The following is a 72,089-nucleotide window of genomic DNA, read 5'->3' as shown; positions in this document are numbered from 1 at the left end:
GTCAACACCTCCTCTCTCAGACACTGTTTTTGAGGCCCCAAATGTTTAGCTCCTTAAAGAACAGGACAATATCCCATTTATTTTGTTCCTCTAGTTTTAAATCCTGTATTAATGCTGTACTTGTTACTTGGCCAGCCAAATAAGACCCTGACTATTATAAGTCAATGGCTGGGAAGCCTGGGGTTTAATACTTCATATAAATTCTGGCACCACTCAATTTTCTCAACAACATGTTCTCAGAGTCAACTGAAATTCCAAGGGGAAAAATAGTGTTCCCATACATTAATGGACTATGGAAAATGCTGGTTCTGCCTTTGACAAAGTTTTAACCAGTTGTATAATTCTTCTCATTGGCAAACTGAAGAGGTATACATTTGTTACCAATGCAAATGTAACATTTGTATGGATCATAAATAATTTTCCGCTGCAACGTGAATAGGCTTGGCAGTTTGAATCTGCCAGAAATTTCAGTGGTAATTATGCAAATGTCATACAATACCAAAGGAAAACAGTTTCTTAAAATATTCACGTGGGAATATTTGTTGTTATAGCAAGATACATAATATTCAAAGTGTACTGACCAACAAATGCCTATGACAGCTCTATTCTGCATGAACAGTAAGGAATGCTCAGTGCCATCCTTCATACTTGTGGTCACAAAAATTATTACAAATCATTCTTGTTAATCTGCCTCCAGGGGTATGGCTGTGTAGTCCACCCACAAGAGATTCAACAGCTAAGTATGCACTGCCACGTAGAGTGCCAGAATCTGCCACTATGTCCAGACCGCTGTATACCATAGAGGGTTGCTTGTTCACTGTCAGAACATGAAGGAAGAGGCATTATCTGTGACAAAAGCATTTTTCTTTTACTAGGCCTTTCAGAGTTCTTGGGAAAATTCTCACCTCATTTTTATATCTGCAGATTAGCAGCAATTATTATCTTCAAGGGAACTCCATATTTAAAGTTTCACTATAGAGGGTGATGAAATCCACTGAGTCCAGCATTAGAATTGTAACATGTTTGCTATTGTAACAGTAGGCCTTAAGACTCACTATTTTAGAAGTTCATATCTTACATGACCAGCAGGTCTAGACTGGCATTCAGCACAGCATTAACCACTTCTGCCTCTTCACTATTGGGAAACCCAGTGTCTTCAACTAGCAATATCTGGGGATACACAAGAACTCTGCTCAGTCCTCTGTGACAAGGGACCCTTGGCAGAATGAAGGATTCCTGGCATTTTGACAATTTTTAAAAGTAGCTTCTTGACAATGCACCAACCAGTTGTTGGCTCCTCTTCAGTGTTTAAAGGACCTGGATCTTTCCTAACAAGGTCACAGTGCTGCCTATTTCAGGGAGATCCCACTATGAGTCCATCTGGAATACCTACTAAAGATGTGGAAGTCTAAGAGGTGCTAATAACCCCTCTGAAGAAAAGCAGAGTAATTTTCACTGAGGTCTGTGGAAACAAGCAACAATATGCCTGTAATTCCTTTTCTGACCCTTTCATACCACTGTGATCAGAATTCCAGATTTTTAGATTAACCCATGATTGATGATGAAAAGGCTGGCCTGTATACCAAGCCATGATCACAAAGGAAGTGTCTACAAAATGAGTGATATGAATGAAACTTGTGCAAGCCCTTAGACTGCAAAATCAGAGATTGGAAAGAAGAAAGTGGATTGACAAAGAAATAGACCCTTGCCTCAGAAAGTTTTCTGCAATCCTCCTCTTTTATCTAAATTGGTGTTCACCTGTTGGTCAAAGGTTGTCACACTAGGGGAAGAGCAATAAAATATCATATAAATCTTAAAATTTGTACTGCATTAATCCTATTAATGATTACCTCCCTGCCAGCTGATATCAGCAGCAAATTACACTACAGATGAAATCTCTAATTTCTGGTCTGATCTCACCATTCCCTCTTTATTTAATATACAATAGTACAGGCTATTCCTGAGATGAACTTCCTGCACTTCTGCTAAAGTTTTTATACCTGCATTTAAATTATGTAAGACTAACCCATACTACTGAAAATAACAATCTTTAACACAAGGATATCTAAGAAACAGTACATACTCTGAATCAAACATCATTGAATACATCTTGCTTTAGACAGTACAGAAAAATTTACTTGATGCTATGAGTATATATCTTACCTACTACTGTACAGAAAATAACCTTCAGCATATGCAAATATATCTGTATTTATTGTGCTGTGTCTAAAGAATCTAACAATAAGCCCTAGTATGGCAACAATTGTACAAATTCAAAGCTCAGCCTCCAAAAGACTTTCTTGCTACCCGTTTGGACTCAGGGTTAACATTTCCTTCAGCTGGTCTAGTGTAAGAGAGAGGGTAGTGCTCAAGAGGAGCACAACATACAGACAAGGACAATGGGTTATTCTGATCTCTTGAGGGAGCCCCTGTTTTAGCTTTTCCAAAGGAGAACATTCAGTGCTACTCCACAGCCATACTAAATAATCAGCAACTCAGATTTGTTGGCAGGAAGCAAAAAGCCCCTGTACCTCTGTGGCATTCACCTCTGTTCAGAGATCATCATCCCCTTTGGATAGTGACCTACACCAGCAAAGAGTCTCCTCAGCCCCTTCTCAGTCACACAAACAAACTCATCTTCTGCTGCTCAGATTTCCAATGAAGCACCTAATTCAACTCTTAGGCAGGCAGCAGTCATCAAATAAGTTCTCTTAGGATCATGCAGGATCTGTTTTCCTCTTCTTCCCTCAGCTACTGCATTTGGGTGTCAGACTCACAGCCCCCAGAGACCTCATTTGAAAGAAACAATCCATGTAGTCCTTTTTTCCTGCACATACCAAGAGCTGAACAATTCCCTCCTCTCCAGGTCATGTTGCTAATACAGTGTGTGCAGTCTATTTCCCCCAAAGATGGCCCCCACACATAGAATTCAACAGGTCCTACTGTATCTGTGCAGCTTTTCTTCCTGTGGCCCTGAGGTCTTAACATACCCTAGAAATTAGAAAGTGTTTTCCTCCTCCGAACAGATGTCTCTAGTTATGTGGTATACTCACAGAAGCTCTGCAATAGCTATGTCTTCCACATGTTTTCAACATCCTTGCAACTTCCAAGGCTCCCTGATGATTCCTGTGAGCCAATCCAGCCACTTCTGCAGTCCAACAGTAACTGTGCTGTGAAGAGTGTTCACGCACTCTTTCGGCTTCACTGATAGGAAAAGCAGAGTTGGGTACCAAAGCTGGGAAGTCAGTTTCTCAGCTGATTTATCCAACTCTTTGTACTTTCCTACAGAATCAAAGAGAAAGCACACTTCATGGTGATTTCTAGATCTACAAAGATCACAAGGGTACCTAGAAGGAATCCTGAATTCTTATTCTCACTCTAACACCAGGTTGCATTGTTATTCCATAATCAAGTAGTTAATTTGAAACATATTAATATTTTAAAGAATTCAGCCTAAATAATAATAATAATAATAATAATAATAATAATAATAATAATAATAATATACAGTAATGGTTAAATAATATAGCATATTAGGTAGGTGACTCCATATTATGCAAAATTGGCTTTAGTGCCCCTATGCATCTGTGTCCAACCCACCACAAATTATCACTAAAATGGGAGTGCTGGTTCCCAAGTCACGGTATCAGTAAGGAGTTGAATCCTTTTGCTATGGTGTTCCATATATGCTATACCCATGCTATAACTATCATATAGTTTTCAAACAGTTGTATAAATAATTTGCATATCATGTCTTTTACTATCCTTGCTTTTTCTTATCTTTGGTGCTTGTCTCATCTGTAATTTAGATCTTGGCAGGTGCTTTGAGGTACTTTGAGTTTCTTAAGGGAATCTCTTGCTAAGCACATTTCTATTTGCAACTTCATTTTTACCTTCCTTGTTTTGAAGTTATTGCTGCTGATGACAGTAATCAGCATTTTGGCAAAGCTTCTCTTTTTACTGAGCCTCAAATACAGTCCTCGTTCAAGACCTCTTAGCAATGTTAGAAATGTTGAATCTCACGTGCATTGCCATGCCATGCTGTAACATACACTAGCCATTTCAATACTCTGCAAGGAATGAAGGCGCTTTTTTCAGGCCTTGAGTGGCCTTTAAGGCCCTGACCAGCCACACCTCAGATCCCCATCCACATCCCTACCTGTTGGGGCCCTATTTAGGGTCAGGTTGGGCTTTTCCCTTATTCCCTCCTTCAAGCTCTGTCATAGCTCATGCCTGGCCAAGAACTCTCAAACCCTGGACTGACTTTCCAGCTAGACCCTAGCCCTGTGTCACCACTGTTAGCACCCAGATGGTATCCTGGTGCTCTCTCAGAAATCTCCCTTTTAAGGGTAGGGACTTTCCTCAAGGGATTAGAAGTTTTTGGTCCTATAACCAGGAAGTCTTTGACTTTCCCTTTGAGGAATGACAGCTTCTTTCTTGACATCAAAACCAATCTACTCTGAAGTCCAAAACTGTAGCAAAGGAAATAATTAGGACTTGAGGAAAAACTGCTAGTCCTGAAGTGTGCTAAGTATCTTCTGTGGCCATGCAAAGTTTTGCAAACCTCCCATTAGAGATGGAGTAGATTTAAATCTTAAATCTAAGATGCTTCCAGGATGAAGAAATGTTCCCAGGAACATTTGACATGTAGTCAAACTCAATGTGCTGTTTTATTGTGAAATATAACATTTTATTGCTTTGTCTTCAGTTGACACTACTTAAGAATGTGGAACTCTCATTGGCTTGCTCGTTTTTAAGTACCTTACATAAAAGTACTTAATCTCAGCATCAGCTTTCACATTCTGAGCTGTAAGATGCCAGTAATGGTGTGATATCTCATGATGCTGCTACATACATACTGTGGAAAGACAGTAATTCAAAAGTCACATTGCTGCACCAATTTTGCAAATGGCTCAAAGGATGTTGAGTCCTCTGTTTAAAATGTTAATGGGAGCTCTTAGACCCTTCTTTCTGACAGAATTATCCAGTGAATGATATTGGGATGAGGTTAAATACTAATCCAGTAACTTTCTGGAAACTGAAGCCTTGTAACATCTGTCTTGTACCCAGGCATAGTAATAACAGGAGAATATCTTATGGGAGCACTGGATTTAATTTTTGTTAAGCGGTTACAGTATTCAGGTGTCCTGAATTGTGAATGTTTTTGTATTAACTGTCAATAAACTTATGGCAAACTGATTCTTTTTGCACTGAAGCTTCAAGAATATGAAAAAAACCTCCACTGTTCTAACCACCATTAGCATGACCTTAGAAAAAAATGGCATGTCAAGTCACTTCATTATTTCTTTAAAGCTATGCACGACATGTCACTTCTATAAAATGTACATTGTTGTTGTTCATGGCACCTTTTCCTTCTGCTCATTGCTCAGGCTATACTCTCATTCAATATCCTATTAGCTGTTCAGTTTGAACATGAGTCTTTCTTGAGCTGACATCCTTCTTCTCTCTGTAGAAATTTAATCTACTTATGGTATTTCTGATTTGCTAACTCAGAGGAACAGCATGCTTTGCCAGCTTGGAACCCAGCATTTCTTGTCAGGGCAAGCTGTATGACCTGCTGTGTTGTCTGATAAAAAAACCAAACCTGCAGGCTCTTCCTATTAACTGCTCCCTAACAAATGAGAGTTTAATCATTGCACTGCCCACCAGTCAGAAACTGCCACTAAAGACAATAATTTAGCCCTGGGCATGGACAAATGCTTCTAAGCATCTCCACTAAATAACTCACTTCTGCAAGTGCTCCCTCCTGAAATCTCATGCGAGAAGCATGAATACTACCCACTGGAAAACACACGAAAGAAGACAAAATTAAGACTTTGATAATAAGTAGTATACAGGTATATTGTTGACCAGGACTCAGAGATTGAACAAAGGCAGTCATGGCATAATAGAATTGAGGAAAACAGCTTCAGATGACATAAGAAAGTAACTGAGTAAATGTCTCACTGCAGTGAGAACAGTGAGCAGAGCCAACAAAGTGTGAACTGGAACCTCACAGTCCTATACTACATAGTGCAGCATTTCTCTTAGATAGCACCAGAATAAGTACTGAGGATCTGAACAGCTAAACTTTGGGTGCCTATATATAGTCTTGTAAATGAACCCGGTGTACATCAGGTTTTTGAGAATAATAGAGTAGGGACCTTTTTCATTACAGAGAAGTAACTTACAGATATCAGGCAGAAGCAGTAGCACAACTCAAGTTATGTAGTAATGAAATTATGGAATCTGTCTCTAAAAAGAGATACCATAGATCAATTCATACAAAAGTACTTTTGGGAACCAGAATTACTGAGTGCACCTTAAGTATTAGCAGCATTAAACACCTAAAATCAGAATGGGATGGCGGGGAAAATTTATCATTCTGCCTGTTTACATGAGAACATGAGTTACCGGAGAGGTCACATAGATGCATTAAGAGCCTGTCCTTTTAGCCTGTTGTTTTTTGGTGGTGGTGGGGGTTTTTTGTTTGTTTTTGTTTGTTTTTGTTTTGTTTTGGGTTTTTTTTAAAGGAAAAAAAAAAGCACTAAAGGATGTACCTAAAGCACAGAAGTTATCAGGCACATGCTGGGCAATCTCCCAAACAAAACAGCATTTGAAACTTGGGGCCTTGCTCCTACAACTTTGAGGTTATTCAGCTGAAGGTCACTTTTCAAAATCTTTCTATGGTAATAAACATTGATATCAGTCTATTTTTTATACCAGCTCCCTTTTCCATATGTGAGAACACTAATGTTCTTTCTGTGCAATTTGACAACCATTAAAGCCACTCCTGATGAAAGAATAAAGTCCAACCAGATGTAATACAATAGAACCATTTCTAGCATTTCAAAATATACTGCTGAATCCTGAGTAAACTATTAACCTGTTCAACTGGAAGACTAATTGCAGTAGTATAGTACAGAAATGCCCCTGAAAATGAATACACAATTTCCATTCAAGCAATGTGCTGCACTTAGAGCCAGCAGCTGTGGCTACCCATACTCAAAATACAGCAAATCTATCAGCCCAAGTCTAAAACAGGACAATACTTTGACACTATTTGAGCAAACAGACACATTGATTAGGGTTCCCTCACTACCACCATCATACAGCTGCAAACTCATTTGTTCCATACTTCTGGGCAGGAGAAGAGAACAGGAGAGTTAAATCCAGTTGTCCTCAGGGCAGCATGGATAGGAGGGAGCACAGCATGGCTTTTCCACTCCAGTCTGAATGACTGGCCAACAGTGGAGCAGATTATCTTCACAGTGAAGCTAGTGTGAAGAAAGAAAAATTATACTAAATCAGGAGGAAATAATTTTATTATCCACACCTGTTCTTCATTAGTATGAAAGTGAAACATCTGTTCCTATTTATAAATGAGCAATGAAGCTGCCACGGAGTAAGACAATGGAAGCTTGTCCTCATGAGAATAGCAAAAGTACCTTTATAAGATAGGCAGTTCACAAAAGCAGCATGAGTTTCCACATTCTGGAACAGGAAGCTAAATCATAATCTGATATAAAAATCCCTCAGAGACATATTTCCAACACTTCTGAGTTACTTAACTCACAACTTTTGGAATTTGATTATATAAGGTGTAGAAATAATCACACAGCTCTGGGGACAGGCATAAACACAGGTCTGGTCCTGGCTGCTCTTACATTGATGGGAGATGGACAAGAGAGGCTGCAGATGGAAGAGGAAATTGAATCAGAAGCGTTATACATCTGTCATTGAGTCACACAGGTACCAAAAATAAACCAAGCAAAACCAACCGGATTTCTTCATTAACTGCACCATCAGGAAAATATTTTTACATGTATCCATCATACAGAGCATATATTATAGAAATCTTAGTCATCAGGCCTCACTTTAGAAAGCAAGTTCCTTTAGCCATCACCTCCTTTGACCACTCTCTTCCCAGTGCATTTATTCAGAGCAGTTGAGGCCATTTCCTCTGTTCCCTGGTCATTGCCTGACTTCACCTCTTTCTTTCTGTAAATCCCAGCAGATCAAAGGATTTAGAACTGTATTTAATATACTGGTTCACGCTGTTCCCAGGCAGAAGGTTGCTTTAGTGAATTGCTTAATAAAAGCACTCTCTTTCTCTTGCTACAATGATTTCTGACACTACTAAAGCTGTGAACCTGTGCTGGAAAACACCTGACAGAGTGAATTTTATACATTTTCCCCTAATAAAAGGCACCGATGTGTGAGGGGCTTTACTGACCACAAAAGCGGAATGCAAATGCTTCGAGAAGACTCATAATTAGTGACAAATCAGAGACAGTAGAAACAATGGTCTGTCTGAATTGAGCTAGTTCCCAAGGATTTAATTAGCAAAGAGTATGACCTGATAGTATCTCTTACTGGAACAGACAGTACCTCATTTAGCTAATCAGAGGGCCTGGGATATAGGGCTGAATGGGGGATCAGCACTGCTTGGAAGAACTGCTCTAATCCCTGCTACACTGGGTGCTCTGCCCTGGGTGAGGCTGTGGGATTAGTGCTAAATTTTATTTTCTAGAGGAATGGTGGAGCCCTGCATTTACAGTCACCAGATAAAAGGCACATGGCCATGGAGAGAATTTTCTTGGACACCACTGCTGGTCACGTGCATGACCTGAAGCAACATAACAACTCCCCTTTTCATCAGGATTTTTTCAGTATATCTCAGGAGACGAAAAGTCCTGAGTCTAACTACACTGCAGGAAAGGGCTGGCACAAGATGAATGCAGACACCTAGCTAAACGTGGCAGTGGCAGTAACCCAAATGATCAGAGAAGCATAACCAGAATATTTCTGTTAAAATCAGGCTGCAAACCTAGATCTAGTCAAGAGCGCAACACTGTGTTTCATAGGATTCCAGGAGTGTTAAGCTGCAGCATGTAATACATACAAGCTTCCAGGATAACCCTGAAAAGCATGTACTGATTTTTTTTTTCCTACTACTTACATTTTCTTGTAAATTAAAGTACAATTTTACTGTTTTGGTAGTTTGAGGTTTTGGTTTTGATTGGGTTTTTTTTGGTTTTGTTTGGTTTTTTGTTTGTTGGGGGGGGTCATAATTTAATTTTTTTTTCTGGACATTCAGTGCTGAATTGGATACTTGAGTTCACTAGGAAGAACCTAAAAAACAAGGCTACTTTTTAAAATGGTTCATGTGAATCTGGGAGTCTCAGATGAGTGTGCCTAAATAGTGCCACAGGACAATAGGGAACAGCTTGTGCAGCATGTTAAACTCCAGTGAGTCTGCCTGAAGGCAAGGCTCTGAACTCTGCTTTCTCTGAAGTAATAAATGTGAAGCTGTCTCTGAGAGGAAGATAAGAAAACCAAACTCCATCTTGGCAAAGCAGAAAAAGGCCTTTCTATTTCTCTATCTAGAACACTTAAGAGTTTTTTACCTGGTATAGATAAAACAGCACTTTTAAAATATTCCACATAGTCAGAAGGGTTCCTTTGCAATCTAGTTGCAATATCCCCAGAATATCAGCAATTCAGATACCTATCCTGCACTGGGACAATGGACAAATGGAAAATTAAGAAGGAAGGACTAAAGGATGGAAATAGACTTCACTGTTGCATTAAGAACTTTGTTACAAAGACAGTACAAAGACAGTTTTGTTTTGAGCCACTCCATAAGTCGTAATTAACTTTAGTTTCTTTTCCCATTTTTCTCTTCTATTGTCCATGTGTGCAGATTAGAACATCTTTGTCAGTAACAGAGATATTACAGACCAAAATACATGAATGGAAGAGGGTGGTGTAGCTTTAGAAAGAAAATATCTGACCCTCCAGCTGGAGTAGATGGACTCAGATCTTGTACAGAGATGCCCTTATAGTCAACTTGATGTATAAATTTTTATATAAAATTAAGAAAAGTATTAGTTTTGTCTCTGAGCTAGGTTTCTGTTGACACTGTAGTAGTGTATCTTCCTCAAAAAACTTACTTCCATTCTAAAAGTCACGTTGAACTTAAAGGTGTGAGAAGGATTTCAATAGATTGCACTTTGCTTTATTGTTTTCCTAATTATATGCTTCAGAAACAACCTTTTAGTCTTGTAAAAATAAGATATAGTCATTGTAAAACTATGCTGAACAGTTTGTCCTTCGACTTTTTAGTCTTTAGACCGATTCTTCAATATTGAAACACACTGTTGACTGCATAGATATGAGTTCTGATAATTCAGTTGGTGATTGCTTTGTCTGAGAGTCCAAGAAGTGCTCTTCTCAGCTGAGCAGACATTTTAATGGAATTATTTAATTTAAAAGAATTTCATTTGAAGTGTGTCATTAAGAGGAGGAAGCCAACAGGATGAGAGCCTGTCAAGCAATATGAATTATGTGTAAGCCAAATTACATATGTAGAATTACAAATAATCATGATGAATAGCACATACTTACCTGCCCACATGGCTATGCTGATACAAGCGTCCTTACACTTAATTTCCTACTCCCCCTTCCCTTTTTTAGTGCCCTACTTTTCTCTTGTGTCCAAAACCAGCAGATACAGTCTCTGGGCAAGGACCAAGCCTCTGCTCTGTCTAAAACCATTAGGTTGCTCTTGAATATACGCACATAAATAAGAAAAAGTTCTGTGAGGAAGAAGCATCAAACATTCTATGTCTAAATGTTGCCCTTAGATCTAGTAATAAATGGAGGCCTGCAATTCTTTGCTCTACTTCTTGGTCTCTCTGCAGTGAATAGAAATGGCATTACTGACTTCAGAAAGAACCAGAAACTGTGCTATGTGTTTGTAAAAGACATTAGGACAGAAGCTGAAAAGTTGGTGTTTTTATTCATATATATCATGGATATAAATTATGGACTTGTATTCATAATTACTATTATTTTGATGTAGCATTTCTGTTTCTTGGAATTATTTGTAGCTGGTATTGACAGAAGATCTTGGAAGGAAATACTCTAAGTAAAGGTAGGTTCCTGTTAAAGTCTATCTTTGGCATTTGGGGAAAGGGAAAATAAAAAAATTAATTAAAGTAATATAGAAGGCTCTGCAGGAAATACCTGGCTGTACATTCTGTAGTTTATCCTGTGAAACACCAGCATTTAAACTTCTCCGTGGACAGCAGAGGCAGCAATCCTACAAAATTAAGTGAATTGGTGCATATGATCCAGTCTCATTTGACATCTGATTTTCAGTGGAAAAGGTCTTGGACAAAACCTCAAATAGAATAGTGCCCAAGACACTAATGGGTTATTTCCCCAATGGTAAGCCTCCTTTGCTTCATTTGGTTTTGGATAAAAAGGATGCATCTCCTTATTTGGTTTTAGAAAGAAGATTAAATACTCATCATCTGTAAGATCTCAAATTCCTGTGCTTCTTTGATTTTGCTTGTGACACCTTTTCTTCAGTGCAATTTTTACCAAGTGCTAATTTTTGCTGGTCTGTTTATTTATGTCCTTGGCAACCTTTTCTACTGTACACAAGTTCAAAATAATCTGGTATGTACCTGAAGAGTAAAGATGTCCTTATCTTTGTGTGGGAACACCTATTATTTTGAATGCTGCTGGTCATAATAAAAATTAGTTTAAATATGAAGATTTACTGTTGGCCAAAAATTGTACTCCCAGATCACTTTGGGATTGCTAAAACAGAAAGGAATAATATTCTTTCTGTGTGAAAGCATTTGGCTGATTCTTGCTCTGAAGGACTGCTTTTTCCTTTAAAAGCAGGGGCAAGTTCAGAGGCAAAAAAATGAAAATGGAGCATTAAACAGCTCAGTAATGGTGTCTGCTCAACCTGCAGTGAAGGACGTGATTCCCAAAAAACATCAAATAAATATTGTTCATTTCAGAGCCCTCTTCATAATGTGACATCTCGTTCAGGCAAATGTGCTATCTGGTACTCCCAGTGCATACACCTCGCCACCTCACATATACTCCTGTTTGTGAAAGTGTGTGTGAGGAGCAATTTAGGAACTCGCCTGGGAATCACTCCACTGATCTCTGTCTAACTCCTGCCCTACCCAACCACTGGAGCACCTGTTGCTGGTGGATGTGGGGAGGTAAGGACTGATGAAAACAAAGCTAGTCTGAGAGAGGGAGATATATTGATTGTATGCAGGGCAAAACAGATGAAACAAATGTGGCAAAAGTCCCAAATACATAGCTTGTTCTAGTTCCATTTTGCATTCAAAGAGATTCAGCTGGGAGGGAGGAAGGGAAGAGAGCCACATCTATAATTGCTGACTTTCTTTCATCCTCCAATCTCCAATCTTCATTTTGAAATGCCTTAATACAATCACAATCCTGTTTGCAAAGGGGGAAAAAGAGGATTTTTAAAATATAATAGTAAATGAAGCAGTTTATGCAACTGCAATTGTTTTCTTTCTCATCAGCTTCATCACCTGACCAAGAAAATGAAACAGGTAACAGACTTGGAATTAACCTAAATACATGTTGGCAGACAATTGCCTTGAGACTACATCTCCAACCAAGAAAAAAATTGTATCCTTATTGTATCCTTTTCACTAACTTGTTTTCATTTAAGAGACTTTCCTAGAGCTGGAAATCACACAAGCAATTATTTATCGACAACTTGGAATAACTTCTGGCGCAGCTTCAGCAGCAAAGGATCACATGAATTTATATAGCCGAAGAGATCAGAAATCTTCTTGGTCTGCTGCTCTGCTTCTCAGTGGCTGGCATAAGATGCTTCATAACAGCATCTATGGCCCTTCACTATGAATTTTACCATGAATGAGATTTATGTGAGAATAACATGAAAGTTTTCCTTCTAATTTGTGCCAAATTCACTACCTTTGAAAGTCCTATGAGTTTACTTGCTATTATATGATGGCATAGTCAAGCTGTCTTAACCTAAGCTACACATTATACTTACACTGTTATGAAATACTATTGCTCTTTTTCAAGATCTCAAATAGTTAGCTATTGACTGCTATGGAATTTCCCCCAGTGCATACGGTTATAAGAGTGCAAGATTCATTCTCTTAATCTCATCTGGTGATTAAAAGAATGATTGATCCTTCCATTTTGCCTTTCCAGTTAGTTTGATGACTTCTTTTATTTCTATTGTATCTTTTCTAGTAGGATGAGAAACCCACAATTTACTGTAAGTGAAAACATGCATTCAACTGAAAATACTGTTTTCCACAGTAATCTCCATTACCTGCTCAATGAAGCCAGTATCATACTTGGATTTAATACTGACTGTTCCATGCTGAGCAGACACCACTACTGGGCTGACTGATGATTCGTTTTCACTTCTTCGGCCTCTGAACTTCCCCTGACTTTCAAAGGAGAAAGCAAGTACAAAGAAGCTTGCCCTGAAGGTTAACAGTTCCAGGCTGGGTTCAGTCAAGGTAGGAAGGAAATTTTGCATGTCTTCTCCATCAAAATGCTTTCCTTCTTGTGCTCTGCTTTCTAGATATTGAAAAGGATCAATACAAGTGCATACTGAATGACACAGCCGTGCTTGAGGGTAGAGGTGGCACCCTCAGGAAACTCCAGCTCGTATCAGGTAGATCAAAAGTAGTGTCTTGAATTGCAAGTGGAGAGAGGAGGTCTTGCAAGACATCACCCTCACTCACAAAACAAACTGAAGAGAGTTGAAAGGAAGTTTTTCATTCTAGAGGATTAAATGCCTCCAAAAGTTCATCAAGGAATTTCACACGGAATTTCTAAAATAGAGTATTTAATTTTCCCATAGGTCTGCTGGTAGCAGTGGGTCTGCCAATGCATCCTGGAAGTTACACCATACTAGCTTGTTTCTCACTTTTGTTTAGGAAGTTGTTAAACAAGATACCTGTTGAGTGATTTGGAAAAATTATCTGTATAAGTTAAATCATATTTTGATGATACAGTAGAAGTCTCCTCAGGCATATTTTTAAAGATATTGGAGGGTGAAGAGTGCATAGCTATGAACTGTAACTATTTTAATGGCCCAAAGGGTACAAAAACGTAAAAATAATAAAACATGGTAGAATTGGAAAGTTGGAACTGTATTCACCAGGATCCAAACTATTCTGGTTTGGTATTAAAGGTTAATGATTAGAATGGAAGAACACAAGGAATCTCAATTTGGTAGCATTGCAGTGGAAGATGAAGTTACATAATAGAATATGGTAAGATATCACGTCAAACAATATTATCATGATTAAGTTGCAGGGGAACTTCTTACAAGGGCATGTAGGGTATGTAGAGATAGGGTAAAGGGTAATGGCTTTAAACTGGCAGGGTAGGCTCAGATTAGATATTGGAAATTCTTCACTGTGAGGTTGGTGAGACACACCCCATTCCTGGATGTGTTCAAGGCCAGGTTGGATGGGGCTTTGAGCAACCTGATTTAGTGGAAAATGTCCCTGGTCATGGCAGGAGGGTTGGGAATAATTCTTAAGGTCCCTTCTAACTCAAGCCATTCTATGATTTTATGGTAAGTGTTCATTTGATAAGATACATTATATGGTATCTTATCATGAACATGACATGATAGAGCAAACCGAATGAATGCAGTTTGACTTGCTTTATTTACATGAATAGTATAAGAGATGACATTCACATTTCAAGGCACAGAATCTACATCCAGGAATTTGAAACATGAAAAAGAGAGAGGAAGGAAAGAGAGCCTCTGCTAATGGTAACTCACAGTACTTCATTGAGAATAGGCTTTGAGGTAACTCCCCTCAGCCTCAACCCTAGTGGATAAATACATTTAACGCTGACCTGCTGGGGGAATACATCAGAATCCAGAATAAGTTGTGGGCCTGCACTGCACTTCAACTGGTGTGCTACAGACAGAACTTGTCAGTCTGCAGCAGGAAATAATGCAGTCCTCCAAGGCACTGCATCCACATAGTATCCCACAAATGGAGTACAGATTTTAAAGATTTGAATGGGAAAACAATTATGACTAAACAAATCTTGACTTTCTCAAGTCAGTTCAAAACATTTGCACTTCGAAACAACAGAAACCCAAAGGAACTTGTTTTGTAGTTAAAAACTGTCATAGAAAAGATTTTGAGTGAAATGAGTTCCACTGCAAGCCAGTAATTACTAAGACTTGTGAACTCTAGAGGATTTATGATTGCTAGAGGATCCAAAGCCAAAAGACAGAGACAAAATCAGTTATTACAGACACGGGAAAACACTGGACAAGGGAATATTTTCTGACAATGTTTGTTTCTGACCTGGTGGAACAACAGTCTAACCAGTTTCATGTTTCTCAAATTCAGGACCTAAAGATTTTTTTGGCAGGGGGCCACAGGGGAGAAATCTACAAGTGCAGCTGTGCCAGAAAGCAGTCATGACAGCAGATTGCTTCATGTCTTCTTATTTTGCAATGAAAAATTGAAGGAGTATTATTTTAAAATAAAGAGAGACAAATTCCTCCTGATGGAGGCAGAAAGGAACCATTTATTATTCCAAAATCTTGCAGGAAGGGCAGTTCAGAGAGCAGAAGGGAATCAGAGATCCTTAGACTACTGCCCTCATGTTGCCTTAAAGTCCCTGGGCACAGGGATACAAAGAGCTCCTTGGCATTGGCCCAGGAAGTGTTTCATGTTATTCCAAGGATGACTTGGCTCAGAGGAGTTTCATTTTTTGTGAGTTGCAATGGAATCTTTACCTTTTTTTTTTTTTAATATATTTAATTTATTTTCATGTCTTTGATGCTTTCCAGAGCAGCTCTTTTCTCATTGTCAGCTTCAATTAGGGACATCCTGGGAGTATGTGAGATGTCCCTGCTGGTCTGGAGCAGGCCTTTCTTAGTATTGATCCCGGCTGTCACTTGCAGACATTTTATTCCACTTTCCATACTTAAAATTGGAAATTGCATTGGAAATGAGTGGCTGACAACTTGTGGATAAAATTTAGCATTCATTACATTCTTGGTAGTTGTCAGAAAAGTTATCTGGATATTGTTCCTACAAGCATCTACATGGTCACACCAGCAAATGACATGGCAGAGCAGGGGAACTCCATACCCCCCTGCATTTTAGGTATCCAAAGGGGCAGGGTTAAGGTAGTTGTGGTAATTCTGGTGCAAACTGGGAACTAAAACCTAGCTTGAATTGAAATTGATTGGATAAAAAATCCAAACTAAATTTTTTTTATAACAGGTGTTAACATTGCCCAGGTAACTGCAAAGACTGTTTAAATGTCATTTCTAGAAGATCATCTAAAGCAATCTATGCAATCCAAGCTTGGCCAACACTTGCCTGCAGTCGTGCTTGTAGTTTGTGCTGGAGCAGCCTAGGGGGAGCTTTCTTTGACTTTCCAGATCCATCATCTTAGGCAGGTGGGGAGAGGGTAAATGAAGTATCTATACCTTGTCCATGAAGGCCATGGTGTTCTCTCCTCTGGGGAGGTAGATCCAGTTCCCTGCCTCTTTCTGCCTGGAGATGGCCAAACACGAGTAATGCCAGCATTGCTTTTGGGAGCTCTGCCCTCCTGCATTTTTCCTGTGTAGGAGAATTAACAGTTCGGGTCCTGTTTATCCTTGGACATGTTTATTGGGTCACTGGCAGCAGTCAGGCTTGTTAGCACTGCTGGCTGACTGTAGGAGTGTCCATAACAAAGCACATTTTGGATGTGGGAGGAGTAAGCCTGCTCATAGCTACTCATATCAGAAATATATCTAGTTTTGGCTGCAACTAGGTTGGAATCTCTGGTACTACAACGAAAAGATCAGTGCTAGAACTTGTGTATAACTACACTACTGCACTTGACTGACAACTTGAAATGGACTTTACTACCAGTATTGTCTTCAAGGACATCCTTCTTGGAATAAGAAATACATATATATTTGCTATTTAGGACTAGCTCATCCACATGAGTTTTCTAGCCCCAGAAAGAGGTAATTTTTACAAGTGATGAAATCTTCAATTGCTTCAAAACTACAGTAAATAACTTGCTCTGATTCAAGTCTGTAAGTTCAAATAGCATTTTTCATCTTCAGGTTAAAAATGTAACAGACAGGCCCACGGCTTAGGAAAATAAAAACAAGAGTGATGTAAAACCCATGTCTGAAATCAAGACACATTTACTATCTCATCTCTTATGGCCTGTTCTTTAAAATCAGTTGTAACTCTTTTTCCTTGTCCTGCCCAATCACAACAAAAGAAAAGATGAAATGGTTTTAAATGTTAAGACTATGATCTTCAGTGCTGGCCCTGCTGCTAGAAGTGAATTCTTACTCAATCCATTAAAGGGCACTGGTTTCCCATGTCATATCTAGTTTTGATCACAGCAGAGAAATTGGAAACAATAAAAACAGGCATAATGTGAAACAGATTTCTAGCTTTGTGCTTCATTTTTTTTTTTTTGCATCAGTCTCTCACTTTTGAAAATACGTAAGAGTTAATGTGATGATTTGCGAAAAAAAAAAAAAAAAAAGACCGTTTTTCCTGGTGGTGACTGACAGTATTTAGAAATGTGGTTTATGAAACAGATCAATTTCTAAACAGACTGGGTGAGATTGCCCAGTTTAGTGCATCTCACTTGAAGCCTGATTCTAAAACCTAAGGCAATCCATTCAGATGAACCTTCATCCATCTGAAAAAGGGAAGGGAAGGGCAAGGCTAAGTAGTCAGAGAGTTGTAACTGATGTAAAAAGTCGTAATAATCTTTCTCCTAATAAACTAAATCAGGAGGCATAAAGCCAAACTGATGTGCCCGATTAAAAATTCTACTGAAGAGGACTACATAAGTGAAGAAATAGGGTTAAGAGATGCAGGGAATGACATTTCAATCCTAAACTATTTTCCTTTAGTCCAGTTTCAAACAAGGTCAAGACTACCACTGTGCTCAGTTTCCTACTGCATTAGCAACATCTTGCTTGCAGGCTTAGCAAGGCCTTACTTACAATAAGTTCCCTCAAGCAGAATCAGGCTCTATTCAATTAATTTGCCTCAATGAAGTGCCACATTATGATGACAAGCAATAAATGGAAAATTAGATCTTTAGTGCATAAATCATACTTAGAAGTGTCCCTCACAGCAAGGGTTCACAAGCAGCACTGTAATTGTGCTGACCAACAAAGCAATGCTGTCCCAGGCTACCAGCTTGCATGCATGGTTATGGTCAGTCTCCTGGAAAACTGGTGCTGTTAGGGGGAGAGGAATTAGACAACTTTTAAAGTTTGAAGCAGTGATCAATATTTATTGTTCCACTGTGCATTCATCTGTCTGTGACTTCCTTGAGTTATTTGGCAAAGGTAAATGAGCCCAGAAAAGAGGGGAAACAGCTGAAAGATATATGTGACTTTTGCAAGTTTTGAGATGTCATTTCACAAACTATAAGGTGGAAATTCACGGAAATCTTTGAATTAGGTAGTAAGAGGAAGGAGAAAAACAACCCAAACCTCAAAAACCTAAACAAGACACAGCAGAGGAAGAAGGGAAGAGGTAGTGGTGAAGTTTGAGGGTTTGGAGCAGTTACACCTCTAGCTGCAAACTCCTTCTGAAAGCTGCTGACAGAGCTTTGGCATCTGATCGTCTCCTGACTGCTGATTAACATAGCACTGTTTTATATTTAACTCAGGCCAGAACAGGAGGGGCTGGGGGGTGGGGTTGCACTGCTTATAACGGGAGCACGGCAGAAACAGTGTGTCAGTTCCCTCGGTCTCCTAGCCCAGCTGCACTTCTTTTGATATTTACATTTCCTCCAAATGCATGTTGTCTTTAATTAATTGAGTGTCTCATGGAAGGAGAGGGGCAGGAGACAGGCAGAGAACTGCTATAGCTACACAATTAAAATACAAACCAAGACTGCTGAGTTTACTGATTGCACGTGCTGAAGTGACTAATAAGCTTTTTTGTGGTTAATGTTTTCCTCTGAGAACAGACCTAGGAGCAGAGATGGAGGGCATGGATTTTGAGGATAAGAAGTCCAAGAGGTACTGCATGAAGACAAAGCATGTGGCTATCATCTGTGGAGTCGTGGTTGTTGTAGGACTTGCCGTGGGGCTTGGCGTGGGATTGAGCAGACCTAAACCTCCAAAGGCAACAGAGCAACCAACAACAGAAGAGCCTCCTCCGCCAGTGGATTTGGGTCCCTGTCCTTCCAAGAATGATGAGACTGGAGACTGGAAAGATTTTAGGCTGCCCACTTATGTCAAGCCTGTCCACTACAATCTGGAAATCAAGCCTGAAATGGAGAAAGACACTTACAGTGGGACAGTCAGTATATCTATTGCTTTGGAAAAGCCAACCAGCTCCCTGTGGCTGCACCTGCGAGAGACCAAGATTACAGAAATGCCCACACTCCAGAAATCTTCAGGACAACAGATTGCTCTAAATGACTGCTTTGAGTACACGCCACAAGAATACATTGTGATGAAGGCAGCAGCAGAGCTCTCTGTCACTAATGAAAGTGATCCATATGTGCTCACCCTGAAGTTTCAAGGCTGGCTGAATGGTTCACTGGTTGGGTTTTATAGGACCACCTATACTGAGGATGGACAGATCAAGTAAAGCAGTTTTATTTATTAAACTTTCTACTCTCTTTCTACTTGCTCAGGCCTGCTGTATTCCTGTTTCAGCTTTTCAGTCTTGTCTCTCACCAACTTACTCACATTTCTGGGCTGTTCTTTAGTTTTCTCATTCCCCTAAGGAAGATGCTGTATTCAAACCCTTTGCCTTCTGACTAGTGAATGTGGGCTGGAGAGATGAGGGGTTTGTTTTTATTATTATTATTCTGAAAAAAACTTTTCAAACTCTACTGGTCTGAGCTTACCTTTGAACTGAATGGCTCCCTCAAAGAACTGGAGGGATCAAGGCCTGTTTTTATCTCTGTAGTAAATAGCATACAACTATGCATGCAATAAATAGCATACAACTCTCACCACTCTCTCCTGTTATCCCCAAGGTAAGAGTTTTGGTGTAAAATGTTCTTCTGATAGTTTTCCTGATAGCATACCTCCTTGATGTTGTAAGCCTGAGGAATGTTCAGATCAGAATTTCCCTGTCTCTCTTGCAGCTGGTTTAAATTATATGCAGAAAAGTCTAAACAATTAGGGTTATCTTTTACTCTTTTTTTGGTGCTTCATCTCTTCCTTATTAAAATATCAACAGTCACTGAAAGATTACAAAGCTTCTACTAACTCAGCTAACCCATTCCACTTGCCAGGTTTGTACTGCTTCAAGATGGAAGCTTGAAAAAGCCATTGCCCGCTGCTCAAAGGCTTCTCTTCACAGTTAATATATGGAGAGGACACTCATCCATTTTCTGATATTTACATTTTTGAAGTGACTCTTTCCAGCCTTTACAGCAGGGAGATAAACTTGGCTAGACTTTTACAAGGCCCTGTAGCAGGACCATGGAGACAAACATTGATGCATTTTCACGGCATTTTTTCCTCCTCCTGGGACAATGGTGTCATGAGTGAGAGTCTCATCAGCTCCATTCAACCACTGATAGGAGTAGCTGCAGTGACAGGCAACAGCAGCAGTGGAAACAAGAGGTAGAGGATAAAGCAAGCATTGATTTTTCGTGTGGAGAAGTCGTGCAGGGAACAGCTGGAACACCAGGCAGCTCTTTTCCTCTTGTTTTCCTCCATCTATGACGACAGCATTGCTCTGACTCAAAAAGTGCTTTGGCTTTATACTTTGAGCAGCTTTGGTTTCATATTTTGAGCATCTGACATCTCCACAGCAGTTTTAAAGTGCAACGTCCTAGCATCCTTCTAAGTTGAGGTGTGTTACTTCCTTTTCATTGGTGAAGGATATCTAGATATTAAATTTATAGCCCTAGGTCTGTCACAACCCCAGAACAGCAGGACCAGAATACAGGTCTTCTGAGTTGCAGAGCAGGAGAGGTGAGTGCCTGTCCCTCAAATCCAGATAGTATAGGTAGACAAGGGCCAAGCATCTGATACCAGATGCTTTAAAACTAAAGACAGTATAAAATGTGAGCTCACTTTGACTGTTCCTACTTCTTTAATTGGATGCTGGAAACTACAATTGCAAAGATGATCCTAGCCAGCTGTCTGAAAACTCTCAATTCAGAAAGAAACTTGAGGGTGTGAGGTTTTTAGGCTTGAGAAGGGCTTTAATAAGAACGAATGAATGGCAAATTCTGAAATATTTTTCATATGGTTGAGTTTGGGCAGATTGTTTGTGGGGGTGGTAGAGGTGATGTACATGATAGTGGTAAGTATAGTTTTGAAAGCAAAGCAACCACCAGCCAAGTTGTTTTTATGCAGCAGAGGGTAAGGAATAGGATGGGATGAGGAAGGATAGTGAGGGAAGGGTTTTATTACTTATTAAAAATTCATTTCCCCCCAGCTTTCTACTTAAAAACAATGCTCACTGGAATTCACATTTTCCTTTTACCTTTGCCTGAGGTAGACACCACCCTTGGAAAATTTCAACCCAAATAATTCTGTTCTTGTCAGGTTGCAAGTAAATATAAATCACATTAGGTAACAGCAATGATCAAAAACAAGTCTGTTAATAGTGGATGTTAAAGAGAAGGGGGCTGAGGTGAAAAGGAGATCCAACATGTAATTAACCTACTCTACTATCTCTTCTGTGCAGTGTTTGAAGCAGCAGGACCTTTTGAGAGACTTAATAACACTGAAAGTCATCTCCTAGAGCTGAGCTGCTCCCCTGATGTTTATCTGTGAAGGCAAAGGTTTGCCAAAGCATTGCTATAAGGCTTTTTGTTTATAAACTGGGCACATGTCCAGGCTCTGCTGTTGCTTAGATTCAAATCTCCCAGCCCACTTTGTGGAGAACAGGTAGAGATGTGGTGAACATGTCTCTAAGTCTGGGATCCTTGAGAGGCTTAGGGAGAAGAATGCCTCATTTGGGGATCCTGTTCAGACAGATCACACAACCCCACCAGAAAAAAGTGGTTTTGAACATACCCTGAAGGAGATTGTGAGATACCTTGGAATTGTGACTATTTAATGTGCACATGCAGGTAGGGAACAGGAAAGCAGAAACTTTGAAAATGTAGATTTTGGGCATAGACCTGCTTAGATACTTCTGTGGGTTCCCAAACCTAGCTGTAAGCAATTAAGTCGTTTGGTAAAATTATTTCTCTGTTTGCGCATTTCATTTCTCCATTGATGAAAAAGGAATAACAGTCCTTCCCTACTTTGCATGATGCAGTGAGCATAACTACATTACACTTGTATTGTCTTCAGATCTTATGGAAAGGAGCAAAAGAAGAGCCCTTGGCTGGTGTACTGGGTTATTCAAGTCATTAGTTTCTCTCAAGGAATGTGCTAAAGCCCTCTTGTATTTCTTCAATAATATTAAAAATAATATAAACATGTCACAGCGGTTGGCTTTGATTTTGCATTACTATTAGTGACAAAGTATGGCTTCCCTTTTTTAGGAATTCCCTCTGTTGTCCATAAGGGAACAAGAGGCTGGCACATGGCTAACAGGGATGTACTTAGGATTTTATTGAATAGACAAGGGGAACATTTTCATCTGTGTACAAAAGTAACACTGCTAATTTTCTTCCTCAAGGAGAAAGTTTTCTCAGAAGAAGCAACAAGTCAGAAGTTTAAGAAAGACTAGGAGAAAAATGCTTTAATTAGTTCAAGGAGGAAGGGTTTGACACTAATGCCATGTACTTCAGGGGATGGGAAAAAAAGGAAAATTCATCATGGTTCTAAATGTATCACTGTTTTATTTTGAGAACAGCTGGATGCAGTCTCAGCCAGATCTTCACTTCTTATTACTATGATGTTTACAACTGTCAACTCTAGTTCATATTTAAAGTTCTGGACATCAGCTTCAAGAGCAGAAGCTACCAAGCAGTAAAGAAAATCTTATCTAAAAACTACATTATGCTGTTTGAGAGTGAATTACAACATTTCATGGTTCTATTACCACTTCTATACATGCCATAGTTTGGAGTTCTCATAATCTAGCCTATAGGAAGTGTAGTGCTGAGGTTTTTCACTCCGAATGTCTGTCTCCACAAACATTGACAATAGATGGATTATCACCTTATAAATCAACAGATACATCACAATATTATCAGTCTGTAGGAACAAGACATAAATGTGTCAAAATATGTAGCCAAGTTTTTAACCAAGAGCTGTGAAGCGTCGCCCTGGAGGCTTGGAGTTAATTGTGAAATAGCTTTCAAATCCTATGAAAGGTAGAGAGTGACAGCAAAGAATGCACCAAGCAAAAGAAACTCTATTGAGTCTGAAATTATGTTAAAGTGAATGTTCTTTATACTTTCTGCCCATGAACCTTTGAGCTACTATTCCACAGAACATGAATGGAGAGAACCCAGATATATTACCTGTGTCAGGCTTGTAAATGACCCTTGCTGCTACAAGTTCCTAATGACCAGTTTAGTATTTAACCGTCACAGGGAAATGCCAAGGGCAACAGAAACATTGAATAATTGGTTGTCAAGTGAGCTTCTAAGATTGCAGCAGATCTGTAATTTATGATGTACACTTTTAATTACTTTTTGGAAAGAAAAACTACCTTAATATAGTTGGAGCAGCTGTAGAAGTGCTGTCAGAAAATGCTCAACATTCCAGATTAATTGAAGGGGCATCTGTGATCCTTTTCACCATCAATCACTGGAGAATATGCTCTGCCACTGTGTGGGTCATTAATGGAGGGAGCCTGATGTCACTGAGACAAGCAAGAACAATATGAATGCTCACAACCTTCACCTTATGTTTTTACATGACCCCTATTGTCTAGCTCCTCCAGCTGGTTGTGCATAACTGAGATTACTTTCTGACTCCCCCAACACAGCTTGCATAGCATCAGTTATGTACTAAGATGTTCACCTGAACTTTCCATGCTTTTGCCAGCAGTTTCACTAATGGAGTCAGGGGACCATATGAGCATGAGTATGTGGTAAATGAAGAAAAAGAAACACACAGGCAGGATGAGATTTATTGGTATTTAAACAATTCCAAGGTATCCCTTCAGGAGATGTTCAAGACCCTGATACCAAGATATGCTGTAGTGAGTAAACAACTATTACAATGACTTATTCCTTTTAGGTGATATCATCAGTTCTTTATTTTAGGTGCATAAATCAATGGGAAAGCTCAGCAGGAGGGTGAGCAAAGTTTTCACTATGCATGAGAGGTCATGCCTCTCTTATTGCCTGACTCCTAAAAATATTTGATGATAAGCAATTGCATTAGCTCTTGCTCTGAAACCTAGAGAATGTTGATGACAGACTGACTATGCAATGTCAGCTCATGCATTTCTGATGTCACCTGCTTTTATGAATGGATAAATATGCACAAGTATTTGTAGTTGAATTTAGTTTGTGAAATCATGGAAAAAAATGCTTCAAAATTGTAGACACGATTTCAAAGCCATATAATGAAGTCTTACCAATGTGTTCTTTGTTTCAGGAGCATTGCAGCTACTGATCATGAGCCAACAGATGCACGGAAATCATTTCCCTGCTTTGATGAGCCAAACAAAAAGGCAACATACAACATATCTATCATCCATCAAGATGCGTACCAAGCGCTTTCAAACATGCCAGTACAGGTTTGTATTTCCCAACTGCTGCCTAAGAACTGTTCTGTAGAGCCACTGAAAGGTAACGTGGGTCGCCAGGTTTTATATGTTCATAGACTCTACCACTCAGGCACTGTAAAACTCACGGTTAATAAACATTCCATGAACAGAACTGGTTGGCTGGTTCAGACTCAAAGTGGTCTACCATCACACAACAGGGCAGCACAGAGTCAAATCCAAAGCGAAAATGAAACATCTCTTCTGTCGTTAGCCAGCAGACCCTCTGTTCAGATATTTTAGGTGAGCATCCCCTGCTAACTATAAATAGATATTGGCAGGTTCTTCAGTCAAACTGGGTAGGCTCAGAGAATGGGTAGTCTGAAAGACAGCTGCTTCCCAAATGGAAAGTCTAAAATAATTACTAAAACTGCATAATGGTCCAGAACAAAGATCTGCTGATCACAATTTAATGGGAAAGAATCATGCCAGCCAGAAAGACTAGGATTATTCTTTTTAATAATGGAGGATCTGAAACCCCATCTGTCAGCTCATGGGTGTGGACATTTGTCATTCCACCATGTTTATAGTTTCCTAAATATTCTATTTCTAGACCTACTATGTCGAATTCCAAATGTTGCATGAAATTCAATGGCATCAATTATCTACCTCTGGGCCTTCTGGAAGAAGACTGAATGACTTTCAGATGAGAGAGTTTCTACTGAATAGTTCAACTGAATGTATAGTCTGTTGCATAATGTCTACTAATAAATTCTGAAGTGGGAGATAAAGTGCCAAGTTTAAAAAAGAAAAAAAGAAAAAAAAAAAGAAAAAAGAGCTTCCAGCCTCCAGGCTGTTGGCATTTCCATTTTTCCAAATACTCCCCCATCCAGAAAACAAAGGTCTGCTTTTATTTAGAGTCCCCCAAATTTATTCTCCTGGCAATGCAGCTGAGATATCTATTACCAGGCTGATACAGATGTAGCCATAGCCTTTGCACATTTAGAGATCTGGCCCATTGTTATTAAAAATATTTCTATGATACCTAGAAGACAACCAGGCACTTTGATGAACAACACATGAAAGGAGATTGCTGTACCTTTCCTCACAGACCTCATTTAAGTGAGAGTATGAACAAGGAAGTAAGGGAATAACACAGTATATTATCAAGATTTATTGTGTTTTGAGATTTACTTTACACCTTGACATGTGGACCTTGCCTCTACTATGGACCTACAATAATAAGCTTGCAAAGGGCTAACTACTGCTTCTTAATTGATTTGTTAAAAATTAAGTACAGATAAGAAAATGTTGATTATGCTGAATTCATATTGAGGCTTGACTAAAGGATTATAGCAGGGCAGTTTTTCATCTGGTCAAGGTCAGTAGCTCTGGTCTTAGTAGTGAAAGGACTTTGGGAAAGATATTTTCCACAAATGGAAATGTAAGAAAGAGTTTGTAAATGCAAGGCATGTTTTATGTTACATGTCCTGTAGTAGTTTGGGTGGTGTGGAGCTTTATAAATCAGCATGGCAAAATCATGTCAGCAAAATCAGAATCTTCTACATTTCATTTGCATTTTTCACTGGCGTTGAGTTTCTTCAAATTTTTTCCACTCAAGTCCTGACTTTGTTTAAATAACAGAAGATATCAAAATAGGTCAAAGTGGGTAAAATAATGGAAAATTAGATTGTGAATACCTTTTCAAAAAGGAGTTATGAATATATGGGTGAATAGGTGTTTTGCTCATGGAATCATATTACCTGTAAAATTAACTGTCTGGACTTTACTTATATTGTGTTTATAAGAAAGAAATCTCATGAAGGCTAATATCTTTTATATGCTTCTGGCTTTTGTTCTATTTAAGTTTGTCTTCCAGTCAGAAGCACAACAATTTTCAGACTATAGCAGAAAAAGAATAGAAGAAATATATGTTTAGAATAGAATCTTAGAATAAAATGAATTTTAAGGGACCCCTCAAGATCATCAAGTCCAACTCCTGGCCCTGTGCAGGACACCCAAGAGTCACACCATGTCCCTGAGAGCATTGTCCAAATGTATCTGGAACTTTGTCAGGTTTGGCGTTGTGACCACTTTCCTGGGGAGCCTGTTCCAGTTTTCACCCTCTGGGTGAAAAACCTTTTAAACCTCCCCTTCATGTGAATTTCCTTGAGTCCTGTCACTGGTCATGGGAAAGAAGGGATCAGTATCTACACCTTCCTATTTAGTGTGGTCAACAAACTTAGAGGAAAAAACATCTTGGAGAATCAGGAATGTTTTTTAATTGTTTAGCAAAATAAAAACTACGATCAGCACTAAATTTTATGTGTATTTAGGCAACCCACTAATTAGCAGTGCTCATTTATATTTGAATTAGTTCAGGATAGATTCATTAGACTGGCCTATATCCCAGGTAGCATCCCTGCATCATGACTTAAATACATAATGCATGTATTTAAGAGAGGGGAGAATTCAGTCTCTTCTCTGCTCTGCCAAAGTGATGTTACTTTATGCAACTATTGCCAGAATAAAACACAGCATACACCAGAAAACTTCTATTGACAAAATTTATGTTCATGTGAACAATTTCAAATCCCTGATAAAAATTAGAGCAAGGTGAACCTATTTAGTGCCAATAAAGCAAAGTACCATTTCATGTATTTCAGAAGAAAAATACCTTGTCTGTTCTCATGCCTTCAGCAATAAAATGCCAGAAGAGGTGGACCTGGAGAGGTGATTTGTTGCTCCTATGCAGTTGCAGCCTTCATACAAATATTGTACTCTTATGCATGTGTTTGCAATTTCAAAAATCAATTTGATTATTTTTGCATTTCTGTAGCAAACTGTACAGCTTGGTGATGGCTGGAATCGAACAACTTTTGAGAAGTCAGTCCCCATGAGCACTTACTTGGTATGCTTTGCAGTGCACCAGTTTGCCTGGGTAGAGAGAAAATCTGCACGTGGAATACCTGTAAGTCCTTCTGCAGCCTGAACATGGTTCAGATGACAGATGTGCCTTGATTTGCATTTTTTTTTCTTAAAAATCTCTTTTTTATACAAACAGGGACATATTTTTCCTTTTCCTATAGTTTATTTTATGCAGCCTATTTTATCAGATTAGGTGTTCACAGTGACCCTCTGACTACATACAGTGTTTTGCAGTCCTTCCCTGTCTCCCATATTTGTGAGATCCCAGTTAGTACCTGCCATAGGAGCACACAGGTGAGGAAGGAATACTCTTTTTCCAAACTCATCTCTGACTCAAAGCCCTGTGACTGAAGGAATGTACCAGTTAGGGGGTACAGGAGAGTCACAGGCCATGACTATAAATACTTTATAGTTTTCTGTGGATTAAAATGTTAAAATGTGTGAATTTAACTTGATGTCATTACAGCCATTGAGACACAGGACTACATGGCTATGTGCCATTATGTACTGGCTTCTTTATTTTACAACAGTGGCAACAGGCAACTGCCCAGTGTAAGTTCTGTAAAAATAAGTATAGAAGTGATAGTGTCTGCCTAAACACGTGGATATTTGGTAGATCCCCTAATGAAGTGAATATATTTGAATCTGAATCTATTAAATTAAAAAAGCTCCTTCATTTAGATGCAGCATGCAGGCCAATCCATTTCTTGCTTAGATTCAAGTCTCCTGAAGGTGTAGCTGATCAGGCCTAAAGAGATCACAAGACATTACATTGAATCACAAACTAAAATCCAAAATACAACTTAACCCTCAACAGAAACTCCTCATTTAGCCTAAACCTCGTTTGGGATACTCAACCTGCTGGTAATTGTTTATTGGTTTAGATCTTTTTTTCATCTGATACAGAGAGTGATCCCTAGGACTGCATGCCTTTGCTTCTTCCTCTTCCTTTCCCCATATGTAACACAAGCTTTGTCATTCACATGAGCTGGCAACGCTTTCCTTGTTTTCTGGACACAATGTGCCAAATGGACAGAGAATCTAGAATACAACCCCAGCCAAGCTACTGTTCCCTTGCTCTTCCTTAGTTTCTTTAACCGAAAAGGCTCATCAAATCCTTCCCTACTGAAGGCTGTTTGCTGATGTTAAAATTTGTCTTGTAGAAATCTTCAAAGTTCTAATTCTTAGCAAAGACTTCCTGTCACAGCAATGTGCTGAGGTCTCCCTCTGTGCCCTTGCTAGTGCCATGCTGTATGCTTATATTATTACTTGACAAATAACTAAAGCTAAATTGCACTTAGAAAAGCAGCCTGGTTTGGTGATAGGAGCCTGGTTTGAGACAGGATGTAATGTTCTTAGTTCTCTGCTGTTCGACTAAGTAATTCACAGGAGTACATTTTTAGGCCACTCAGTCATGTAATTTTGTTAACCAATTTCTCTTCAGCATGGCTGATCCACATGTTATCAGGGATAGGACTTTGACTACTTGGTCTCAATAGGTATTCTCTAGAGTTCAGTTCCTTTAAAAATTAGAATTTTTCTAGATTTCTGTGCAGAACATAATGCAGTAGGGAAAAAAATGTGCTGAAGAAGTGTGTAACACTGTTTTCTACATGCAGGAGTTAAACATTCACTACTTGTCCACGCCATGCTCCAGAGTATGGCCCAGAGGTCACTATTTGTTTTTTTCCCCAAGCAAAACAGTACAGCCCACAATGTTCCTGTTTGGTTGTAGCTTTTCTAAATAGAAGGGAGTGTTCACCGAAACATGGTAATTAAAGTGTGTGTGTGTAGAAGCAGGGGTATTTGTGTCAGTACAGAGGTTGCCTGAAGAAACATCTTCTAATTCAGGCCTGTGTTACTAAATATTTTGTTAATGATGTTCACTAAACAATGTCTGAGGACTTGCCTGCACTAGAACACGTGGGGTTTAAGTGAGGTTAAAATCATATCTTTCCTTTCTCTTAACATGGACATAGTTTTACCAATATAAAATACATGTGTAAGATCCATCACTAAAAATTATCTTTTCCCCTGGGAAACCAGACTATCTTTAGGGGTTATAATCATATATAGAGAAAGTTATTCTTCTAACCTTTCCAAGGCTTCCTGTCCAAGAACTTTGAAGACCAGCTGAGCAATGAGGTATTTAAATTCACCAACTACTGAAAAGAACATTGCATAGTTTGCTGTGTAAATTTCTAACAATAAATCCCTCATTCAACAGAAAGCTGAATCCACTTGATCCATAAATTACTTTCATAAACAACAGCAAGAGCACACAGCTCACATGACGTAGTAAATTATTTAAAAACTCTGCTATTCACTCTGAAAGCCCTAACAAAAACATTCATGAAATCAATGGTGGGAAATGTGCCTACAGCTGGAAACAATGCTCCTGAGCTGATTACCTGTCAGGTACAGAATGTCTGGTTTGGAAAATCACAGAGGAGATTATACAAATGAAACTCAAAGTCATCTCTAGCGCAGGCTGAAGGTTTTGAAAACCATTAATATGGATCACCTAGGGGACTGAAAACTGCTAAATTGGGTAAAGAGCTTACAGAAGTGGAAATTGCAGGTTGTAATTGCAAACTGACCCTGGGGGAAATACTGGAATGGCTGGAATGGACTCCTGATTGAATTTCATCAGCTTTCTTTGGCTTGGTTTTTTTTTGTTCGTGTGGATTTTTTGGTCTTTTGTTTTTGTGTTTGTTTTTTTTTTAATCTTCTTTTTGTTCCAGCTTTATTTCTGACCACTTTCCCATCCTCCCCTCACATTGGAGGAAGTGCAATTTACAGTATCGAAACCAATGTGTTGTCAGGCTCCAAAAGTATTCCTGGAATAGACCAGCTCCTTTGCTCAGCTTGGGCCCTAAACTGGCTGTAAGACAGCACTGAAGGAGTAAACAAGCCACACTAGTGTAGTCAGATGAATGTGTCCCATTTATAAGTCATGGAGCTGGCAAAATGGGATAGATCGGCTTTATAAAACCAGAAACTTCACTCCATAGAGAAGTCTCTTATCCACACTGGAGATTTTCAGGCGTGGGGAAGAGAACAGCCTACATAAAGCTCCAGCAGGCTTTGGGACAAAGAGATTGAGGGAAAGAACCCCAAAAGGCTCCATGAATTCTGAACTCAAACTTTGCCTTCACAATATGAAGATAATATCTCAAAAGGTTTTTTCAAGTTGCAGCCTCCTCATCATGGGCATGAGTGCCAAAAAGATGTATTCCTCCACAGCTTGTTTCCTACCATTTGACAGCAATAACCAAAGCCGTCCCAGGCATCAGGCTTCTGGGATAGAAAGGTCAACATTCAAACACATAATTTTTTGCATTCATATACATGGGAGGAGCACAGAAATGGTCACTCCTCACATGCAGGGCTACCAAATATGCCAGTTTTCCCCAGCTTGCCTGGTCATTAAAAAGAGAACTGATTTTCAGCTGTGATTTCCTGGGGTGCAGCAGCTCAGAAGTGACTGAGCTGTGAGTGCCCAAGGTCCTGGTCAAACAGCCACTCAAACCGCATGGGCCAGCACATCTAGGAAGGGTCACAGATCTAGTAAATGCACTGTCTTCAGTGGGTTTGAGATCTTCAAATATACAAGGGCAAGAGGAAACTATGATGATGTAGGAAAGGTACAAAGAAGTTGAATAAAATAAGATGCTATGGGCTTCTGACACATTTTAATACAGATATGCTCCTGAAGATTGATCTGATGGGATCAGTCAAGATCAGTGAACTGCTCGGAACAAGTGGATCCCTTTTGACTATGCTTGCCTAGGTTTCCTCCTTGAGAAAACCACGCTGTGGGGAAGTAGGGACTGGTATGCAACCAGGCCCTGCTCCAGGCTTGGCCACTGGTCTTGCCAGTTTTACAATTCAGACAAACAGTGGAAAGTGTGCACATGTTGTCTTGGTCTCTCTCATGTACAACAACAGTGTTTAGGCCAGTCTCAGAGAAAACCTGAAGAGTTATTGATATGTATGGTAAATGCCTTTTCAGTGTTTGACACCTGATTCCTTTTATCTGAAAACTTTTCTAATTGTCTCTCTGTATTTTACAGTTGAGAGTTTATGCCCAGCCACAGCAAATACACACGGCAGAATATGCAGCAGATGTAACAAAAATTGTATTTGACTTCTTTGAACAGTACTTCAATTTGAACTACTCTCTTCCGAAGCTGGGTGATTATTAACATTTATATTTTTCATTTTGTTAATTCGGTGTCATGGTTATGTTACTCCTCCAAATCTCTGTGCTTTGGTGGAAAACATAATGAAAGGATTTGGTTGCTAACTGCTGATATTATGTCAGGATGTTTTAAAACTGTACCAATGTAGTTCAAGATGTTTCTAAATGTCATGATAGATGGGTTGGTCTCAGTTACTGTTTAGTTACCAGTTCTCATTGTTCAGTTTGCTGAAAAATTGGTCCTGGCATGCTTATTTTAAAGTGTCTTGTGGAAAATCAAGGCAAGCATTGGTGTCATCATCAAAGGACCATCATGAGTTAAAACAGCAAGAAGTTTCAGAAAAATATGTACCACTTCCATGTGAACTTCTGGACAAAATTCTGCAGTGAGATAAGTGAAGATGTAAACTGCCAGAGAGTATGTCATATTATTTATTAACCTTCGTGCAAAGTGGGTGTGTATAGACTTCTTAGAAAGATGAATGTGGTCCAGCATGTAATTTATAGTTTCTATTGCTGGGCTAAATAAATATCTGGGACTAAATAAGAGTGGGCAGCCTGTCAGATTTTGCCCATGCTTACAAAACAAAGAGAAGGTAATGCATTTGGGCATCCTTTAGCTTGGAATATCTGGACTCTGGATCTGATTCATGCAGTTTAACATGCACAATAATCAAGCTGGGAATGCAATCAGAGTTTGGAAATTCTCCCTCCTAAGACCTTCAAAGAGGTAATTCAGTTAGGCTCATGAACTTAAAAGAATGGAAAAATACTAGCTGCAAACAAGTTGAGACAATATAGGGGGGAAAAATTCCCCAAACTTTGAAGACAATTAATAATGCTGTGAAAACCTTTTGTTGATTATTTGTACCTGTACCTATCAGGCTAACATATATTACTTTAACAAAAGACTTTTACCTCCTCCTTCCAAACAGCACCTGAGTTTACCATAAATATGTTTGCATTTCAATGACAACAGAGTTAGGGAAACCAGTACATGTTGTTCTTTCACACACTGGTCCCCAGTAATAATAGGTACTAAATCTCACCTATGCTTTATATTCAAACTTTCACTGTCATGAAAGCCTGATGATTGTCATGGCAGCCTCTGGATAAAGGCCTGTCTGTGTGACAGGATGGACTGGTATCTTCAGGTCAGCAGTGTCACAAGATAGATACTTTTGTGGATTCTGTACTGTTTTTCCCAGAATGTCTGTTTTTTGGATCACTGACTTTGACTTGCCATGTTGTTCCCTCATTATTAGAAGTTATCCAGGTAAAATGTGATTAATCAGATCTGTTTCTGCATAATGATTTATTTAGATATTGTATTTCACATTGATTTATGGCTTCTGGCATTACCTTTTCCTTGTATTCTCATTTTGACTGTCACTGAAGCCCTTGCCAAACTATCAGCTTTGATTCTATAATCAAGTTGCTTAATTTAAAATAAGTAATTCCTATCTTCTGTTGGAGTGGGGTGAAGGGTTTTCATTCTGTTCAGTTTTAAATCCATCTGTACTTTTTTACCAACCCACATAGAAGACCTGTGGTCATTATTTGCGGAAGAAAATGCCAGTTCAATTGAGTCTGCAATTCTCATTTAAGCCTGTATTGATTACTGACCAGAAATGAGTGACCTCCACAAATTGCCAGGCATAGAAGCAGATGTTGTTCACTGCATGGGGGATTTACTTCAGTTAACATGTCAATAAATATTTTTAATACAACAGTGTGACAAACAATGTCATGCCTCATTATTCTACAAATAGTTTCAGGAGGTTTACTGCCTACAGCATATCCCCAGACAATAGTATGAATTTCTGGAGCCAAAATTATGTAATGTATGATATGTACATTCCTGGGAGATGGCATAGCATCACCTCCCAGGACAGATTCCTCAGCAAGTGCAACTGATCCTACCTCTGTTAATCTCAGCAGAGCCAGGGCGCTTGCTATCAGCTGCTTTAGGCCAGTTCTCTTCTTGAACACAGATAATAGCCTGCAGTCCACAGTAGTAAGCCAGAATCACAAATGGCAAGAAAAACAGGCTGTAAACACAGAGAGAGGACAAGCTAATTGATTTAAAGGATACAGTAGTAATCGTTGTCTCTTTCTTTTAATGCAGATAAAATAGCTATTCCAGATTTCGGGACAGGTGCTATGGAGAACTGGGGGTTGATCACATACCGAGAAACAAACCTGCTGTATGATCCTCAGGAGTCAGCCACGTCCAACAAACAGAGAGTAGCTGCTGTGATAGCCCATGAGCTTGTTCATCAGGTATATTTTAGTACATAAGTAACTTTACAGTGTTTCAAATATATAGTCACAACATTTTAGTCTTGAAAATACTATCATTAACTTTGTCTCAGGATCTTCTACCTTCTACATGTGCTCAAAATCTGATTGCAAAATATCATCTGTTAAAACAGATCCCCATTAGAGCTTTAAAATACTGTGACTACTGCCCTGAAATTTTTCACAGGAAGTTAGATGCTTGGGCCCAGACTGTCAGCCAGTTTACAAAAATCTATCTAAAATGTCTTAGAGAAACTAATTTATGTGTGCAGATGTCTCTTTTGGGCAGGCAAACAGGGACAGTTATACACTGTAGAGGCTGTCTGAAAACATCCTTAAAAGCAAAAATCATCAAATCAAGAGGAAGAAACTAAAAATATTTTCAGTGGCACATGAATCATTAGCAATCTCCCAAGTAATATGTAATTTTATAATAAAAGTGATGTTTTAACACAAGGCAAAGCCTTCATTACTATTCAAACCCCAGAATTATGATAATTTTCATCTGGCAGCAGGAAAAAAGTAAGCAAGTGAATGTTCTATATGCAGATGTGAGAGACTGAAACGTGCATGTACTATTTATCTAAACCTACATCTTTATGTTTATAATTGTAGTGGTTTGGAAATATTGTAACCATGGACTGGTGGGATGACTTGTGGTTAAATGAAGGATTCGCCAGTTATTTTGAGTTCCTGGGAACAAACGCATCAGAACCAGATTGGAAAATGGTACTTATTTCTGCCTTGTGAAAGTTTGGTGGGGCTGGGAGGAACATTTCAGAAGGGACTAAAATTTAGACAAGAATGATGAAGACTCAAAGTGTATTTATAGAAAACTAACATAGTGAGGTGCAACCTAAAGAAAAAGTTGGTTTAAGTTTTTCACCTACCTATGTTATGGTCTGAAACTAGTCAAAGTAAACTTTATAAAGTTTTAGTCTGCAGAGAAGAGTAATTCTTTTTTAACAAGTGGGTGAAATGTTTGGTTATTATGGCAAATAACACCTAGGTGGGTTCTGGACAGAGCCTTAACAGTTTTGCAGGGTTGCTTAAAGGTCTCACTCTGAAAGATGGAGACTCTCCTCTATTTATTTAGTTGGGCTGTACTCTCTCCATGGGACTTAGGATCGCTTAGGATCTGGTAAGGGTTGGGAACCTGGGCCGGTCTCCACAGCTTGGGCTCTTATCAAGGAAAATACTGGACATCCATTCAGCTTCTGCCAGCATTGTAAGTGTCATTTCAAATGCTCCAACTCAGACAATCTCTATTCTGTGCAGTGCAAAAATAGGTAGTGACAGTGGATAGGTGAAGTGCTAACTGTGCCAAATCCAGATTTAATGAGTTTTAAGGGCATTGCAAAGAAGTTAGCCTTAAATATACATTATGCTCTGTGAATAAAGGGAGTTTTCTTGCTCCTTCCTTCCTCCCCTCCCAAATAGATGTGATGGTACATAGCATGCATATTTTCCCCAGCTGTCCAGATGTAATGAGGTTCTGGATGCTTAGACATACACAACATATGCCAGTGGAAGGGAGCAGAGTAGGTTTTACATAGGCTGAACCTGTTGAAATCTACTATCTCTTGAGCCTAGTGACTTTAAAAGCAGGCAGTACCTACTTGTTGCTTTGACTCCCTCTCTCCCTGAAGAGAGGCTAAGAACAAAATCATTCCCTAGGTCGCTTTTACACTTTAAAGTAGAAGATTTGTGGTCCTAACTATGCAAGAAAAATTCTAATTACTGAGTTTAAAATTTAGAAGACTTTTTTTTCATCTAGATACTATGTTCATCTAAGACATTTCAATGTTATCCAAGTGAATATTAGAGAGGAAAGCTAAACTGAATTTTAGGTTTTTTTGGTCAATATTGATTAGGAAATAAGGGGATTTTGACTGCTGGCTACTTAATCTTTTCTAAAAAATTCAAATCAATTAAAAAAAAAAAAAATTATAAGCCTTGTAATTGGGAACCCTGCCTCCTTCTTCCCTCCCTCCCTTCCGACCCAGCTCCTCTTTTGCAAGAGGAGATCATAATGCTTTGAATATATTGTCACACTTCTGAAATTATTAACACAGGCTACTCTTTTTGCATACTGGGGGCAAGGGAGGGTGGGATGAGTGTGTCTGTGTTATGATACATACAGGAAAACAAGATCTGCAAAAGGCCATTTATCTTAGTTAGGGAAAAATTATATCCCCTTCCCTCTCTAATGTAAAGCAAGAGTTTACAAATCCTTCTTTAGAGGGCATGAGATTTCATTCTATTTCAAATAGCTGTCTTGGTTTGAAAGACAGGTGTCCGCTGAGACAGGCAGGAACCTCTTTTTGAAATGGAACATGTAAGCCCCCTCCCTCCAAATTATTATAATTTTGAAATTAAGGGGCTCTCAGGCAAAGATATGGGATTAGGAATAACAGTTCTTTACTAGGAAAAATTAAAATAGAAATACAGTATTACAGAGAACAAACCCCAAAACACTGATAGATTCAGAATACAACCTGACACCCCATCAGTCAGGGTTTTGGTAGCAGTCTCATTAAATAGTGGCTGCAGTCCTCCTGGAGTGACAGATGCAATTTTGTTAAAGCAGTGGTCCTGTAGAAGGGTGCAGTTTTCCTCTGAAGGTACAGTGATTATGTGGGGAAGGTCCAGTTTTCTTCTGGAATTCAGTGGGAAAAGGCTGCTCTGATGTTACAAATCTCAGTTTTCATCCAGGTAGGAAATGCTTGGCTCCTCCCCCTTGCTGGAGTATCTCCCAATGGAATGATGTAATTTTATCAGTCATGCAGTGGGACTCAATGGCCCATTAACAGATGATGTCTCCCTGGAGGAAGGATGGGTTGTGGAAAAGATAAAGAACATGGCCTCACCTGTTTTTAAGTAGATGGCCCATTAGCAGAGGATATCTCCCAAACAGATAAGGATCACTGCCCCACCTGTTTTCAACAGATGGTGATAGAATACATACTTTTGGTCACATCCTGTATTGCAGCCTAAGACAATGGCCTAGAGAATTTGAAGTTCAAGCTACTTATCTGTGAAGTAGGCATATGCTCCTGTCTTTGTTTCTATTCTAATGTCTTCTCTCTCTCAGCTTGAACAGGTTTTAATTGAGGATGTGCTTCCTGTACTGAAGGATGACTCTTTGCTGTCTTCTCACCCAATTGTAGTCGATGTGTCATCTCCAGCTGAAATCACCTCTGTGTTTGATGGGATATCTTACAGTAAGGTAGGACTGTTGTGACTTTGGATGCAAAGGAAGTGCCAGCTTTGGAGAGGAGATAAATGTCAGGGGTACTCATAATCAGGACTCCTAATTCACTTGAGCTGTATCTGTGCAGATCTTTGTTCTGGGACGTTCCCATCTGCTGTCAGTGATGATGCAGTTAAAAGCAGCTGTGAGAGGAGCAGAGCAGGCAGAGCCTCGTCAGCCACTGCACACCATGCAGGGCTGCTCACAGCATGCAGCGATGCAGGCAAAACACAGTGTCACTAGCCTCTACCACTAGACTGTTTGGTTTAAAATTAAACTAAACCAGGTACTAATCACATTCCACTCCCATCACCTCATGCTGATGCAGCCCAGTTACATCAAGTCTCATAATCTAACACAAGGGCAGATGTCCAGATAGGCTTTCTGTCACTTCTCTATCACACTTGTAGGCCAGTATAACTTCTTTTTTTAGGAAGCAAAGCAGAGAACCAAGCAGTGAAAACAGGAAAATTACTTTTCATCTCAAGTTGTTCACAGTATCACAGCCACCCAAAAAACCTTAGCAAAGATGGGTTACACCAACTTCTACTAGTATTGGCCTACACTGGGAGATAAATTAGCTCCACATGACACTGAAAGCTGTGGAGCTCAGGAGTTCATTGGAGTATAGTAGTCTGTAGCCCAGGAGGTGGTAGCAGACACTCCATTAAGTATTTGACAAGATTTTTTGCTCATCTCATCCCAGTCAGTGGCAGTGAGGACCTGTACCTATAAAGACTCCCTAAGGATCTAGCTGGAAGAATACCTTGGGTCTGCCTGAGCAGAGAGACACTGGAATCATCCAACCACTGTTGTGATCAGGGTACACAAAGGCCTTTGGGAGCCCACGGCCTCTGGTAGCACTTGCTGTGTAGGATGCCAGCCTGCAGCTCAGTGCTTGCAGGAAAGTGCTGTGAGGTCCAGAGCGTGAGGGACACCAGCAGCCATGCTGAGGATCATCACTTTGACCTAGGGGGCTGAGGCCAGCTCATCTCCCTCCATATTGGATGTAGCCACTCTGTCCTTAGACAAGCCCTAGACATGGAACAAAGCAGATATCTCCCTGTATCTAACCAGGGAGTCTCTTGACTCAATGGCCTCAACAACACCGTTCCCTCCAGTTGCCTTCTGCAGTGCATCAAGAGACAAGCCCAGAGAAGCACAGGAGAAAACACCCCGTCACTCTTCTCCTCAACCAGCCATCTTCCATGCTGCTTCTGAACCTGATACACCATATTTTTATTGGCAGCTTCTTGTATGACTCTGTCAGTGTTCCCTATCTAGCATGCTTCCACTGAACATGCAAAATTCACCACTATTAAATATTGCTTGTTGCTTTCCCTCCAAGCTTCCATTATCAGCTAAACATAAAGCATACATTGCATTGACTTTAGCTTTAGTTGTGCTACAGTCTGAACTGTAGATACTACTTTTATTAGCTAGACTTGATCCATCCATTTCCATCAGTTTTCTGTTTTCAATTGTTAAATCCTCTATCCAACAATACAACCAGTATTTATTTCATCATAAATGCCTCACAGTCAAATCATAAACCATGTAAAAACCTGCATTGTGTAACACTGTTTTTAAATCAAACTAACAAAAGTCACAAAATATACCGAGCTAAATCAAATACTCTGGATCAAAATGTATTTTAGTGGTGAGTTAAGCAAGATAAAACATTTGCAGGATCTGTAAAAACAATGGAGAAAAAAAATCCTAGCTTTTACTCATCTCTTTGTGCCTAGATAATTGTTACATGAACTCATTTTTTTAAGCAAAAACACTTGAGGACTTGTGCATTGTTTGGGAACAGTTTGCTTGGGATATAATTTGGCTTGGGCTATAATTTGGCTTGAAAGAGAAAGTCTTTGCTTAGATTTAGCTCAAATTACTGTTGGTATTTATATATAAATGCATGACAAAATTAACTTGTTTCTTTTTGGCTTTATTTTGGCTTCTCTTTTGCATTTTTCTTTCAAAAACAATCTTCTTGTGATAATATTCATCGCTAAACAAATAAAGCCTAATTTGCAATGCTCTCTGTTAGTCTTACCAGAACAACCAGAGATCTTATCCAATCCTAAGACCCTAATGAATTACCTAAGGGAATGGAGTCATTGCAGCATATTCTGTGCAAGGTCCTCCAACTGCTGTGTGGTTGGTAGGGCATTATATGCCTAGGAAAGCTCTACTAGAGTAGAGCTGGTGAGTAAACAATAATTGTTATAATTGTTACAATCTGCTTTTTAAAAGTATTTGAATCTTATCTCTTTCCCAGTTTAATCCTCTCTCTTATTTTGAAAGGTTTTATTAAGGTAACAGGGATGTTTTTTGTCTTAAATAAGTTCTGTTAGAAATTTTCTCTCGGACCCTCACATTTTTGGAACTTCCCATCTACAGAAGTTTAGGATTCATCTTCCATATTTCTGCCACAAACAAGTCTTATCACATACTTGGCAATTACTATGAAATTATGTGGGTGTTGATAAAAGACTCCCCCCTATGCTCCCATCAGAGAACATCAGCTAGTCAAAATAAGGTCACTTTCCTGAGCCTACCCAAATAGTTGTAAGAAAGAAAAATTATTGAAATACTGGCATTCTTATAATCAGTGATTTTTGTTAGGATGAGTTTTTCTCAAACACGCTCCATCATGGACTACAGAGGAATGACAAGAGAGGGGGGAAGAGACAGAAAAATAATAGTAGGAGGTGCAAGTGACTAACTATACATTACAATTTCAAGCAAAAGAAGTCTCCACTGTTACCAAATGCATGTCTGTGTATTTCTACTTTGGATTTTAATATAAATGGGAGGAGATGGTTTATGAGAGGTGATATCAGATAAGGCTGAGAGACAAAGCTGAAGAACTGAGGTTCCCTAGTGCATACTCGTGGCCTTATGATCACCATTGATCAATAAGCAGCCTTATGATTACTACTAATGGATATCCATTCTAAATGTCACTGCATTGGTTTTGAACATATCCCATGGCAAATACATCAGATTTCTATATCAGAAAAGAGTCATCTGCTGACCACTTTGACTCCCCAACAATAGCCTGGAAAGCAGTTTAAGACATATCTGTTCAAACAGTCCCTCTGCAATGACTCATCTTGTCATTATTCTCACACACATAAATAGAGGAAACAGGATTTACTGAGAATCCAGAGAATATACTTATTTTCATATGACAACTGTATTTTTGAACCATTCATAGCATTAGGCTATCAACTGCTCCTTGATTTATCTCAGAAAATGAAAACATGCTAATCCTAAAATTGTATTTTGCATCTTAGGTTGAGTTTGCACTGCTTTCTTTTTGACTTCATCATTTTGTGTACACTCTGTTCTTTGTTCCACATAGTTCTTCTATTTCTCTGTCCTGTCTTCCTTTTGTTTCTTTCTTCTTTCAAAGTCCTAATTGTTTGGTTTTTTTCTGTGATGCCCAAGTTAGTAACTTCTCTGATTCCAATTCTACCCTGCTTCAGAGGCCAGAGCTCTTACACTCTTACACAGCAAATCTCATTCCTTATCTTGAGATAGCATACCCATCCTGTAAAGCCCCAGACATGGCAGCATTTTAAGAGTTCCCTTCCTGTTCTGTGTTCATCTGAAGTCACTCCCCCTCTCAGGCTGTTCCCCTGACAGGGTCCTCAACTGCCCTCACCCTTATCCTGTTCAACACGAAACAGGGAGCCCTGCTCACACAAACTGGTAGAGTGTCAGGACAGTAACCTACAGCAGCAGGGCTCAAGAGCTGAACATAGAAACAACTGTCTGATCGCAACTAAAGACTGATTCTCACATCCAGATTTATGCTCCACCAGGTAGGCATGCTATCCCACAAAGGAAAACACTTCCTTCATCTGATGGATGATTTCTATCTTTGCCTTATAAAATGCTAATTCCCATGTTGCCTTTTAGATGAATGGAAATCAGTGTCAGAGCAGTATGGATTGACCTTCTCCCCTTTCCCTTTGTCCTCAGGGTGCATCGATCCTCAGAATGATTCAAGACTGGATTACACCAGAGCTCTTCCAGAAAGGCTGTCAGGTAGAGGTGGCACCAAAGCCCATCAGAAATACAGCCCATCTTCACGTGACAATAGCAAAGCCATTATCCAAAAAGTGATTATCAGAGATCCTGGTGTTGGTAGTAAAAGTACTTAGTGCATTTCAGTACTGAGTGGACAACATAGAGGGGAAGAAGTTCCATGCTCCCACAGAAGCAGGAATGTGAACTGCATAAAGATTTGATAGTCAGACAGTGAGGACCTAAATTCCTGAAAACTTTAATCAAAAAACCTCCTCAATCTCACTGTTATCCTGTTGTCAACTAGGATCCCCTCATTCCACTCTAAAGTGTGTCTGCAGCTTCCTATGGCCAGGATCCTCCAACCCACACAAGGCTGCTATGTAGGGACACACTTAGAGGCATAAGCTCATCCATGCCCTGATGCAGGAGCACCCAGCCCTAGAAAGTCAAGATAATAGGGAGAAGAAAAGGGATATATTGCGCAGTTCACAGTCCTTTCTTGTGGAGGAAAAGCGTGGTTCTACAAAATTATGGAATGACAAAATGGGAGAAAGGAGCCGGCACAGAAGGAGAAAGGTTGTCTGCCCTTTTTTTTTTATTCTGAACAGACATTGGTAACAAGCGTTACAGTGCAGGCTTACCACATTTTTCTTACTTCCCTCTCTTATGAAGAGTGCATGTATGGGCTGCTACAACATAGTTGTATTTTTCTGTACTTCCCCTTAATATCAGAATCAGAAGAGTTACCCAAGATGGGAAAATACAGCGACCTTGTCCCCAAGAGCCCAACCCTTCTCCCCTGCTCAGAGCCTTCGAGAGCACTAACATAGGCAGCTCTGGCCAACAGCGAAACAAACAGCACCATCTGCTGACTGAACATCACCAGGAGTAGGTGACAGGGTAGGAAAACAGCCGCCAAGCAGCCAGGGAAGACACAGGATGGGAATAAGGTTTAGGTGTTGCAAACTCTTTGCTGAATACCATTACTCCTTATAACAATCGTGATCAAAACTTAGAGGTGACTAGACTTTCCTACTTCCCCCCTGAGTCCACAGGTAGTGAAATCTCATGAAATATCTTCTTCCTGCTAAACAGCCTCTTATATTAGTCAGAAATTTGCAACAGGGTACAGTGGTGTCCATTTAAACAAAATACAAAGAACTCTTCAAGTACAAATTTATTTCTTACTAAAAAGTCACTCGGGAAAATGCTGAGTTTTGGTGTTATGAGATGCATTGGACAGCAAAGGAATTACATCAGCTGAATACTGATCCATTTAATCTCCCACTCTCAGTACTACCATCCATGTGTGGATACTCTGCAACTGCGAGATACTCTCTGTATCCCTGTACAACTGAGTATGTGTGTTGTTTTCATAGGCAAAGAAGAAACACTGGTAGTATTTTTACAGTCTTCCATCTCCCTCTAGGCGTATTTGGAAAAACACCATTTCCAGAATGCCAAGACAGAACAATTTTGGGAAGCTCTGGAAGAGGTATATTTTGCATCCACCCAAAACCTTGCTAATAAATGTTTAATATCTCACCCACTGATTTCAGTTTATCAAACTTTTAATATTCTGTAGCTCTTCTGTCAATGAGAGACCACAAGCTAGGCAGCCTCTCTGTATTTTTTTTTTTTTTTTGCATAAGGCTGTGGGAGTAGAATAAGAAACAAGAAAGGAGGCCTTGCTAACAAACAACCTGCTACTGAAACATTCTCTCTGCAACTCAAATTTATTTCATGTGTGAAAACACCTCTCATCCATCACACACATGCACCCCATACTGTCTTTTTTCTCTATCCAGATTCAGGCATTTGAAAGCTCTCCGTAGTATCAATTCCCAAGTAATTTTGGTGCTTATCATTCTCTCTAGCTTCTGAGTCCCAGTTGGGTCATCATCTGTGACACCATTTTCTGATCTTTCCTGTTCCTTAAAGCTGGACTATTTTTTTCCATCTATCTCATTACTCCCCATTACACTGCCAGGTTCTACCCTGATATTATTTCCTTTTCTTCCAACCCTGTGGACACGCACACAGCCCAAATTGTGCTTTTTGTTTCTCTTTTCTAGGTCCGGTCTTCTCCTTGGTCCCAGACTTCTTCCTACTCAGCAGAACTTCCTACTTTCTCGCTCTAGTGCTTTGCATCTTCACATCATCTACCTGATCTGGAGAAGGAAAGACTAGAAGTAACCCTAGCTCACTTCCCTCACAGGTGGCATCCTGGGAGGAAGTGACAGGTTTCTCCAGCTCTAGTTCCTAGGACAGATGTTCAGGGTTCACAGAATGAATTGAATTTTACATTGGTGCAGCTGCTGGTGGTTTATACTGGTTCTTCCTTCACACTAAAAACAGGACACACTGCAAGGAGGCTTCTGGCTTTAAAAATCCCCCTGTGTCCTTTCTGTCCTGTTCAGTTTTTCTGTTAGAAAAAAAATTGAGAGATCACAGAGTATGCAAAGGGCCTCAAAGGTTCCTCAGTATTTCTTCCCCATGTTACTGGCCAGTCTCCTGCCTACACATTTCTCATTTCTTCTGTGGGTGTTCAAGACGCCAAATAATTTCTTTCTTCAGTGACAGGCACTATAGAAGGATTTAATGGAGGATTTTTTTATTCTAAACATGCTCTTTCCTCTGTCCCTTTCTGCTCTTCTTTTTCTTATTACCAGAGATACTTTCCTTCCTCTTAGGACTGAATTTCTATTTTCACTGTAACCTTCTTCCATCATTCATAGGCAAGTAATAAACCTGTGAAGGAAGTAATGGACACATGGACTAGACAGATGGGCTACCCTGTTTTGGAGATGGGAGATAATTCAGTATTCACACAGAAACGTTTTCTTTTGGATCCCAATGCAAATGCTTCTTATCCTCCTTCTGATCTTGGGTAAGTTCCTACTGCAAATGTTGATTCAAACCAGGCAGAAACAAAGTAAAATGTACCTCATTAAGTGCATTTACGAAGAGAAGTTAAAAAAAACAAAAAAACAAAAAAACCCAAACAACCAAACAAATTAACAAAAACCAAGAAACCAAACAAAAACACAAATAAACAAAAAAACCAAAAACCTACATGGGTTTTCTCTCGGGAAGCGCAGGAGAAAATTGTGTTTCTAAATTCCATCATCATAAGCTCCAAAAAAGAACTAGTAAAACTAAAAATGTATAAATCTGTAAAGATATTTTGTTTAGGAGATACAAAACAATAAATCTTTTTTTCCTGGAGGTAGGAGGAGATACCATAACCTTAATTTTTTTATCTTCTGAAAGTTAATGACCATTTACTTAACCCAGGGTTATAAAGATATGTAATATAAAGACATATATTTTCCCATAGCATTTGTCACCAAGGGGAAATTTCCCTGGGATGAGCTATAATATACTAATACGGAATATTATTATACAGCAGCTGACTGCTCAAAAGGGCTTAATAATTTTAGGAACCCTATGCAGGTGACTGACATTATGCTCACAGCATGCTCTGTTGTCTCATGTCCCTGACTGAGGCACAGTCTTGGTCACAGTCTTGGTTAGGTTGTGCTGTGGCTCCATTCCTGCCCAAATTTCTCATCTTTGTGCTGAGCATGCCCTGGACTGAGGAATCTGCACCTACCCAATAAAGGTATACAGGAATTGAGGAGCAAGAAGTAAGGTCGCATTTACCACCTAGAGTTTTATAATGAAGGGATTAGCGTTGTCTTGGAGAATAAAAATAGGCTGGAAAAGGCAAGAGGTCCTATTAACTGTATCATAGTGGTTACTTAAACTCTTTCATTTTTAAAACCTGTAAAAAAACTTTTGTAATACTTAACTATTTATTTCAAGTCAGCATTGCGAAGATTAACTAGTGTCTGCACAAAGCTCTAGACACATCAACATTAACACCAATTATTAAAATATAATAATTTTTTACTAAATTAATTGCTTTGTATCCTGCTAGAATATTGCCTAGTATTATTTAGTAAATGTATATGTTCATAAGCATAAGTCGGCATCATTAAAAAAGATGTAAGCATTAAAATAAACAAACAAAGACATATTGGAAGGGTTTTTTTATCATTTGGTTTCAAATGTAATTTGATTTTCTTTCTCATTAAATAATTTCAGTTATAAATGGAATATACCAGTCAAATGGAGGTCTGGCAGTTCATCAGGTTATACTTTCTACAACACATCAGATTCTACAGGTAAACATCTTCTCTTTTAAGGATAATGAATGGATAAAGCTTTTCAATATCATTTACAGAAAACAGTATGAACAGTATGAACTTTCATACTTTCCAGTTTTCAGATCTGGGAGCTAGCACATTGCTTGATTGTACTGCAGTTACTAGTAATTTCAGTGATAAGATTACTATTTCCCCTGTACAAACATTATGTCAATTTAGTCTCAGTTTCAGTATAGTGCTTAAGCATCTGTTTAAATACAGTCCTATTCAAGGAAACATCTAGCATAATATTAATTATAATGTACTAAAATCAATTCGGCTTAGAAATGGCCATTGTCCAGTCCAAGAAAAGAGAAGTAGGCTGATGAATGCTTCTGTAGCATGGTAAACTGTCAACTTGAGTTCAATTAAAGAAAAAGAGCTACAGATCATTAATCACCTTTTCTAATGCTGATTTCAAAACTGAGAAAATTCCTACTTTTTTTATCATTGTTCTATTATGCAGTCAAATCTGAATTTTTGTCCACCTCCAGTGGACAAAAATGTGCGGAAAAATTATTGACTTTTTTCAGATTTTAAATTATATCCCATTGAATTTCAGAAATATTACAAACAGCTCATCTTTTCTTGTACTTATTTGTTACTTATTTTAAATGGAATTTGCCTTTTGTTCTGGAGGTTTTTTTACCTGGCTGCTTTTAGTATCCATGCAAAAGCAAGCAAAAATATCTTATGTCATTATACAAGTCAGAAGTTGACACAAATAAATTTTTTTTCTCTGATTTCCACATGATATGAGGGCTGCAAGGGGTTATTAACCTCACAAAGCCTGCAAAGTCTTGATTAGGAGCTTACTTCTACATCCACAAAATTTCTGTTTTGCAGGGCAAACAGCAACTGTAGGGAAAAATCTATTTAGAAATACTTCGTATGTATCATCCAAACAGAAACGTGCTTTAACTACAACCACTCTCAAAACACAGATTGAAGACAACTGTTTTCAATGGGAAATAGAAAAATTTTCATAAGTAGCATCACCAATTGGACCAGGCCAAGCTTCTGAGAAAGGAACATTTTTTTAGGTGTTCATTTTAAACGGGAAAATCCTTAAGCACAAGTACTTGCATGAAGTCTCAGCCTATTTTGTAAATCCTTTATCAATAGCTACAAAAATAGAATCAAAGAGTACAGGAAAGAAAAGTTAGTTGCTTGAAACAAGCTGCAAATGAAACTAATGGAGGATAAAATATGAGAACTTTAATAGTGCATATGAGATGAAAAATGTTTTAAAAATATGTTTGCAAGAACTGCTTCTTTGAAATTTTTTACTTCTTAAAATTACACTAAATCTCACCATCCTTATGCTACTCACAATGATCTCCATTTCAAATTTAACAAACTAGCTAGCTCAAGTAATTACCACAATTCATTTTTCTAAGACAAGTGCTGGCATTTATCAAAATCTGAAATAACTCATCTTTACTCAGAGCCATTTAGAAATAAATAAAGAAATAAATAAAATTAAGGTTTATATCTTATTTTGATATCCATTAAAACGAAATAATACTTTTGGAATCAAGGAATCTCCAGTGAGTTCTACATCATATAAGGTGCACTAACTGATCAATGTTTGTTTTGTAGGAATTATAATAGCAGCTTCTCCTGATACTTTTCTGATGGTTAATCCAGACCACATTGGATTCTTTCGGGTGAATTATGATAGTGAAAATTGGGCCATGTTAAGCAACCTTCTACTCCAAGACCACTCAGTGAGTGTTGAAATGTCTCACCTGTCTGGTGGGTCTCTTATAAGAGGTCTGTAGAGGCTGGGGCTTTTCTGCAAATAATATGTATATTTTTGACCTCTTTTTTTCTCTTTTCATATAGAATTTTTCAGCTGCTGATCGTGCAGGGATTTTGGATGATGCTTTTGCTTTAGCAAGGTAAACTAATTCTCTGCAGAGATTTCAACACAAGTTTTTCCCTTTCTGTTGCCTAATAATTAGAATTCACACAACCCAGGTGGTTGAAAGAAATTTTCTGACTTTGGTACGAGCTTAAATTCTTTGTTGCTTTATCTTGTCTTCCAAAAGGGGTGCATTTAAGTACGCATTGTCAACTTGCATTATGAATGCAATCAAGACAAATGCTCCCTTTCAGTACCACTGCAAGAAAAAAGCAGGCTTTGATCGCACAGGTCTTAGAAAGGGGTGTTTTCTCCATATAACTAACAATAATAGAAGCACTACAGAAGAAGTTAGGTATCCAGAAAAGTAGAGGCATGCCCACAATGCATACCAAGGTGTTGAGTAGCTACCACCTTAGCTAGTAGTTTGTTTAGAAACTTGATTGGAAACTTCTAGCTCTTGTGCCCAGCCATGGTGACACAGGTGAATTTTAGGCCATCTGTAACGGTATCTAAGTCTAAGTCTCCTCAGCCTTTCAGGATGTCTCCAACCAGCAATTCCTTTCTTTTTTGTGATATTAATGTGGTCAGTTAAGGGCTGCCCATTTCTAGGCACACTGGGCTGCTGCACAATGCTAGCATTCTTCTCACAGTGGCGCAGCTCCTATGGTTAGGTATTGATCAACAGTCATCCTGGGTTATCTCTTTGGAAAAAACCTTCTAAGTTACATTTTAGACTACTTTCTCCCTCACAAACTTTACTATTTCAGGCCTTCTAAAGTAAATAGTAAATCTAATATCTTTGAAGAAGCAAGTGCTTCAAATTCATTAAAATAACAGAAGTTATGTTTTCTCCTTCCACAGACCTGGACTTGTGAATTACTCTGTTCCCCTGGAACTCACAAAATACCTAAGAAACGAAATAGAGTATTTACCTTGGCAAAGAGCTATATCAGCTGTAACTTACCTTGCAAACATGCTTGAAGATGATAAAAATGTCTATCCCCTGTTTCAGGTGATGAAGCAAAATAGAAGCCAATCCATCTTGGGACCACTGAATCTAATAATTCAGAATCTCTAGCAAGAATAATACTGAAGTTTGAGTGATTTTCAGTGTTGCTGAACTATTAACATTTACTTTTCATTACTGTTCTCATAAAAAAGCCCTCTAAACACTGCTTAGTAGAGGTATCTGAACTACTTGGATTCTGCATTCAGGACCATGCACTTGGAGAAAATACATTGTGCCTAATTATTTTTATTATCTGTCACCATAAGGCATGTTACAAATATGTATTAGTCAAGGCTGTCCTGCATTCAATATAGAAGTATGTATAGGGCAGCAAAATCTCAGACACCTGTCTTCAACACAAAGAATGGCTGTATCTCAATGTGGCAATGAGTAGGTTTGTTAGTTGACCTAAAACACTGAACATGATTTAATGGTCACTAAAGTAAGTATGTCCTGAAATCTCTATCATCTCTGGAAAGCAGCTGTGGCAGTATGTCCTTGCTGTATCCCAGCCTTCATCTGGGAACACAGACAAGTTTGGAGAGAAGCAGGTTGGCTTTGTCCTATCAGGACATCAGTATTGCAAGCATTCAGACTTGGCATGCTATGGGGATGTGGAAAGATTGTGTGTGTGCCTGTTCATATTACTTTTCATTCAAGAAATACTAGTTATGAGAAAAAATGAAGGAGAATAAACTATGAAATGAAATATACTATTATTTAAAGAAATTGGCACATGTAACCAACGCCCTTTTTCTATCTCAGAGATATTTTAGCAATCTGGTAAAACCAATTGTGGATCGACTGGGCTGGGAGGATTCTGGAGACCATTTGCAGAGGTGAGGCAATTTTTATCTTTTCCTTCTCATGTTATTGATGCATTCAAAGTATAGTTAGCAGTAGGAAAATATCTCTCTCTCTCCCTCTCTCTCTCTCTCTCTCTCTCTTTTCAAGGCTTCTTCGCACATCTGTTCTAGAGTTTGCTTGCAGTATGAATGACACAGAAGCTTTGAGCAACGCTTCTCAACTCTTCAATACATGGTTACAAGGAGAAACGTGAGTGCTCACATCTTTTGTGGTTTGTGAAGAACATAGCATGTGACTGGGTCACCGATCTCAAGTAGGAAAGGGGGAAGAATATTTAAGTTCTGTTTCTTTATTTTAGTATTGCTGCAAATCTCCGACTTATAGTATATCGTTATGGGATGCAGAACTCAGGCAATGAGACATCATGGAATTACATGTTCAAGAAATACCAAGAAACTTCATTAGCCCAAGAAAAAGAAAAGCTGCTCTATGGTCTGGCATCAGTGAGGAACATCACCCTTTTGGACAGGTGATTTAAATAAATACAGATTTCTCTTTTCCTACAGAAGTAACTGGTTGCTGTTTGCTCATTCCCCTCTTCCTCTCTTCTGTGATGTCATTTTGGTCAGATTACAGCATGAGGAGTGCAACACATTTACAAGACCAGTTATCTAACATGCCCCTCTGAGATTGTACTAAAACAGGAAAAAAGCCTTGTTATTTTAGTGGAAAAATATTGAAGACATGGTAATTGCTGCACACAACAACCTTCAGCTCTTCCAACAGTGAATTCACCCTGTGCAATTTTAGTTGCTTAATATTTAAGCATCGGGAGTAAATTAGTTTCCATCCATCAGTTTTCATCCATTTCCTCTTTAATCAGTGAAGAGAGGCCTGACCTACAAAACACTGCTTATCCCAGACCAGGAAAGGGGCTTAAAATCAATGGAAAGAGCTGCTTTTGGGTGTTGTCAGTCACCCTCCATTGGCTCCAGTTTGCTTAGCCTAGATGTCTACCTTCTAACCAGCAAAAATTAGGCAAACAGCCTTGAGCAATTGTTATTAAATCCTATGAAGGCATCCATGTGAACTTGCAATGCTTCTTCAGGTGCTGTACTGAAGTGCTCAAGCTAGAACCAAAAATGTTGAATTCATGCTGCCATGACAATGATAAAGAGTCTGGATGCTGCCCCAGACTGGTCCAGCAGACTGTCAGACTGGGCAAGTATCTCACCAGGTTATCGCCCTGTGCATAGGCACACCAGCTACTTTAGGCTTATCTGATAACTTTGCACGTTGTATCGTGTAGCACTTGTGCAAGCAAACATCTACACCAGGGCCATTCACCACTGTATTGTATCTAAATATTGTAACATGGAGCAGCTTCTGCTTGAAAGAGTTCCAAGTTTAAAGGAGGTGAAACAAGGAAGTATAAGAGATTCAGGAAGAGTAAATATAAGAATTAAAGTAATTGAAATAATGGTAGGAAGCACATGCACTCCTAAATTCTTGTGACCGCAAATGCCGTAATCTAAAGCCATTAAATAGCTAATGGCTGAAATGATCAAGACATTAATTGATTAGCTAGATCAGCCTATATTTGCAGAAAATAAAATATCCCTCCTAAAGCAGGGAAAGCTTGTCTCTTAATTTGCTATTAAAATAACAAGCAAGGAGGGAAGAGCAAACAGATTGAACAAAATTGTCCATTACATATAAGGAAAAAGAAGACAATCCTTAATCCCAACAACAACAGCTTGAAAAGGTGTTCTTCTGCAGCTGCTGCTGTGAATCTATGACCATGCTACTCATCTCCCTGAAAACATGTGTGCTTCACCCCATCAGCCAAAACCATCTGTGCCATAACTGGAAGTATAATCGCAGCACTTGCAGTCATGCTCTGCCCAAATTAATTTTAATTTTGTATGGATAAAAGTTTCCAAACAAACAGCAGAGATGTTAATGTGAGCAAGCCACTTGTGCATGTATTAATGGCCCCTGTAAGATCTTTAAAGTCTGGACAACTACATTTTTTGGTGCTTGGCTGAACTACTAACTGATCAGTCTTGTTTTCTCTACTGCATTAAAATATAGGAATAATAATGGGGTTTGGCTATTTTCTAGTCAGGACATAAACTCTGCCTACTTTACTATAGAGATTCCTAACTAAGATTTCTTTCAACACAATTATCTCTTGAAACAGTTGTGTTTTAGATCTGTATACTTTACTTTTAAAATGCTCTAGGAAAAAATATTCCTGTTTGGAAATGGCTCTCATCAATTTCTATGGCATTTCCGTTAGATATCTGAATTATATTTACGACACCAGCCTCATCAAAAGCCAAGATGTGTTCACAGTCCTGAGATACATCTCATATAACACCTATGGGAAAACGATGGCCTGGGACTGGATACGACTGAACTGGGAGTACTTAGTTGACAGGTACTCTAACAAACTCATGGGAAACTACATCCACCTGTAAATGTTGTTATGTGCCATCTTTTTCTGTGTTTCCATTGTACAGCTATAATCACTGGCCTTTGCAAAATTAAAATTGAAAGCTTATTCAACACAATTATATCCATTTGCTGTTGAAAAAGTACTTTGTTGCTAATTTGAAAACCATTATTTCCCTAAATGATCACTACCAGTAAATGATGATCAAGGAGACAAACTTTTACCAAGGCCACAGAAATCTGATTATTGCATGAAAATTAGTGGATCAAGTCTCCACTCTTGTGATTGATTTCACACCAAGAAGACAGAGTATAAAATTGGGTTTTTTAAAAAATGTTATTCTAATGGTAACAGCAAGCAGCAGACATACAGATGAAAAGTGGAAGTAATAGCAAACCTTTTAGCTTTTCTCCTTACTATTTAAGTGACTTCTCTCTCCTTCCATCTTCTTTCTAAGTGCTTGGTGTGGGCACAGAAGGAAAGCACACTTGCAAGCCTAGAGCTGTGAACTGGACAGCTTTTATATTGACAAGCAGTAATATTCTTAACTTCAGGCCTGAAACAATCAGTAATTACTTAAAAAAAATAGATTCCACCCTAAGAGATCACTCAATTAATAAACATATGTAAGAACAGCTCGAATATTATGTAGGGATGCTATTTTTCAAGTATTAAAAAAGATGCTGAATTTTGAAAGTATCTTCTTTATTGTAACACAATTAGAAGTTTAAGCTTCAGATAATTATGGTTTTGCATCAAACATTATTTATTAAATTGTTTTTCTAGATTCACTATAAATGACAGAACCCTTGGTCGAATAGTAACTATTACCCAAACCTTCAACACTGAACTCCAGCTTTGGCAGGTATGGTGACATTAATTCTCTTAGGTTTAAGTCAATATATTTAACAATCTTCTGGCAGGAAACTTAATTTTTTGTCCTCTAAATGCTTAAATCAGCAGGAGTTAACTGTAAAACTGTTCCAGTGCTACTAGCATGAGCTTATGGATCTCTCCCAGTCAGAGTTATCCCTGACTGTGTCTTTGTAAAAAGCCGCTTGCCCAATAGCAGCATTATTTACTTCACATTAATTCTTTTTCTCTTTTCCAGATGGAAAATTTCTTTGAAAAATATCCTAATGCTGGGGCAGGAGAAATGCCCAGGAGTCAGTCACTGGAGCAAGTGAAGAGCAACATTGAATGGCTAAAAGAAAACAAGGAGGAAATACAAACATGGCTGGAAGCATAGTAAGGCTTCAAAGTCTTGCTTCGTGAAAAAGATCAGGCACTCGAATCTTCAAAGATGTTTAGCAATGTGGATTTCTCAGATAGGTACCTTAGAGGACTAAGACTAATATTTTTTTCTACAAACACTCAGGAGATCACTGCCAGAGTAATGTTTGTGTAACTGCTTAGCAGGAATACCTTTATATGATGAGAGCTGAATTTGCCTGAACAAACAGGACAAAGGTTTAAAGTCACTCAAAGCAGAAGTGATGGCAGAACTGGAGTCCTTGCTGATCACTCTAGTCTCACTCCTTATGCATACCACACTGCAAAACTACTTCTTGTTTTGCACGGAAGTATATCTAGTACACTCAGGGATTCCTTTCCAAGTGCACCTCATTGGAGCTTTCTCCTGAAGGAAAGGGAATTAAAACAGTAGTTTTGACATTGTCTGAAAATCATGCCCTATATTTATAGCTGTAAGAATTCTTCAACTGGGATTTAGGCTTACTTTCTGATACTACAGAAAGGCCAGTTAAGCTTTCCTCTCAATTGATTTTTGAAGTTTTACTACCAGTACAGAAGGGATCAATATTATCAACTTCTTTTTCAATGTTATTAATTGGGATTCTGTAGCTTAGGGTAGGGGTTGTCTTGATGACTTCTGTCTTATTTCTAAACCTTAAAAAAAAAGATAACTTGTGGCAGGCAATACTGCAAACAAGACATGCTTTACTTACTGTTTCTTTTCGTACAGAAAAATAAAATTTAAAAATCTACATGAAATCTCAGTCTCTTTCTAATGAAGTGATGAAACTTCCTGGGTTATAGAAAAACAGCTGTTTCATAGCTCAGCTGTACTGTACATAATAGCTTCAGTGACTTCTGAGGGGGGAGAAATCTATTAACTCCTCTGAGAAAACACTGAAAAAATGGCAAATGCCCCAGAGGGATCAGATGTCTCCCACTGCTGCAGGGAGTCTATTGCAGGAATACTGACCCTCTGCCCTTGTGATGCTAGAGAAAGCATCAGGGCTACTCTGCCTGTCTCTCCCAAGCTGGAAGCTGGGGGGCTTTGGAGTTCCCAGATTTCCATGTGCTGTGTCCTGACACTGGACAAGCAGCAAATGTGAACACCTCCTTGTCTTCTTCCTGGTCTTCTGAGCAGAGACCATAACCAGCTAGAGCCAATGTCTGTCCAGATGTCCTGGGAGCAGGATCACAGAGCATCTCATAGTAGATAGCCCTGGGAGATTTCATGCACAGTTGTCAGGAAACTCTGCAGTTGGATCAGAGGACAGAAGCATGGAAAAGCACTTCTCTTACCTTCATCCCGCAATGCTATTCAAAGGGAAGAGGAGACGACTGTAAGAATTTCAGTACAGGCTACGTGCTTTCCTCTGGGCCTTGGTACAGCACAGAGGACTCCAGAACAACCTATATAGTCCCAGATGGAAACAATTACCCCAGTTCCAGACTTCATTCAAGGCTAGTACTGTTTTGGGCCTCTCTCTAGACATCCAAATAGCTGTGACAAGCCCAGACAAATCTGGTGACAAAGTCAGTTGCCCTGTTGTGCCAGTTTTGGCTGGGAGACAGTTAATTTTCTTCGTAGTAGCTAGTGTGATGTAGGCACACATATTGATAAAGCAAGAAAATTACAGCCTGAAAAATATTCCAGGCCGGAGCTTCTCAGCTCTGTTCCCAGCCAATAAGCTGGTCCAGCTGAAGGCTAGGGAGACTTTCTCTCTGGGTATAACTTGGTCAAAATAGAGAGGAATTAATAACAAGATAGAACACCTGTTGTGGTGTGTGACCAGGCCCTGGGAATGGAGTGTCTTCTCTGTGAACCAATCATCTTTTTCTACTCTTGGAGTTGCAAGTCATGCTATAAAAACAAGTGTGTCTCTGAATAAACTTGTCTCTCCTTCTTTCCTATCATGAAAGAGGACCATGTAGCTGTGTGTTTTATTTCCACCTCACCTAAAAGGTTAAAACCCCTTTCCACGGCTACAGTGTGAGCTATGTTTTCCATTTGTACTGGAAACAGTATTGATAAAACAAGGATATTTTCATTACTGCTGAGCAGAGCTTACAGCGTCAGGGCCTTTTCTGCCTCTCGCACCACCCCACCAACAAGGAGACTAGGTGTGCATAAACTGGGAGGGGACAGAGCTGAGACAGCTGATCCCATCTCACCCATGGGATATGCCATAGTGCATCATGTTCAGCATACAGAGACGGAGGGGAGAAGAAGGAAGGGAGGGACATTCCGAGTTCAGGTGTTTGTGTTCCCAAATAACCATTATGTGTGATGGAGTTCTGCTTTCATAGGGATGGCTGAACACCTGCCAGCTGATGGGAAGTGGTGAAGGAATTCCTTGTTTTGCTTTACTTGCATCCGCAGCTTTTGCTTTAATTATTAAACTATCTTTCTCAACCCATGAGTTTTCTTGTTTTCACATGCTCAGTGCTCTCCCCCATCCCAATGAGAAGGAGTGAGTGAGTGGCTGTGTGAGGCTGAGATGTCAGCTGGGGTTAAAACACAAGACCTGTCAAAGGAAAATTTCAGTCATTTGCTTCCTGCAAACAAAACATGGCAGAATTTTGACTAACAGTGTTTACAACTTGCTAGAGACACCAGTTGCTCTTCAAAGTGAGGAGGTGGCAAAGAGCCAGGCAATTCCTTCCAGTTTTTCTTGTTGCTCAGATTCATACACAGAGAACAGTGAAAGTGAAGCAGCTGCCCATACGCAAAACTACCAGCAGCAGACAAGAAGCAGATTGTCCTTGGGCAGCTGCTAGCTCAGTACAATATATGACAACTCACCTTCACTATTTTGCACTTTTGATGAACAGAAGGAGTGGAAACCAAACAAAAACTCTTTTAGTTTCAAGGTCACAAACACATTTGGTAGCATCACACAGTAATGCCATCAGCACTTTGTATCACTTTGACTATCTATAGTACAAATAGCTCTGAAAAACTTTCTGTGTACAGTATGTTTTGATTGAAGGTTTTTAATTTCAGCTGGCCATGATATGCAACATTGCAAAACCAATAGGAAGATATCCAAGCACACAGCTTAGTCGTTTTCCCTTTCAGAGAGAATTTAATGAAGTTTTGGTGAAAATAACTGATTTTATTAGTCATACATTTCTGCCACAAGTTGCTGTAGAAAGAGAAGTATGACTATTATGGGAATGGTACAAGATTAAGAAGTTACTTTAAGATATTTCATCCCTTGTTACATATAGCCCCTACTACAACCAAGTGGGACCAGGCTGGCCAACTTTGTTAGCTACAGGAGTAGACTTTCATCAAGGAAAACAGAGAAAGTAATGAAGACTTTCTACAATGCTGGAAAGCTACAGCAAAAGCAGCCTTCATCCAAATCACACACACAATACCTCTATTTCAGACGAGACACATACTGGTAGCACTGTGTATCACTGTAGTAGAAAGAATAAAAAAGGTCAGAGAGAGAGAATAGGAACATATCACTGACACACAGAGAGAAAGAGAAGCCAAGGACAAGCCTGAACAACTACTGAGCTCATGGTCCTGGGTGAATGGGGAAGAGAAGGAGATTTAAAGAGTGTACCAAGCAATTGCCAACTGTCATTTGATTCTCATTCTGTTCAGGAAGTTGTGACTAATTGCATCTTTTGTGTCTGAGCCACAGTGGACCAGAATGAGTTCTGACTAGTGCTTGGATACTTTTGATGTTACAGAAAGGTTAGCTGGATTTCTACACTGATCTTAAGTGGGTAGAGGAACATGGAAGAAAGTCCAATAACCCCAGAAGGCAGCTGCTTTTATGATAGTGTAAAGGTTCTGTCAATTTTAAATAATGTTGTCTAGATTATGCAGTGCTCTTGCTACCTTTAAATGGCTCATGGAGAATGTACTGTATGTCATGAGCCTCTTTCAGACTGTTTGTCCGAGATGGATAACAAATCTGGTACATGCTTAATCTTTCAGTCAGAAACTGGTGCATTTATAAATGGTCTGTGATAAGCTTAAGAATGCCAATTTGAAACTGATTCCAAAGAAATGTGAACTGTTTTAAAAAGAGATAATTTTCCCTCGGTCATTCGATCAGCAAGGAAGGAATTTCTACTGATAAAGCTGAGTGAGGGAGTGCAGAACCAGCTGGCCCCTTAGATCCACACAGCTTTTTGAGACTCTGCTGTTCCTATGGTACCACACCAAAAGCTATTGCAGGCAGTGAGGCAGAGAAACATCTTGAGTAATCGAAGTGCAATGTGGTGGAGTTAAAGAGGGGCCACTTACAACTTTTGCAGTGTTGCCTTACACCAGGTCTGCAAATCTTTCTCATATCAGCTACAGCTGTGTGCCCTATAGAGCCTGAGCCCATCAGCCCCAGGAGGCTGTAAGCCTGATAGGAGCATGAAAATGCTTTATCTTGATAATTCAGGTAATGAAACAACTGAAGACATTGTATTACTGCACAGAGCAAAAAAATTAATAGCACCAATGGGAACACCAAGGCGTCTACATCTCCCCGATGGAGCCAGTTTCTAAATCAGCAGTTAAGATCACTATAAGTATGCAGACATTAAAAAAAAAGATCCTCACCATAAACATATAGCATATCTGTTGAAATAGAACGTGACTGGGAAGTATCCCTCCAGTCTTCCCACAATAACCAGTACCAGACCCTGGCATTTTGTGTGATGGCATCTTCCAGCAGCTTTTGGGACTCAAGGTGAGAGGAAAAAAGGTAGCCTGTGCTGGGCACAGGAATGCCTAGATAAACAGGGTCTGAAGGATAGAAACTTATCCTGTTGCTAGCAACAACAATGCCATAGTGCCAGATTAAAACTTTGTCTTGTATTATATGTATCCAGTTATGAAATGTAGTCAAACAAGGTTAAGTTTGCTTTCCCAAGTGTTTACATGGAATCCAATATTCCATTAGAAGTCAGTTGTCCTGGAGGTATTTCCACTTCACATCCACATCTACAGCAGTTGAATGTATACCCATATGTGGAAAACTGGTACAGAAAGGTATAGGTATATGAGACTAAGGAAATATTCTCTAGCTCACTGGAAATACAGTGGTCACAAGGCTGCCCAGATACCTGAATTTTTACAAGATGCACTTCGGGGAAAAAAACAAAAAAACAGATCTACAAATATATTAATAAAGCATTTGAAATATATATGGTTCAGGTAAGTCTGAGAGTTTCTGGCTTTCCAATGTACATTCTAAAAAGTCACGAGGCAAGAGCAAATCAAATCCTGAAAAATATGACCACAATATAGTGTGAAAGAAAATGACACAACTTCTGCTGCTGCAGAAATGTCTGTTGTGCTTGTAACAACACCTAAAATTTTAAAAATACCATTAGTAAGTAGCACTCACTAGTTTTTTCAGTAATCCATCACTTGCAGAAAAAAACCTTTCCATATCAACCGTCTCTTCTTCACAAATTGATACCCAGAACTGCTACCAAGCTGGCATCTACTTGCTGATGGCTTAATGATGCTGAAACAATATGCATGGATGGTCTCAAGAACAAGGCAGCCAGGGAAAGGAAGATCTCCAGACATGAGAGAGGACTGGAGCCTAACTCTTCCAAAGGAAGGCTGGAGGTACATGGTCATTATTTTAGTAAAAAGCAAAAGTTAATTTGAAACAGGTGTTACAGTTATAAATGTTATATCCACCACACAACCTTCACCCAGCTTAAACCATTAAGGTTCATTTTCCTTTGGAGATGGATGAGATGGCCAAGTGACTTCTAAATGTCCTTCCCAATATTTTCTTTAATTGTTTGCAGTGAACGAGGGACTGGTCACTGATATGATTTCTTCCAAGAAGTGCAAGGCCAGACATGGGTGATGAGGTTCTGCTATTTCAGAGCTCCCATTCTGTTTTGCCTACTGTCAAATGTATTTCTACATTTCTACAAGTCAGTAAGGAAGCCTGTCCAACCAGGAACTCCAAACCCCTGAGCTACAGAGCTCATATCTGTAGCAGCTCTGAAACTTAGGGCTGGGTTTGTCTTTCTCAAAGAGGCATCCTGAAACCAAAAAACTGCAAGATGCACTCTGGAGTGTTGCTAACATAGCTATTAGCCACAGCAAAAGTAGAGGAATCTCATGCCAAAAAAGGCGTTAAGCTGTAGGTCAAGTTCTCATAAGCCAAAGGTGTTACTGTGGCAGCCTAAGAGGAATATTTTTCAGGTGTCTGGTGGGCAGCCAAAAATGGATTGGATTCATTTATTTTAGCAAATAGTCACTTTCAGCAAACTGAAATTATGGCCCACCCAGGTTCCTTAAGCAAATTCAGCTGGAGAAAACACTACAGACCTGAAGTTACATAAACTCTGATGAAAAGTCATCATCCCCTCTTTTTTCTTGGGCTGGAGCACTTGCAAAAAAAGCAAACAGATCAAGGCTCAGTTCTGCCTCCTCCAAAGAAATGCACATGAACTGTTCCACATGACTCTACTGGGCCTGGTCTTTCAAATTTTCCCATGGTACTTAAATAATAGCCAGAATCAAAAGTAATTAGTAACTTCCTAGTTTGTTGCTTCACATGAGCATCTGAGAACACAGGATTGGCAGACATTTTTATTGGTATTTTATTATGGAGTATTTTTATCATTACTTAAGTAAAGATGGATACCTTCAACAGAGGCTGCTAATAAGCTCAGATCTGTATGAGTAGGACCTGCGTAATTAGAAATGCAGAGGAGCACCGTTCCATAGTACAGTGATTTGCGTAATAGCCTGAAAGGGCAGACATGTGGTTTAAAATTTTCTCCAGCAGAAACAATAATTCATGAACTCTTCCACTTCCCGCACAAGATCTCAAACCACTGCATGTAAGAGGCACTCCTCTGCTCCAGTGCTCTTGTAAATGCAGCCCTTATTTTACCTACCACCTCAAGGACTCCAAAATGTTCAGTCCTATGCAAGGGAATATTTCTATGTCAGGCAAAATAAGACTTCAGCTTTCCATTTCTTCAGCAGAAAACAAAGCTTCCTTCAAGCTGCATAGACACACGCCCCTTCTCCCTAGTTCAGGAGAAAAACAAACAAAAATGTGCTCCTCCCCTAAATGCCCCAAAATAACACGACTGTTGGCTTCGTATTCAAGATGTTCAGTTCCCTGGCCCAACTGCAGCAGAGAGAAGCTCCAGGCATGAAAGACAACCAGCACAAAGTAGGAGGTGAACCAGAGCAAACTACCCCCTCAGGTATCACCTCAGCCACAAAACAGAAGCACACAATTGAGCAATTTGAAAAGGGCTGATGCAAGCTGGGGCTGGTTTTAATGAACATTAAGTCAGTCACCAAATATTACAAAAAACCTGCCAGCAGCAGAGCCAACAACATATAATTAACATTGAAACACCACAACCAAGGGCAAGGTCAGCCATAGCTGAAATCAGATTGTAGGAGGGGGAAATCAGCTATAACACAAAAGGGCACATCTTAGCTGGCACTAGTGTGGCCCAGTCAAACAGTCAGAGCTAGGCCAAAGGATGGTATTCGTGCAAGTAAGGTGCTACTCTAACACACCAATACAGCGCCTTCTGTGCTGTGCCCCCGACAGACCCCTCCTCATGTCCCCTACTCATGGCTGCAGATGCACAGCTAGGAGAAAACTGAGCAGAGCAAGAAAGGTTTGGCCATCTTTGCGCTTTGAATGAATGGAGAACAACTCCTCTGGCCAAAACTGCTCATTCCGCTCTAATGGATGGGTGGGTTTACTAAGGAAAAATACATTTTGGGGTGCATTCTGGGCTGCCGAGGTGAATACGGAAACAGTGTGCAGGACAGGAAAACAGAGAGGAAGTTAAGTTATCAAGGCAAGTTGACACCCATGTCCTAGTGACACACACACAGCTTGTGTTTTGTTTATTTAAACACTTTTGGCTTAGGGGCTAACTGTTCTGCAGAAAATATTTAAGAGTTTTTTGTAAAATATTGAAGGTATTTTTATTCTTTAGTTGGGACTCCTTGCATAGCAGATTAATGCAACCTGTCCAAGAAAAATCAGATGGGGAAGATTAGGGACAGGAAAAAAGCAAGCATCAGAAAACATATTTATGAAGTATCATTAAGTTTTTACTATGGGAAATATATTATCCCAGAAATATATGTTAAAGCAAAACATAAATTTCCAACTATAACTTTAGGAGTTATTGCTCAAATATTTATTAAAATGCAGTACAAAAATTTTGATCTATTTGCTGTGTTCACTAGAAAAACAATGAGTATTGGTGGTCTGGGAAATATGGTTTGTCCTTGCATTGGATTGTAATAGCAAGAGTGATTTAATGGTTAAACAAAGCTTTAGCAATGGAAATAAATAGGATAATCGTGAAGATGCATCATGGGGATGAATTTCTTTTCCTCTTCTTAAAGAAAGAAATGGGAGATATGGGAGATAGAGGACGTGTAGTGAGTTTTTTCCCTATTTTTATTTCTTCACGGTGTATTAAGAGCAGCCTCTAGTGACAGTTGGTAGCCATTACATGTAATTATACTGGCTTTAACACAGTACAGAAACACTTCCTTAACTATTTATAATACATCTTCAAAAAATAAAAAAAACCCTGGTTTTAGAGACCAGTCACTAGGCACACAGGGCTTCTAAGTAACATTGCATAAAACTATTTAACCTAGAAGAAATGGTAATCATAAAGGCCATTTTAATTATAAAATAGCCTGGGTTGTAAAGGGCCTTAAAAATCTAGTTCAATCCTTTTGCTGCAGGCAGAGATATCTTCCACTAGACCACGTTGCTCAAAGGCCCTTGAATACTTGCAGGGACAGGACACTCACAGCTGCTCTGCGCAGCCTGTGCCTTACCACCCTTGCAATAAAGAACTTCTTCCTAACATCCAATTTAAATCTATCCTCCTTCTGCTTAAAGCAATTCCTCCTTGTCCTATCTCTACATACCCTTTTATAATGTTCCTCTCCATGTCTCTTGTGGGGTCTTGTAGGGTCTTCCTACTGGAAGGCTGCCCTAAGGTCTCCCCAGAGCCTTCTCTTCTCCAGGCTGAACAACTCCAGCTCTTTCAATCTGTCTTTTCAGGAGAGGTGCTTCTGTTCTCTGACATCCTTGTGACCCTACACCAGTTTTGGTCCAACAGGTCCACAGCCTTCTGATGCAGGGGGGCCCCAGAGCTGAACACAGTGTTCCTGATGTTCCTGGTAGGATCTCATGAGAGCAGAGTAGAAGAGGAGATCCCCCTCCCTCATCCTGCTGGCCACACTGCCTTGGATGCAGCCCAGGACACAGTTTGGCTTTCTGGGCTGCAAACACACATTCCTTGGTCATGTTTAGCTTCTCATCTACCAACATCCCTTCTCCTCAGGGCTGCTCTCAATTCATTCTCTGTTCAGCCTGTTTGTGCTTGGGATTGCCCTGACCCAGGTGCAAGACCTTGGCACTTGTCCTTGCTGAACTTCATGATATTCACACAAGATCACCTCTCAAGCCTGTCAAGGTCCCACTGCATGGCATCCCTTCCCTCCAGTGTGTTGAACACACCACACAGTTTAGTGTTATTGGCAAACTGCCTGAGTATGGACTCAATCCCACTGTCCATGTTGCCAACAAAGATGTTAAACAGCGCTGGCCCCAATACCAACCTCAGAGAAACACCACTCATCATTAGAAATTGCTGAAAATGCAAGTCATGTTTCAAAAAGCAGTGGGCACTGCCATGATGAATCAAAAGGCCAAACACTCAGAAAACAAGACAGTCACAAGGAGCTTGCATACACGTCTATATACAGAACACGTATATATATTCTGGCATGATGACTATTTTACCTCAAGCAGTTATTTGCAAAGTGAAAAGCTTCCTAGCAAAACCAGGCATATGTAATTTGCAACAATCATAAATGTCCATAAATTCCCTAACATCATTCTGAGCTAGGTATTTTTTAGCTTTTTTTACTGATAGCCACTGAGACATTAAGAAGATATTTCACCCTCTTGCAAACTTGTATTTCTTTTTGGACTTACACACACAAACACACACACATTTGTGCTTTGAGGGACTGTGGAAACAAGCACCTGTGATTGTTTGGGGTCCACATGCTCAGCAAAATGCTGAGGGGTCATGGCAGGACCCAAACAAGCTCTGGTTGCCTGAGGTGTGGCTGGGAATGGCAAAGCCAGGCAGTGTCTCCTCACAGTTCTGCCCGTAGCCCACAACAATGCCCTTAGCATTTCCAAAACAGGCTTACGTTTGTTTTTTAATCCATTGCTTTGGGGAGTCCTAGGTTCTTTTATTCCTCACTGAAAAGAAGTTAGGAAATATTTGTTTAAGAAGCCTGAGCACCTGCCTTTAAGTAATTTCTTCATTTGCAGAAGGAGGACTCGTCTACCACTGCCTGTGGCAGCTGCTCTCCTGCAGACATGGCTCTGCCCAGTCAAGCTTTGCTTATAGAAAATGAACCCAGGTTCACAGTCATGATACAATTCACAAATCTGTAGCCTCAGCATATAAGCAACATTTTTGCAGCATTACAAAGGGAGGCTGGAGAGCCAGGGAGAGTTCAGGAATGTTGTCTCAGGCAGAACAGCAGCAAGGCATCAGGCATCTGTCCTCTCAGCACCACAAGGCAGCGTCTGGCACAAACACTGCAGCCCCTCTCCCTCAGCCAGGCAGGCAGGCAGACTGGAAGGAGAACCTGCCAGAGGGACGGGCTCCCCCTCATGGCTGCCTTCCTATGGGCTAGGAAGAACAAAATCTTACACCCAGTGGTGGGGCACTGCTTGCCCTAGTAGGCACGAGGGTTTGACCATCAGGTCCCGGTATTCAGGCATGGCTGCTGCCTCCCCTCACACCTACCTCCCATGGTGGGGTGGCCTTGCTCTTATGCAGTCTGAGGGGGCTGAGGCCTCTTCCAGACTCCCATCTCACACCAGCTGAACTGCTGGTTCACTGTTGGAGAGACCCTGACACTGGGCCCTGGGCCACAGCTGTTCTGTAGCCTGGTTCTGTAGCCTGGCATCCCTAGCAGCTGCACCCCTCCAGACCTGGGGTGGCTCTGGCTTCATCTCCTGTCCCTGGCTCTCCTAAGGTTTCCATCATGAGGGAGATAGATCTCTTTTAGGGGTCCAGGAGCCTGCCAAGCACTTGTGTCTTCACATAGCAAACAGGGCCACAGCAGGGAGAAGGAAAGGCCCTGCCAGCATCCTGTGTGATTTGCGGTGAACATTCCCTGCTCGAGGCTGGGCAGCACCCAAACCTTGGGCAGACCAAGCCCCCAACACCACCAGCCACCCAGGAGGGCAGGGGTGGGTGGCCGCTGCTCTCCTTACAGCCACTCATCGGATGCTAATCCAATCACGCCGCTAATGAAATCAGGCTGTGCCGCTAATGAAATCACCCTGCAGCAGCCAGCAGGGCTTCCCAGTGCTGCTGCTCTCAGCATCGGGTCGGCTGTGCTGGCGGGCAAAGCCCAGAGCTCAGGCAGAGCAGGCTCCAGGCCTCTGCCACAGCGGGCCCTGTCCTGCCAGCAGGCAGAAGGGAGCATAGAGCAGAATGGCTCTGAACAGGACGCCAGTTTCTGACTTTACTTCCCTGTGAGCGTGGATTTGCTCGGGGAGCTGCTGTCCACATGTCCTGGGAGGGGACACTGCCTCGGCGGAGCCCTCCTCAGGTGCCACATGCCTCCCCAGACCTTGTGGCACGGATGCTCAGGGAGGTAGCTGCTGTCTGCAGCACTTATGGCCACTGCATAACCGCTTTAGGATAATGCTGCTGATGAATGTCTCCCACAGATTAGCAGAGAAGCATCCCAGCACCCTGGCCCTGGCCTCTTTCGGATTTATTCCCAAATATTTCCTGAGTATATCAAGATGACAAAGGGCAACCTTTTCCTTATGAAATGCTTTACTTCTGATACTATCATGCCAGCAGGCTAGAAAGAGATAAAAAAATGCTAATTCTATTTCCTTTAAATATATTTTTTTCCCTCAGGTGACTTTTGAAGTTGCCACAAAAGATGCCATATTAATGTTTCTTTTTTATACTAAAACTGCTGGACACAGGGGACCAAATTGAAGCATCCAGATCATGTTTGGAGCGAGGTCTACCTTAAGTTGGATGGGGTTTTTTTCAAGCAACTTGGAGCTGAAAGAAATTAAGGAGATGGTGATAACACTATTGTTTGTATGAAACTTATTCACAGCAAAGGCTTTAGCATTTAATTGGTGGGTTGTTTAAGGGGAGATTTTAATGGTGTAGGACGCATAGGCCTTTGTAAATGATATTATCTTAAATGCAGAAGGCCTTATCATGCATTCATTGCTCAGGCAAATCTCATCTTGGGATCATCTGGAGTTTTCTGTAAGAAGCACAGAATCAAGTCCGTAATGACCCAGCTGCTTAATCGAGTGGTACAGAGAAACACATTCAAGAGTTTTCAGGCACATCTGCTAGACATCAGTACTGCCAGGATCTCACTAGAGGGAGCAATTTATTTTGAAATATTAGTCACTATTAGCTCAGCACTTAGCTGGGCCACCAGTGGGTCAAAATTAAGAAGACTTTTCTCAAGCAAATACACATTTTAAGATACAAAGACAAACAAGGGGAATAGAGAAATGGAAAGACAGTGATCGTTTAAAATCTCAGCTTCTGAAACAATGAGCTGTAAACAGAAAAAGGATTTTGTGTGGCATATGAAGATGATTTTTATAATGTTTTTCCTGCTGAAAAATCTACAGTAGACGTTCTGTTCCTGTTTCCAGTAGAAATTCCTGTTTTCAGGAATTACAAATCGTTTTGGTTGGCCCTTGATGTGAGATTTTAAAACATGGATAAGCTATTGCGTTTTTTTATCATTAGGCTGTAAAAGGAAATAAGTTCCCAGATGCCTCGAGATTCTGGGAAGCATTGCTAGCACTCAGACTCTGTCAACATTTCCATCTAAAACTATTATTTAATGTAGAGTCATAAACACCTTTCTGTAAACATTTATTTAGTGCCTGACAAAATCTCCTCTCGAAAGGGGTGGGGGATGGTGTTGTTCCAAAAAACCAGGGATTTAAAACATTTTTAATGATATCTTTAAAGGCTGTGTTCTAAATCTGTCACAGTTCAATACTGTCCTTATTCAAATTCTATATTGGGGTAAGTTTGTTCTGGATTCATACAGTGCCTGGCACAGTAAGGTTCTCAGAGACCCAAAGCACTGTAGCAAAAGCAAATAATACGTACTTAATACTGACTGTGTTTATGCAGTCTGACCCTGAGTACTGCTTAGCTCCTGGGTCCTGCTGTCTGGCTCAGCTATGTCTTGACTCTGTTGGGGTGAAATGTGGGACTGTGATCCCTCTGCTTTGCCCCCTGCCCAGTCTGGAAGGAGGAAAGGGGGTCTGTGGACTAGCAGGGAGCCAGAGCAACCTCCCTGAGGTGCAGTAATATGGAGTACTGCTGTCCCACAGGCAAGGCACAGCCACCAGGGTTTAATCCCTCCTCACAAAGCCCAATGATCAGCTTGTGCATCTATGTGAGCAGAAGCTGGGTCTTTGTTTCATGTGCTCAGCAGTCTCTGTATGCAAGATCACTGAGTCTGTTTGCTCTGGTGGATTTTGGATACAGCCTTTAAAAACCCAAAACTTGCCATCTGGTCCGCTAAAGAGGAACCTTCTTTCTACGGAGCACCAGCTGTGTGATACAATTTGCAGGATGAGAGCTGAAAAGTTGTGTGTTAGTAAGTGAAATAACATCACTGCCACCTCCCAAATATATTAGACCAAAACTATTGTTATGAGCAGAAATTACAAACATCACAGTTAGTTGGAGATGGTGCCTTATTGAAACAAAAATCAGTTGTTATTTTCCAGATCTGACACACATACAAAGGATGGCTTACGCCCACACCCTCGCTGCATTTCGGGTGGCTGGGTGGAGATATATGATTCACACTCCCCCAGGCTCCGGCCACGTGCTGGTACAGAGAGCACAATGGTATGCTTAAGGAAGCCGTGCTGGCAATACAGCAGGATCCACCTGGATCTAGGTACCATTTATGACAGAGTAAGAAGCTGACCCCAAGGAAGGGAACAGGAAAAGGAGGGCTGTGCAATTTTAATCTCTATCATGAGATCACTTTAACTGCTGCTGACATTTTACTGTTGAGAAAATCAAATCTCAATTTTCAGTGGAAAAATTAAAAAGAATGGTAAGTGCAAGTGAGTACAGATGTAAGGCTATCTTCAAACATGATTGAATAGTGGAAGAAAATAACTTTCTATAGTTTTAATCTCTACTAATCCACAAGGTTGAGGTTTACTTGTTGCAGACTGAAATTTTCTGGTACTGCTTTATATAAAAATATCCAGTCCGGGTTTATTCTACTTACTTTAGTCTAGAGGTGAATAGAGATTTAGTAGATGTGCTGTCAGGCAAGCAGGAACCAAAATCTGACAGACCGACAGAATGTGACTAATAACCAGTCCATACAGAAAGTCTTTTTATTAACATTGATGTAACTCCTTTGCTAAGACAGCAGGCAAAAATCTGCTTGGTTCTTTCAGCAAAGCACTGAAGCACAAATCTAACCTTAACTATGTGAATATCACTGAGCTTGTATAGGTATAACAAGTGTTAGAAATTTCAAAATATTTGCGTATTCATTTAATTGCTGAGGGATCTCCCACTGCTTCAGAAAACTTCCAGAAAGAAAATTCTGAATACTTAAAGGCATTTCTGGTGGCACCTAACAATGTGTGTGTATATATACATATATAAAATACATATTTGTTTGTTTGTTTTCTTAGAATTATCACAGCACCTATCTTTATTGCATTGGATCAGATAGTACTGATGTAATTGAATGGTAAGTAGTACATAGAAGATCATATAACATCTAAAAATTCCTTTAGCAGCTCAGCTCAACTGAGGCAGCAGCAGTAGCCTGGATTCTGGAATGCTTGATTTCTATTGAAAATCTTGAGTGGCTTAAAACCCAATCTAAACAAGTACGTATATAAAGTGCGCTAAAGTGTACATAATCCTTTAATATTTAATAAATCCATAATATTTAGTTGTCTGTTTCATAAGAAACTTCTTTATGGATCAAGACTCCTTTAGACTTGTAGCAGGACCAAATTAGCTCTTAACAAATTTATTATTTTATTTGTTTCCCATTAAAATGTGTGGCCAGATTAATGGAGACTGAGATTCTTAGCCTTACAGGCATTTTAGGAAAACTTCAGAGGGCTCTGTATTGCTATTATTTTTAAATGTTTGGTATTACATATAAAGCCAAACATGTTATGTGTAAAAGAATAAATGAATAGAGATGTTGCATTTTTTTTGCAGTTCTCAAGCACGAATTTCTTCCTTTCCCACATTTGGTTAGAGGAAGGGGGATTAAGCCTCTGCATCCACCAAACTACACGTAGTTCACATGAGCAGATTGCTATACAAAATCCACAAAGGCATCCAGTAATCAATTCTTTGGAGTAAAGTGGGTTCATCTATTTTTGCTACAAGGAAAAGTTGTTCTTTGCAAAAAGCCCTTTGCCCTTTGCCATGTGAATTAGCAGTACACTGCTGTTAGTCTAAGTGGATTAAAAAACGGTAAAGACTCCTGGTCCATGAAAACCTGCTCTATAGCTAGATTTTGTACAAGTGTAACTGTGTCAGTTGTGTGAGAGACCTGGTGAGGGGGGAGCACAAGGGGGGTCTTTTAACTTCATCTACAGCTCCTGGTATCAATGCACTTACAGTGGCAGGAAGGTGCTTGCAATTCATTCCTTTTTTTGGTGAAGAATAACAACATCAGTATGGGGTCTTTATGTTGGTATAATGGCAGTCACAATATGGGGCAGAGGGGAATGGCTGTGTTTGTGCTCTTATGCCTGAGTGGTGGAAGAGACACAGCTCCTATATGGAGACACAGCCAAAATAATGCACTTCCCAAGGAAGGCAACCGGGCCGTTCTGCAGTTATAAAGTACTGGGCTTAAGAATTTTGCTTGTGAGCATATCAAGGAGCTTGGCATGCTGACTAGATAAATGTTTAAAAATAAGTCTAGCGCCCATGCTGACAAGCTTGTGCCTTTTTGAATATATTAATCTGAAGAAGAAAATGGTTTTATCTGAAAGTTTGTTTCATTTGACTGAGGCTTTCGTCAGGGATGTAACATGTACTTGCCATTTTCTTTACTCACCTAAATATTTTTGGTATCTTGAAAAAGGGAAGATAAAGAGAGTTCTATTCTATTAATCACCCTTCTCTTTGTTCTCAAGCTACCTCTGTTCCTTCTATCCCTCTTCCAATCATACCTCCCTTGCCAAATCTTTAGAAAAAAGATAATCGCTGCTATATTCTTTCAGGGACTCTAGCACTTACTGGTACAACATGTAATTCTTGTGTCTAGTTTGTGTTATTGTCATCTGACTGGGAGCCAGTAAAAAAAAAATCACATTAAAATGAAAATTTATAAATAACAGATGTGAGCTTTTTTTTTTCCCTGTGAAAAATGTTTGGGTTTTAAAATGTTCAAAATTTTTAAGGAAAAAAACAATCTAATTCTGTTTGCTTAGTTTGATTTTTCATCTTTTTCTTTTGTTCTTTTCTCTATTTTCCTGAGCTTAGAGGGCAAATAAAATTTTCCCAGGCAAGACAAAGAAGGAAGAGTATTGTCTTCAGTTTTATCATGGCGAGGTAAGCACAGAGAGGGTAAAGTCAAGAATTTTCCATGAAACTGGGATACCAGAGAGGTTATATTGTGTTCTTCAGGTATTCACCATTACATGGTACAAATTCCACTGGCATTATTCACCAGCAACATGTCTAGCAATTATTTTCACTGGACAAAATAGGGTTTGAAGAAGGATTTTGAAGAAAGTTGTGTAGTTTGGTGTTACCTTAGGGCAACACTTTTGATAGCCTCCTCTTCTGTATGAACATCTGAGGGGCATTGATTACAAACATCCTCAAACTCCAGCTCTCCACAGCTCCCTTCTGTAGCCATCATAACAATGAGTTATATTCTCCATGCATAGGTATAACAGTGCTCATGTATAGAGATATAAGCTACTAACAGCCAATGCTGACTCCTGACAGAGCCACTGTGTGCCTCAGGTCTCCATCCCAGGGCCTATTGCACTTCCATGCCAGGCATGGGATGTATTGCACAGCAAGGTCCTGATGTGACATTGACTACGGACATTGCTGGGACACGTATGTGCACAGTATGAGTCTAAAGACTTGTTCAGTCCTGAAACACATATGCACCATCCTCAAGCTGAAGGTTGCACACCAGTACTGCTCTTTGGCCCCCTGTTCCCACCCATGAGTAAATGTTCAGCTTGAGGCTTCTCAGAAAAACCCTGTTTTCTTCTCCTGGGATAAGTAGAGAAAGACTGGGGATGGAATAATGTCATTCCCAGACCTGCTTCCTCTCCTGCCACAGCTGCTGCCATCTCAGCCCTGAGCCCTATCTGGGTGGAAACAGCAGCCTGGCTTTGTATGGCTGTGGCAGAGATGATACAGGCAGTGGGGAACACTCAGGCTGAGCTCTTCCCCCTGCTTGTTCTTCACCACGGTGATAAAAAATCTCCTCTAACCAAAATCACTATTGTTGCCTTCATTATGCGTGCTGATTGCCCACTACTCAGAAACTGCAGAGTGGATATGACCTATCACATTCGTTCTTCCTAATGCCACAGTGCCCTTGTCTGTGGTGTCTCAGGCTGTCATGGTCTTGAGCTGTGACTGTTCTGATTCAAACCTTGTTTAGTTCTCCACCATTTCCACAGAGAAAGTGCTCAGCCCTTCCTAAATTTCAGCCTGGCCTGGATAACTGGATTCTTTTGTCAAGCTCTGCTTTAAAAAAGTGGTGATTCTAGCCATCACTTGACCACAAACTCTCTTTAAGATCTTCCAAGCTGGCCACGGAAAAGCCTGCCCAGCCCAATGGAGCCTGGGCTGAAGAGCTGGGGTTCAGAAGGACAGCCTGCGGGTCTGTTTGGCAGATGCCTGGGTGGTTCCAAGGAGTGAAGCAAGCAGCAGCCCTGTCTTGCCTTCAGTACAGGGAGCCGGCTAGGGCGTACTGCAGCAGCTTGGCTTTGTAGCACATCGCTGCATGTTTCCTGCAGCAACCACAGTTTGATCCAAGCTGCGCACGTGTAAGCTTCAGATTATTTAGCTGCCCAGCTCTACGAAGTCTTTCTAGAATACATCCAAACTAGAATTTCAGAAATTTGGCTGATAATATTTAGGAAAGGAAAGGGGATATTTCTCACACCAGCATAACTTTTCAGCAAATTAACATCCCTGCTCCTAAGCATATACAAGCCATTGAATGCAGCAGAATGAGAGTGTTTTTCTCTCTTTGGAAAAAGAGCCAAATGATAGATTAATTTCATTATCCCTGGAAACACTGGATGAGCCATTTGTGTTGAATCTTTAACTAAAAGATACATAAATCAGCAACCAAGGATAGACAACCATATGTTTTCCGCATGAAGGAAAGTATGGCAAATTTTTAAGTGCCTAAAATAGTCATTTACATGAGGCAACTTTGCATTCTAATGGATGCAATGCTGTAGTTCCCAATAACAGCAATTACTAATACAGGCATCTGTGTCACACCTTTTGCTAAAGTACTTCTTCAAGGAACATGTTTCACAAGTAGTGTGTTAAAAATTATCACACTTTTCTTAATGCATTAGCAGTGAATTTAAATATGCTTCATAATGGGATCTCTCCTCAGCTGCTGAGATCCCATTATCCAAAGAACCTCCTGTATGCTGTCTTCCTCTCCCCTACACAGGCAAATTAAGCTGTCCCTATCCTATTCCCATCTTTCTCTTGCAGCTATGTCTGCAAGAAACCAACTGAGTTGCAGGCAAAAATATCAGTGTCTGCTCTGATGGCTTGAAGGTGACTAAGAGAATAAAGTCTGGTCTGGGTCTTCTTGATGGACCAGCAACATCCTCCCCCTCAAGGGTCTTCAAAGCAGCCACAAACAGCAGAATCCTAGGAATTCAGCTTCCATGCAGCACTTCTTTTTGGTGCAGTATCTACCTTACTGAACATGGTCCTATTCATTGCTCATTGGGGAAAAAAATCTTCTCCCAGAATCTTCACAAGCAGATCCCTGGAAGGGTCAAGAGTATGGATCTATTCCAAAAGAAGTAAAATCTTTCTGTGAATGAGAAATCATTGTTGCCTTTTGAATATAGATGCATTGAGGTGGGAGCTTAAGCAGCATACCCTAGGTTACAAAGCAACCAAGTGTTAGAACAGAAACAGACATCTGGCATCCTGATTCCTATTTGTCTTTAGTTTCTATT

The 72,089-nt window shown here is 39.8% G+C and overlaps 1 protein-coding gene across 1 annotated transcript; it reads left to right on the top strand.

Moving 5' to 3' along the window:
* Window positions 1–18,609: 18,609 nt before the first annotated feature.
* Window positions 18,610–53,497, top strand: ENPEP (glutamyl aminopeptidase). The gene is made up of 20 exons (XM_014878354.2): window positions 18,610–19,453; window positions 24,344–24,485; window positions 27,292–27,423; window positions 31,457–31,577; window positions 33,713–33,867; window positions 34,501–34,614; window positions 36,980–37,114; window positions 41,132–41,197; window positions 42,609–42,674; window positions 43,918–44,069; window positions 45,290–45,369; window positions 46,993–47,120; window positions 47,239–47,294; window positions 48,122–48,272; window positions 49,035–49,108; window positions 49,224–49,325; window positions 49,435–49,605; window positions 51,379–51,519; window positions 52,321–52,399; window positions 52,646–53,497. Exons 1-20 carry the CDS (start codon window positions 18,843–18,845, stop codon window positions 52,781–52,783), a joined length of 2,814 nt encoding a protein of 937 aa, XP_014733840.1. The 5' UTR covers window positions 18,610–18,842; the 3' UTR covers window positions 52,784–53,497.
* Window positions 53,498–72,089: the final 18,592 nt, after the last annotated feature.

This window comes from Sturnus vulgaris, chromosome 4 (genome assembly GCF_052056855.1).
Source record: "Sturnus vulgaris isolate bStuVul1 chromosome 4, bStuVul1.hap1, whole genome shotgun sequence".
Taxonomy (NCBI): Eukaryota; Metazoa; Chordata; class Aves; order Passeriformes; family Sturnidae; genus Sturnus; species Sturnus vulgaris.
The sequence above is the reverse complement of the archived record's forward strand: the minus strand, read 5'-3'. Positions and strand labels throughout refer to the sequence as shown.

What these genes read in the sequence shown, in the direction of transcription:
- ENPEP (XM_014878354.2), top strand. Translation starts at nt 18,843, where the DNA reads ATGGAGGGCATGGATTTTGAGGATAAGAAGTCCAAGAGGTACTGCATG. An exon ending in ATGGGATATCTTACAGTAAG is followed by an intron (nt 37,115 to 41,131) that starts GTAGGACTGTTG and finishes CTTTGTCCTCAG; the next exon opens with GGTGCATCGATCCTCAGAAT. An exon ending in TCTTCCAGAAAGGCTGTCAG is followed by an intron (nt 41,198 to 42,608) that starts GTAGAGGTGGCA and finishes ATCTCCCTCTAG; the next exon opens with GCGTATTTGGAAAAACACCA.